Source organism: Odontesthes bonariensis, chromosome 8, assembly GCF_027942865.1.
Source record: "Odontesthes bonariensis isolate fOdoBon6 chromosome 8, fOdoBon6.hap1, whole genome shotgun sequence".
NCBI lineage: Eukaryota > Metazoa > Chordata > Actinopteri > Atheriniformes > Atherinopsidae > Odontesthes > Odontesthes bonariensis.
The window spans coordinates 27,315,041-27,375,988 of NC_134513.1; the positions used below are offsets into that span (position 1 = coordinate 27,315,041).

Here is a 60,948-nt window from a genome sequence, read left to right on the forward strand (position 1 = left end):
AGGCACAGAGTTCGTGAATGTGGTAAAATTACATTTCATCATCATTTTTTTTTTTTTTTTTTTTTTCAAATTTGGCATGCAGTTCTTTGACTTCTGAAATGTGTATGGTTGTGACAGATAAACAAGAATGTCTGTGAAAAACCTTGGCATAAAGAGAAGTTTGTGTGCACCCTACCATCCCCAGACTAATGGTCTGGTTGAAAGAATGAATGGGACCATCCAAAGGTAACAGTGACAGGAATTAGCTATTGATCTACAATAATAGTCACAATTTCATAAGCTAAATCATGTCATCATGTCAATCTTAACATGTTTTTGTCAGATCTCTTTGCAAACTGGTAGGTTCTAAACCCGAGACATGGGACGAATATCTTGATGCGGTAATGTTTGGACTTTGAACAAAAAAACAGATGACAACAAAGTTTTCACCATTCTTTTTGATGTTTGGAAGGGAAGCCCGCTACCCAATGGAGATCCCAGAAAAATACCAGGTTTGAAACATAAAAAAGTATGATTTACATTGTATTAAAAATACTTATGATTTGCCAATGTAGTTAAAGTCTGAAGTTTATGTTGTTATAGATCGACAAGAGCGTGGAGGAAGTAATGGAAGAAGAAAGTGTAAGTGAAAGCATAAAGCAGCTAGATGTCATCAAAGACATAGTAAAGGAAAATGTGTCAAAATCCCAAAGCAAGACGGAAAAAACGCTACGTTCTGCCAGCACAAAAATCACATTCAGCGTTGGCCAAAACGTTTTGAGACAAAATGTGAGGACTCAGCAGCGAAAAGGGGGAAAGCTGGAGCCAAACTTTCTTGGACCCCTCACAATCATATCCATTCAAGGAAAGAGTGCTGACCTTCTTGCAGAGAATGGGACAGTGTACAAAAATATCAGTACTGATCACTTATAACACTTCAAAGAACAAAATCCACGAGTTCCACATAAAATAACAACCACCTCACCTCCAGCCCCTACAACCACCTCACCTCCAGCTGCTACAACCTCAGCTCCAGCTGCTACAACCACCTCACCTCCAGCCGCTACCACCTCACCTCCAGCCCCTACAACCACCTCACCTCCAGCCCCTACAACCACCTCACCTCCAGCCCCTACAACCACCTCACCTCCAGCCCCTACAACCACCTCACCTCCAGCTGCCACAACCACCTCACCTCCAGCTGCCACAACCACCTCACCTCCAGCTGCCACAACCACCTCACCTCCAGCTGCCACAACCACCTCACCTCCAGCTGCCACAACCACCTCACCTCCAGCTGCTACAACCCCAGCTCCAGGCAAAGAGGCAAAGTTAATTGCACTGTTGTGTTTCAGTGAAGTGTGAAGGTCCTGGGTTCAAATCCCAGTCAGAGCCTCTCTGCATGCATGTCACGTGCTTCCAGTATATTTGTATTTTATGTATTGTTAGTCAAGTTTCCGGTGGTGAAAAAAATGTCTATTAGGTCAGTTGTTCTCTCTTGGGTATGTGTGTGTGAATGGTTGTTTGTCCTGTGTGTCTCTGTGGCAACTTCATGATTCATCCTCCCCAGATAGGTAATAGTCCTGCAATGACCATGCAAGAGGAGGAAATAGTCTGGTTCTTTCATGCCTTGGGATTCCCCCAGAAGAGCTGACCTGGGACCTGACCCCGGATAAAACAGAAGAGGATGGATGGATGGAAGGAAATGTAGTTCTGTCACTGTATCTCTCCTGCCTCACAAGTTTTTAAAAAACACTTAAATAATCCTTTAGAGAAGCTAGTCATTAAACATATCCTTTTTAAAAATATTACTCTGTTTAGGTGATTAATGCCTACCTTCATGTGATGATCAGCAATTATAACCAGAAGCACAAGGACCAAGTCTTCCTAATTGACAGCTTTGAGCTGTGCATTTGGACCAAAAAAAGTTCTAGGTTAAAGCTTTGTTTGGAAGACTTTGTAAAAGTAAAATGATGTTCGACGTAGGGATGCACCAAAAATTCGGCCACCGAAAATCTTTGGTCGAAAGACTTTTATCACCGAAACAACAAGGCCGAAACAGAATGTTGTGATGACGCAAGCAAAAACCGTGAACAGCACTCGGGCCAACATGTCTGCGGTGTGGACGTATTTCAGTGTATCTGAGAAAGACCAACGGATAGCAATTTGCAAATCATGTAAAGCTGAAATTTCTAGAGGGTGTACATCTTCAAAGAGTTTCTCCACGTCGGGTTTAATTTATCACCTCAAATCTAAACATCCAGATCGCCATTCAGAATATGAGAAGAACGCGGCACAGAAAAGGAAAGTCAATCTGAGCACGCCGACTCCGTCTGTGGCGGACGTTTTTGAAAAGGCAAAAAAGTTTTTCAGTGATGGTGCCAAGGCAAAGGGCATTACACAAAAAATTATGGAATTCATTGCCTTAGATCAGTGTTTCCCAACCGGGGGTACGCGTACCCCTAGTGGTACGCGGAGGTACTGCAGCGGGTACGCGGCGCACAGGGAGTTTTTATGTTTTTTATTTATTTATTTTATTAAGGCGTCACACTTTTATGGAGGACTGTTTATGAAGGAGACTCCAGTTTTGTGATGAATGTTACATGAGTTAGGCCTGTTAAGGTATTCTTAAAAAGAGAGAGAAATGAGTTATGTTCATGTATTATTAAAAAAAAGAGAAATGTTACTTGTTTAAGTTAGATAATAAAGGAATATTATTTTGATTTAGTATTTATACTATTTTGGTTAATTATTTATATTTCAAGAAAATGTTTTTTATTATTATGTTGAATTCAACTGAGGTTAAAAAAAAGAGAGAGAAAGTCTGAGAATTTTATGTTCAAGTTAAGGATATTTAATAAAATGATTTTCATGTAATAACCACTGTGTTGCTCTACTTTTGGAGAATCATCGCACGCGTTGTATGTGTGAGGGGGTACTCGTGGTGTGACAAGAAGGCTCAGAGGGTACTCAGGCAGAAAAAGGTTGGGAAACACTCACTGCATGAAAAGAGGGATTTGTGGATGTATGTGGCCCCTTACATGTCCGCATACGTTAAGCCCCTTCATTTGCGGTGGTAAAAGTGAAAACTTGGCCCAAGTTGTTGCAAATTGACCTGGCAACTGCTCCCCCATGCCCCCCTCCCCTCCCCTACTTAGGAGAGCCTTTAATATGTAAATGCCAGTGATGAGGTCAGGAGGTGCCACAGTCATTTTCAAGTGGGGTGGGGTGAGGTGAGGTGGGGGGTGGGCAGGCCTGTTTCTACACGTTCATCACCATCACCTAACCTGACTCTCGTCATCTGGCTGCGTTCACCAACTACACGCGGGGGCGTTCCCTTTCCTGACAAGAGGGCGGGAGTCAGGTTAACCATCACCTCCAACTCCAGCCAAGTTTGTTGCTGTGTTTTTTTTTCTCCCAAACACCTCTTTTGTAATACCGCTTTTTGTGGGCAAAATTCAAGGATTCAAGGATTCAAAGGTTTATTGTCATGTGTGCAGTTAAAAACGTGTTTCCCTGAACAATGAAATTCTTTTCTTTGTTGCCCGCACTGGATGTCCAAATGTATAATAATAAAGATAAGATAAAGATAAAATAAGCATGCAACAGCAATATTCTAAAAGGCTTCTTAAATAAAATAGAAATATAGAAATAAAAATATAGAAATCTGGCCTGTATACATAATGTGCAGTAGTGCGCTCAGTGTTTTATTGTGTATGGCTTAATTCGGTGTCACAATGGTCACAATATCGCCGAGGTCTTTTCTTTGTCCTTGCAGAATCCATTTTTGTGTCAAAACAGTGCAAATTGCCAGCTGTGGTCAGACAACATTAAATAGCAAAAGGACGGGAGGTTGTCTCGCGAGTATTCCGTGTAATGATGTATACGCATATGATTGGTGGAGCTTAACGGCTCGCATAAGCTCTCGTTCAATCACGTATGAGAAACATTGTGTCGTGCAGTGTAAACAAAAAGTTTAAGGAGCAGATCTGGCGGCAGAAAGGCAGACAGAAAGGCAGACAGAGTCCCGTACTGTGAAAACTGCCCTGGTTTGCGGAATGGCTGGAAGACGACTTGCTTTCAACTCCCCAGCAACTCTCTGCGGGTCTACAGGTTTGTGTGTTTTTTTCTACTTGCACATGACCATTTGATTGTTTAATTTTAGTCTTGTTGACACTGTACAGCACTTGGGACAGTTCTCGCTGATTTTAAATGTGCTGTATATTAAACTTACTTACTCACTTGCTTACAGGCAGATAAAATGAAAGTCCTGTTGAATGCTATGACCGGGATGTCTCGTATGGTGGCCAGCACTGTGGATATGGTCGTGGAGAGGGTTCTGGAGGGAATCGACCAGATTCGCTTGGTTGGAGGTGTGATGGGGTGCACTAGGTCATTTCCTGAACACACCCCTGTGTTCAGGCCACTCCCTTCCCCTGATTAGGCTGAGGGCATTTAAAGCACCTGTGGCCTCCTGACTTTCCTTGTCTGCCTTTTTCTCCTCTGGCTGTTGCTGGTCTTGGTTTCCTCTCCCTTTTGGCCTAGTGTTACTGGTGTCTGCATCTAGGTAGGAAGAAAGATATATATGAACTGTGTGTTACAAGAAAGTGGTACTAATTTGAATTTTCCTTTTCTTTATAGTTGGAAGCACACCTTGCAGTGGCTTAGCCTGTGCACCTTTTTATCTAGGTTGTCGGCTGCTGTTTTGCCTGGGTTTTAGCTTGCTTTTAAGATTATTTTGGACCAACTGGTGTTTTTAATTGTTTAATATTGTGTTTTTCTCTTTTCTTTTAGTGGCATTAGTCGGCTTTAGTGGAGGCTAGGCACGGTAGTGTGGTTCCCCTCACAAGTTTGTAGTGTTAAAGTTCACTGGGACACAGTTTGCAGTGCAGCACCATTTTGCTATGATTGCTGAGAGCACGCGTGGTGGGTAAGTTGTTGCACTCCTGGAACACACCCTTTGGTAGGCTGCCTCCCTATAGCTGGCTTCTGTTCACCCCTTTTGTTAATTTCAGCATAAGTGTTTTTCTTTAAAGAATAAATTTTAGTGTTTGTAAAAGATATTTGTTAATAAATGTTACATTTTCATAAGCTGAGTTATTTTGTGCCATTAATTCCTTTTCTTTTCAGATCTTCATTTAGTAATTATTTTGACTGAAATTAATAAACATCTTATTTTGGAACCACGTCTCTGTCCTGTATATTTGGGTACTGAACTTGTGTTGTCCGCTTGTTGTAAGAAATTTCCTGGGGTGAAATCCCCCAGGTGGCGTTGTCCTTCACCTCCCCTCGCCACAGAGGCAAGATGGCCGTCGAGAACGGACTGGAGTTACATTCCAGAGAAGTTGAAGAGCGCACCCCCAAGAGGGCGGATACAGAATCCGAAAATCGCGGTAAGAGTAGGTTATTGACTGTGGCTTTAGGCTAAACTCAACTTAATTGTGTCCATCACGTGAAAACCAGTGTGAGTTGCTTTATTTAAAAAAAGGAATTTCGTGTTTTCAATTTATAGGAAGCAGTTCGCCGCCTGCATAACTCACCATGGCATTATAATCCAGGTCAAGGGTAAGAATAAGTGAATGTTCTCCCAATATCTATTTGAGTTGGACCTGATGTTACGTTATGTCAATGCAGTTTTTTTTATTAACTATAGGCCTGTTGTTTTTACAGGCTACTGTCACCTCACAATATGGATGTAACGAGTCGGTTGAAGGAGGCGGTGTCAAACAGTCCGAACTTCAGAGAGGCAGACGGGGACACTATCGAGGGTGAGCGGCGCTGACTTTTACCACGGCTGGCACTGACACTGTTAAGCACTGGTCATTTTATTCATTCCTCTTGTTTGTTTTTAGCTGCGTGACGGACCTGTGTGCTGTGCTACAGGCGCGTCTTGAAGCCAACCCGAAATACTCACAGTCTCACCACAGAAGAGGGAAAGAGAGTAAGAACATATACGCTGTCAATATGACTTTTGTTACTTTATAGACAAGTTGTCAATATGCTGTGCATGGATAGACTATGTTTTGATTATTTATTGGTTATTCCAACAGCTCCCAGAAGCCAGCTTCTGATCCAGGATGAGGACGTCTGACAACTCCCGCAGACCCTGCAGGGACCGGAGTAATGCGAAGAATGCGGATTCCAAACGGCGGCGTTTAGGCTTATTGTGTATATTGTAGGCTACAGCAGTGTGTGTATATAGTTTTCAATTCTTTATTATCAACATGGTTCTTATTATAATGTACGCTATGTACATTGTGTGGTGTGGCAATAAAAGCGCTTTAAAAAAAAAAAGTTTCCTTTTTCATTTCCTCAATAGATTCACGTCATTCATGCCTGCATTAGCCTAGTCATAGTGCAGCTTATAAGAATGACGTGAATATATGAAGTACACGAAAATCCCAGGAATATTAGTAATCATAATCACAATTATTAATCATAATTGCTGAATGATATGCCCATATAAAGTATGAATATATTAACCTTATTGGCCAATGGGCGGACAGCTTTACAGGAGCTTTTTCATGTAATCACGTGCCTTTTTCGTCCAATACCAGCGAGGCCAGTGAGAGGTCCAGGCACTCTCACATTAGCACCCCGCTGTGAGAGCCCGCCGCGAGTCGGGTTCGTTTCCGACGATTTTGTCGCTCAACAAACTTAAAGTTTGTCTGCCTGCAAGCGCCCAGGTGCGTCCGAAAATTAGGCAAATTCGCGGAAGTTCACTGCCGTCCACAGTGACACAAATCCCTCTTTTCGTGCAGTGACTTTTGCAATATGGTCGGCAACGTTAAACTTGATTATCATCTCTGTTTGCTGCTGCCTGCCGCTGAAAGGCAGCAGGGAGAGGGGACGCTGAGCAGGTAATGTGTTTCATAGATGCGTTGTGCTTTTTCAGCGTTTCAATTCGAAATGTATTAGAACCAGTCACAAATGCACTATTGCCACACTTTACAGTAAATGCAGTGCATTATATTATCGGCTTTACTGTATTTTAGCCAGGTTAACTGGTCAAGCCACTCTTTTAGAAATGTATACACTTTACCCCTTTTAATTTCAGTTGGTTCTGGCTCGGAGTCGATCGTATGTGGCTCATTATCTGATGCTAGCTCCGGATGCTAGCTCTGGACCTGGGCTTGACATAACGTGGGAGGTTGATGGCTCCGTGTCAGAACATTGGTTGTGGTTATTTTCGGACGTATCAGGCCTTAACTTAACCAAAAAGTTGTCAATCGTTCTTTTCATCTTATCACCTGCGCCTACATCCACTGTTTATCTGACGAGCCGAGGTTCACCTCTCTGTCTGACTAGCAAGCACGTGTTCAAACGTACACGGGCCAATCAGAGGGGGGTCCCGCCCTTCACTATCTCTGATGGGTTTAGACCACGATATGGGTCTGACGTGTGTCTGTTGTTGAAACAGGGAGACTTTCAGAATCGCGTAGACTTTTTTATTTATTTTTTTTTCCTCGAACGGGTGGTTGCACCTGTGCACCCTGAGATTTTTTTTTAGGTGCACCATTGAGAAAATAGGTCGCATGTGCGACCAAATTGGTCGCACTCTGGAGCCCTGTAGTCGTCAAGGCCCCATATGCTATGTGTTTTTTAGCTCTTCTAAAGGGAGGGTTTTCACACACCGCCACACCCATAGTATAAACATCCTAACAACAGAAGATGAAAATTGTGTGCCAAAAGAATGGATGGATAGACCTGACAAAAAAAGAACCAAAACAAAAACGCTGGACTTTTGCGCTGGACAATGTGAGGGTATATTGAGGATCAACATCTGTGTTGGACGGTGTGGAGACTTTCCCAGATAGATGCCAGATATGTTTTTGTAAGGACTAAATGCATGATAGAAACTGAGGCTGATTTGATCTGAAACGCATCTGAAACTGATGGTTTCTCATCACTTTTTGTGTTTATGTAACTGATAAACAAGCCCCTGGCTCTCTTCCATAACTCATTTGGTACAGCAGAGAACTGCAGGTGTCCCATGATATGCATCTTAAGCCTGGTTACATGCATTCATACAGGATTCATGAAAAGGATGTTGGCTTTGCTCCCTTCGATAGCTCAGTTGGTAGAGCGGAGGACTGTTTGTTTGTTTGTTTGTTTATTTGCACATATAAAAAATTAACATTACACAGATAAAAAAGAAAATAAGACAAGATGTGCAGGAGAGGTCATAAAAAACCCGAATGGGCTTACAAGCGCCCCCCCCCCCTCCTAACATATAACAATTACAAAACTTTATAAGCTTCGGACATAGGCTTACGTTTGTGCTTATACACACACACACACGCACACACACACACACACACACTCTCGCACTTACTACTGAGTAAGGACCGAGTAAAACTACTGACAAAGTGAGGACCAGTATTTCTGGTTCACTTAGAAACAAACAAAGTGTCATTCTAGACACTAGGTGGCATAGTGATCCAATACACTGCTTCAGATTTTGAGAAGCACAAAAGATTCAGACAAAGTTTTTAACTCCCAGAGTGAGGACCGGACATATGGTGTTTGTCTTTAGAGGACTAACAGTATTTTACTGGTAATATGAATTGAAATAAACTTTATCTGGAATAATTGTGATAAAGTCTATCATCATTTCATATTGTTCATGTAAATGATAACTTTAATACTACGCTCCATCCCTGTTTTGGTCAAACAAGTTGTCAGGTTCTTCACAGAATATACATTTTCATAATCTGAAATGACACATTTATCAAAATCGTAATGAATATAATAATTAAAATTATAATCCAAATAAAACATAATGGCTTTAAAAAAAATTAAATTCACAAAACAAGGATTGGTATTCTATAGTTAAGGCAAATTGCCTGCATCAATCAAGTTCTTTATTTCCGAATTTAAACATGGAAAACATTAACAATAACAAAGAAGTCCTGTTGAGTTCAAGGCATTAAAAAAAAAATACATTTTTTATATAATCAACAAAAAAGCATTTTAGAAGTCCTGTTGTGTTCAAGGCATTGAAAAAAAAAAATCATTCTTTCTATAATCAACACATAAGGACCTTTTACAAGTCCTGTTTAGTTCAAGGCATAAATGTCCTGTTTAGTTCAAGGCATAAGGGCCTTTTAGAAGTCCTGTTTAGTTCAAGGCATAAGGGCTTTTCAGAAGTCCGGTTTAGTTCAAGGCATAAGGGCTTTTTTTAGAAGTCCTGTTTAGTTCAAGGCATAAGGTCCTGTTTAGTTCAAGGCATAAGGGCTTTTTAGAAGTCCTGTTTAGTTCAAGGCATAAGGGCCTTTTAGTATGCCAATTTCTTTTTCATTTTGACAATGTCATTATAAACAAAATATTTAACATCTTTCCATGTTCGTGCATTGAGAGTTGGTGCCTCTTTTTCAATGCACAGCACGCAGTCGTCTTTTGCTGGCACCCTCCTCAGTGCAATAAATTTGTTCATCTGTCTTTGCACTGCAGACCTCTCTTGGTTCGTCCATGGTCTTTTCTCGTGCTTTTTAGATGCTTCTATGAATCAGGAAACAAAAGAGTAGATTAGAATTTATGTTTACCCATTTTAAACCAATATATTGATAATGTGTCAATTACAATAACCTACATTTATGCAATTTTTTTACTTTGCTCTCTTCTGACACTCCAATAACGTTACTTTTCTTCAGAGTTATGGCTGACAAAATTTCCACCAATTAAAAAATTATTTTAGGTCAACTGTTCAACAGAACAACTTTCTATGCACCCAAAAGTCTCAAAGCCATCCCACAGATGTAGCAGCTGGCTTAGCCTTGCTCAAAAGGTTTCTATAAAATCTCTGTTGATTTCATTCTCTCTGGTTATTGAGATTACTTTCTAGTCAAATAAAATTTTGTTTATATTCTGCACCAGGCATGCAAACTGGTCAGGGGTGAAAAAGGTGACAAGGGTACACGAACACACGGCACGCGCGGAAAAAAGTGGATTTCGTAGTTTGTGTTATAAGTGCAACTATTGAATTAATAAATACACTACAAAATAACTTACCATATACAAGTCTTTATTGGTAAACTATAGAAAAAACATCATGGGATCAACAGTATTTTTACAGTTTTACAGTTCAACAGCATAAAAAGTAAAAAAAAAAAATCTTTTTGGCCTGCACTAGGAGCTCACAGGCCCTCTTTCTGTGCTTTGCCGCGTGCCTCAGCCTGGCCTGCTTCTCTTTGTCAGCATCCTCCACTCCTAAATCTCTCATCCTGAAATCAAAACATGAGATGCATTAAGTTGTAAATTATACAAAATATATATTATCAAATATACAATATGTCCCATTTGCATTAAGTAGAGAACAGCTGTGCAGCATAAAAGATGAATTTATAGGTACAGTAGGCCTATCAATTGCATTTACTGTACTATTATGTGTTTGATATATAACATCACAGGTCTTCAAAAGCATTTAACTGTATTATCATACATTTAATTACATTAAATTTTACGAAAAAGTTAGTCCCATGGTCCTTAAAGGGATACTACAAGTATGTAGGATTAAACGTTTAATTAATTACTGCCCCAAGACAGCCTATGCTTAGTAATAGCCTATGTCATTAGTAAGTGAACGATGACTCTCCCGACCACTTTCGCGTTCCGCTGTCATTAAACCACGAAAGTGAACGTTTGGCATGCCGAGCCAAACGAGCTCCACGGGAAAAACTTATATCAGCAATTCACTTGACGTACCGCCAGAGACAAATTTGTATCGACAGCTGGCACTCTAACATGAAAAACATTCTCGCGGCAAGCTTAGTTAAACGGCATTTTTTCATGACAGTGTAAGTTTTGAGACATGCATGCCACGAGCACTACGTAATCCTACATTGTGCCCCTTTTAACTTCGATAGATGGTGCATCATACTGGATGAACACGAGTGCACCTGTCGGCTGTCATCATCAACGGGGGTGTGGGCGAACAGCGAGGGGATGGGGGTCGCACTCTCAAATACGACCTGTGGCAGAGCTCTCCGGACTCTGCATTGATAAACTCACGACGAATGAAACGACCTCCTCAAATGGGCAAAATGTTCCCTTTCCGTGATTATCGGAGGGTATTATGAAGGGGCATACCTCGTTAAAAAGCCAAGTCCGGCGACAATTAAGGTCTCCATTGACGTTGGCTAAAAGTATTAGCAAAGCCCTGAACTTGTGTGGAAGGCGCTAGTTAGCCACTCTACAGTTACCTCGAGTAGCACTAACACAAACGGAGTTCTGTGAGGCGGTGAAATATCGAGGAATTGTAGACTATTTCAAGTCTGTTATCAAGACATTTAGCTGACACTTGTATTAAAGACACTATTCCAAGCACATGAATTGATCTAACGACACAATTCGTTATGAAGACTATTTCAGGACATCAGTCAAATTGTAGCATTTTAGCTTCAGAAGTTAACAACTGTAAACATTATTCCCTTACCTGTCCTTGTCGCAATTTCCACCGTGTGAGGTCCGGGCGGGCGGGCGGGGGGTGGGGGGGTGGGGGGGTGGGGGAGATAGGGGTTCGCCCTCCTCACTTCTGATTGGTGATAGTGCTTCTCTCACACCCCACTTGTCAGTCATTTGTTGTCACGAGAAGAGAGCGGCGGTGATAGGTCAAGTGTAGTTTTGAGGTTCACAGTTCCACTCGCTAGTTGACATGCTCAAACCCCCCCCACAATTTTTTTTTTTCTCCTCGGATCTACACGATTCAGAAGAATGACCCATTTTGATTTCAAAACGGCGAATTTCGCCGAAAGGTGGCAAGTTTGCATGCCTGCTGCACAACCCATTTTCTTTGGACAATGGGCTTTTCTGTTTCTTTCACTTTAGGACATCATATACAATAATATACAAGGACGAGGGCATAAAATAGCAGTAGTTTGTGTTGAAGGCATCATCCACATTATTTCTTTCAATGTTTAGAGGAGCAGCACTGCAGAGTAGCTAGAAGACATCCAGGTGAAAGGTAAGATACAGGAATTAAAGGATAAGACCGTTTTTTTTACATTGGGCCCTTGATTTCACATTATAACATGATGTTCTACTCACCCCTGCGTGTTGTTGAACATTTGGAGCTGTTCCGAAGATATTCGGGAGGCGTCTGGCTGCTCTCTTGAGATATTCGGCCATGAAACGGTTTCCTATGGGCAAGCTTATACAGGCACAAACTATGCTGTTTATAATTTATTAATTACTCTACACTAGCACTGATAACGTGGAGGTGCGTCGCTTACTTAAAAAAATCCGGGTTACTAATTTTGAATTTTAGCCGAATGAATAAATAGGCAGCAGGTCTGTGGGCTGTCTGTGGTAGTAGCACGAGGAGGACGTCAGTTACACCCACTTTACGACAAAAAAAAAAAAATCAAAATTACAATAACTCTGATTTTTTTAAGTAAGCGACGCACCTCCACGTTATCAGTGCTAGTGTAGAGTAATTAATAAATTATAAACAGCATAGTTTGTGCCTGTATGAGCTTGCCCATAGGAAACCGTTTCATGGCCGAATATCTCAAGAGAGCAGCCAGACGCCTCGCGAATATCTTCGGAACAGCTCCAAATGACCAACAACAAGCAGGGGTGAGTAGAACATCATGTTATAATGTGAAATCAAGGGCCCAATGTCAAAAAACCGGTCTTATCCTTTAAATGAAAATAAAAACATTTTGTTGATATTGATATGTCTACGAATCAATGACACCTAACCTTCCAACATGATTAAAACCCTACAGTAGAATCAGTCATCTGGTCCCATGATTTGTCATCTAGTACCACTTTACAGCTAGACGGCAATCAGACAATGTATGAATTTTACCATTTCTGGTCATTCTCTTCATGGCTTTCTTAACATGTGGTCTTGAGGTTGAGGGTTCTTCTCCATCTGAAAAGAATGACATGATACACAATCAGTCCTGAACTCAGACTGAGAAGTTTACCTGTGTTAAAGATGTCTGTACATACCTCCATCTTCACCCGACCCATCATCATCATCATGGGTTTTGCTTGCAGACCGAGGTCTTTTCTTAACATGTGGTCTTGAGGTTGAGGGTTCTTCTCCATCTAAAAATAATAACATGATTATACAATCAGTCCTGAACTCAGACTGAGAACTTTACCTGTGTTAAAGGGGAACTCCGGGGCATTTGAAGCGTGTTTCCATTGCTAGAGGTTGTCAAATACTGATAGTAGGACACAGAGAGGTGCAAATCTGCGCTCCCTGTGTGGATATAGCGCTGTTCGCACACCCTGTCATGCGAGGCTGATACGTGGTGGCTAAGGGGCAAGCGCTAACCCTTCCACGTAAAACAACAACTTGCACACTGCAGAAACGTCACACCACTTTATAACCCATCCGACAATAAAGTCACAAGCCTTACCATCAAAACCATATGCATGGTTCTCACATTACTGGCATGGGGACGTTACAAAACAACTTTATAAACAGCATGTCACTCACCGGCTGGTTGTAGGCTCGCGCATGTGAAAGCCCAAAAGAGTCGATGGAGGATAATCCCATATACAAAACAATTATCTTCTCTAGAAAAACTGTGTTCAAGTATTTAAAACATTACAACAATATTACTGGGCATGTATTAACTACTCGTTCTCCGCGCGCGCCAAGTTACAAATTTTGACTGGTGCACGACAACGCGCCGCCTTTTCATGGCACGCGCCAGGTCTGAAACGTAATTTTGACGTCACACGCCTTCCACACCGTGAGCGACACGTCAACTATAAATCCAGCTTAATTCTTAATCAAATATTTGACAGGTGTTTGGTTGAAATATTTGTCCACAGCCACCTGCTGTAAAACTACAATACTCCTGGAAATGACTAGTGCTTAATTTCTCATTTCTTCTTTCAGAAAAACCTATTCCTAAGAACCAATAACAGTATATCAATTCTCTCCCTGCATCCATCCTGCAGGTCGTCTGATTCGATGAAAATACAGAAGCCACTCTCCATCAGTGCGGATTGGTCCCATAAACAGCCATTACAACGTGCAAGGATCTAGCAGAGTTACAAAATAATCTGCCAGCAAACTAGCTAAAGCAAAGCACAGATACCTGGAGCCCTTTCAATAAGAATGACTGAGGAGGCAGAGAAGCACAGGCTAGGTGAAGTGAGGTTAAGGAAATGACATCTAATGCTGCAGCATGTGAGTCTGAATACAAGGCAGCCTCAGATACCGGCCCAGGTATGAAAAGAAGACATTTCAAAGTTTTTTTTATCATAGGCTAAGCCCAATATCCTGTTTGCAGTGAACCAGAAACTCTTAAATTAGCATTTACATGCTGCAAAAACAACACAAACAAAGGCTGACAGTGACAGAGCAGAACAGCGCTAAATCATATTTTAATTTCTTAAATTATTCTACTTTCTCAGAGTAATGTCAGCCTTCAGCAGCACTGTCTCTCCTCTTACTCCCTGTTATCCTGCCTCTCTGAAACAATGATTCCTGACTATGTTTTAAAGTGAGTATGCCCAAAGTTGTGAAATATACTTCAATGCTGACATCTAATGATATAAGATGCAGTAACTGTGTTAGCTGTACATTGCTGCTGTATTCACAGAAACATAATCTTATCATTTACAGAGTAATTGTTGTGAAAATTCTGTTAATCATTCAGTTATTACAGAATTGTTCAGCTTTTTCAAATATTAAACCAATTTTGAAATGTGACATGAAATTTTTTGGTGATTTCTGAGTTTACAATGTAAGTCAATGAGACGAAATCTTCATGTGTAGAGTGGAGGCTCCAATTGGCAGAGTGGAAGAGGAGAGAAATATTCTTCAGAAAGAAGTTTTTAACTTGTCACTGTGTCCACAATCTTTAACCCACAGACATGATTTTACCATCAAAACGTAGGAAAATATGTCCTGTCACTCACAATGTGACTTTCATAGCCATCAGAACTGGACTTTTTTTAACTAGAAGCCTCTAAATCACAGGAGTACCTTACAACTGCCCAATAGACTGCAATACAAAGTGGGAGAAGCGTGTACTACCCAAAGCTGAGGAGACGGCTCTTTTTAAACTTGCTCTAATATCCACAATTTTTGCCTCAGTAACAAAAATGTTACATCGATCTGACCAGCAAAACCTTGTTGTTCCTACGGTGTCAAAACTTTGACAGATGGAGGTGCAGTTTTTCCACAAAATGTGGAGGATTGGCACAAAGTTTAAGCGCATTTCTCAGCCCAAACTCTCAGAGTATGCTGCAGGTCCTGTCACCATGGCAACATAACTGACAGACAGGAGATGTTCCACCTGACAGCTGCCACAGGTAAATATGATGTTTACATGAATCAGCTGTTCTGGTTTCTGCATTATCATCCAAAACATTCCTGTGGCATATAAAGCTCACCTACCATTTATGTTTCTGCCATATGTGAAACACACATGAATTTACCTTTCATTAAATCTTTCCTCCTGACACTTCAGCTCACTTACAGTTGTTGAAAAATTAACTGCTGCAACTTAAACCATGTTGCTCTCTTAGGGGTAGGTTGGGTACACCCTAACTGTGAGCACTGAGGGCTGTTTGGCCCCTATAGTAGGGCTGTACGATATATTGTTATCATATCTATATCTAGATATGAACATTCAAGATATTAATATAAAAAAGTAACGATATACACTATATAGACGCTGGACAAGCGTTATAAAACACCATCCAGAACACATTTTAATCAAGTGGCTATTCCAAAATTCTATAATGAGTGTAAAATGAACGTTGAATCTGAGCTCCGTGAAATCGATCATTTCGCCACAACCACGGACCTGTGGTCGAGCCGGACAGCCGGATATCGAAATATGAAATTTTGTCCATATCGTTCAGCCCTACCCTATATAAACTTATTCAACTCAATTCAGTTCAAATTACAACAAATGTCATCTCAAAGCCCTTCAATTATACAGTCCAATTACGTCCTGCTCTACCTCCAATTAACATTCAAAACGAGGACCCGGCGCCGATCCAATTAAAACGTCTGCTCCAGAAGACACGCCACCGCGCACACATTTTATGTTAGGCATGTGATAAAAATTTCTACGAACATTTAATTTGGCATGAGCCACTACTCCAAACCACCTCTAACACTTCAGGTCAGCAGTGCACGAGTGAAAATGGCTTCAGCTAGCATCTTGCTCATAACTCCATTAGCTAGTTTATACAGATAATAAGCGAAGTAAAGTCAATCATTTAAAACAACTTACCTGGGCTTCGGTATATCTGGTTTCACATTTTCTGTGGTGACTCCGTAAAACTCGTAGTCTTCTTTTAAAACGGTCCATTTCCATTAATCCAACTGAACAGTACCTCCTCCGCTGTGTTCGGTCTTCATTAAACGCATTTCACCCAGTGACCCCTTCATCTCGTTGCCTGCTGGAGAGCTCTGATTGGCTAAATGGTTGATGGGCCATTAATTAAGTGGGGGGATGGGAGCCACCTGCAACCTCACCGAGAGGTTGAAAAACTGAAAGTTTGTGTGCTCTAAAGAGTTTTAGGTCAGAGTCTAAGTCAAGCAAAAAAAAAAAAAAATATTTAAATAAATAAAAAAAAGGGTAAATTAAAGACATGGTTGGTAATCCTGTTCAGAAACACATTTTGTAATACTGGGTGAAATGGTCCGTCTATCCTGAGAGAAATCTATACAAGATGTATTTAGAAAAAGGGACGAAAATAATCAGACCTCTGTGGCAGCTGCAGGACTGAGAAAAAGCTGACCAATCCGAGATCAGCGTCCCGCTGATCTCGGATTGGTCGCCTACAAAAAAACAATCAGATGCCTCTGCTTTCTGCCCACGCCCAGAGTGGTGTAAAAAGAGAGTGACGACACTCCCATAGACTCCCATAGAAAGAAAGGAATGCGGAAGTCACGTGGGTCACGGAGACGCCCACAGTTAGAGATGCTTAAAGGCTCTAGCATGGTTGCCGCGTCTGCTCGCGCGAGCGGTGTTGATGACGTCGTGAGTTCGTGCCCGCCATAGGACCCTATATAGTGGCGCAAGTCGTTGCGCGCCAGTAGTTGCAATTTTCTCCGTCACAGAGGTGGCGCTGCTACGTGAAGGTTACCTCTACTCTACAACCACGAAAGTGGAGAAGAAAACAATGCCGCTGTCAAGAGCAAGAATACTGTAATTAATGATACTGCTGCAGTTTTCGGATCATTTTAATTTTTTAATTCAGTTAAAAGAGGTAAAGGTTTGAAGCCCCCGGCATCAACAGTCTCTGCCCTCTTCTTTGCCTACACGTATCTGTCCCGTAGCTGCTTCCACACATTCTTACAGAACTCTCCCTCTTTCCCCAAAGTTCTGTCAATCTCTGTGTACCAGTTTTGGGAGTTTACGTGCTCCCTGTGCTGTTTCACTGCAGTTTCCTACAGCTGCCTGTACAAACGCACCTCCTCACTGAGCCTGGTCTCACATCGGTGCATCCGGTTCGTTGTGCTCGGCGCCGCCAAGTTACAAAAATCGACTGGTGCACGACAACGCGCTGCGCCGTCTTTTCAAGGGAAGCGCCAGGCCTGAAACGTCATTTTGACGTCACGGTCCACCACCGCCGTGACAGACGCGGCAACCATGCTACCGCCTTAACTCGAATCTTTTGGGTGATCCGGGCTGATCGGATCATTTCAAGGAGGTGATTCGAGTTATACGGATCACTTGAATCACTTGAGTCACTTATTAAAAAAAAAAAAAAAAAAACCTTTCTGCCGTTAAGTGGCTATGTACCTCGCCTTTTTTTTTGTCCCATTTGTCAATTCATTTTGATAAATCAAAGAGCAGCCTACGGCTACAAGTTCACTCATTTATTTTTGTCAAGTAATAATTCAATGCCATTTTATCTGAAAGCCAGACATGAAATGATTATTTTTCAACGACTGTACAAGATGCATGAAGCCACGCTAACCAAGCCTGTAGTGAGCTACAGAGGCTTCAGCAGACGGGTTGACGACGACAATCCTTGCTGCCGGCAGAATCGAAACTTAAAAAGATCCGAGTTGGCAGTGATCCGCTACTTGCCCGTCTGACCACTGAATCGCTGGCTCTGAGTGACTCAGCGGGTCAGACGGGCAAGTAGCGGATCACTGCCAACTCGGATCTTTTTAAGTTTCGATTCTGCCGCGTGACTCGACTGGCCGTGAGTCACCCAGAGCCGGCATGATTCGCCCGACTCAGCTTGCGAGCGAGCAGAGAGATAGAGCCGAGTGCGCCGCGACCCGCGACTCGCAGAGTGATCCGTTCGAGCAGTACGAGTCAGCGGGGATCCGTCCCGTCCGGACGGATCGCAAGTCAGGACGGATCAGTAGGGGGCATGGCTCACTTAACCAACAACAAACGGGCTCGTGACAAACGGGGCGGGACTAGCTAGCTAGCACCCAACTACACCAGTTCTAACATGATTATTACAATTCTTCCTCTTTATTTTTTTATTATTTATCACACAAATACCAGTCTGTGAAAACTACCAGTCTGTGATTGGCTGGTGGCGTGGCTCATTTATACAACTAGGAGTTGCGAGCGAGCAGAGCCGAATGCGCCGCGACCCGCGACTCGCAGAGTGATCCGTTCGAGCAGTACGAGTCAGCGGGGATCCGTCCCGTCCGGACGGATCGCAAATCAGGACGGATCAGTAGGGGGCATGGCTCACTTAACCAACAACAAACGGGCTCGTGACAAACGGGGCGGGAGTTAGGTTTCGTTTCACTCAGTGTGTGCCTGTGACTGTGTGTTCGTGACTGAACTAGTAGGCAACTAAAGAGGGATATATATATATATATTCCGGTTTCATCATTTCTCTCACGACAAAGGTGCAAGAGCGCTGTAACTGCCATTTGTTGACATAATGAAATGCCGTCTGGCTCAACTTGGGCGTATCTTTTTTTTTTTTTTTTTTTTTTTTTTTTAAGGCGGATCAAATGCATGCCACCATCCGGTCTGCCCGGGTGACGTATTTATCTGGGTTTAAAACCGGATAACCCGGATTTTGTTACAGCTCTACCCACAGTTCCAAACTAGAGACGCTGCTCCGTTAACCTGAATTGCTCGTCAAGAACAATCACTGGTAAGTTAATAAAATAACAGCATTTCAAACGTTTTTTTTACATTTTTAAGCATTAGCTATCAGAAGTATACTCTTAGACATCGTTATTCTTACATTTGGTTAGCATGAAATATCGGTGTTGATGTTAAAAATGTAATGGATTTAGGGACCTAGCTTAAATCTTGGTAACGGGGGCTAACACGAGGTAATTAACGGGATCATTTCACCAAAGTCCGTTAACTTTTTGTTGTCAGGTGACATTATGTAAAGTTGTTTTGATTGTTAGGTTTTAAAACATTACCAAAATGCTACCAATACTGCTAATACAAAAAATGATACTGCTACCATTACTTAAATGCTAGCTGTTTTACTTCTGATGCTACTATAGCAGGGATGTCCAAAGTCAGTCCTCGAGGGCCGCTATCCTGCAGGTTTTAGATGTTGCCCTGCTTCAACACACCTGATTCAGATTAAATGGATCTCTTCAACAGATTGTTAAGTTCTACACAAGCATGTTAATGATGTCTTGAACCTCTAAAACCTGCAGGACGTCGGCCCTCGAGGACCGACTTTGGACATCCCTATACTATAGCTACTACTACAAAAATAATGATAATGAATTTTTTTAGAGGTGCCTTTCAAAGCACTCAATGTCATCTTCCAAAGCACATAAAAAAACAATAGAACATTAACAATAAAAATATGAATACATTTTATTTATTTGTTTAACAGGAACAAAGCTTATAATGCATATAATTTTCCAGATTTAGCTGCAAGCTCCTGCTGGTGGTGGCTGTTCCTGCTGGCGGTGGCTGCTGCTGTTCGCGGAGGCTGTTGGTGTCTGCTGCTGGAAGTGGCTGGTGCTGGCAGAGGCTGCTGCTGCTGGTGGTGGCTGCTGCAATTGGAAGCTGCTAGTGGTGATTGCTCGCCTCACTGATGGCTGCAAGAAGATGCTGCTGGTTGCTGGAGGTTGAGAAGGAATGGAGAGGCCAAGTACATCCATGGCAATAAGCAAAGTATTTGGTAGTGGCATCGATGTTATGGTTTGTGGTGCAGGAGGTTGAGCCTTCTTGGCCTTCTTGTTCTGACTCTTGCTGCCAAGGTAACCTTTACTCTTGTCTTCTCTCCTTTTAGCCCTGATGCACTTTGCTGCAATCCTTAACCTCAGCCTGACATATTTGCAGATGATTTTTCTCTTCACATCATGGCATGATGGAAGGCTGCTATCCAGAAGAATGGCCTCCTCTTTCAGCTGTTCCACTGCATTGGAGCACTCCATGAGAGAATCATCTGTCCTCGAACGAAACAGCTGCTCCACATGCTGGATGACAGTGAAGACCTCATCAGATGGCCGATAAAGTGCACCCTGTTTGAATTCCTTCAACTGCAGCAGAACAGAATTTTCATGTGCATCATCTGCATTTTGCACAAGTGCATCCTTGCACGTCTGACAGAGTGAGCAGCTGAAGACGCACTTCACGATATATCCGGCCAGATGGTACAGAACACAGGAATCTGTTTTTGAGAAGGTGGGTGGTGATGTCAGGTCGACCAGCTGCTCCACTCTCAGACCTTCAGGACTACTGGTATTGGTTTTGGTCTCCAGGAAGTCTGCTAGGTGGTCACAGCTGTCATCCAGGTAACTGCCTGTATGCACTGTGGACAGGAACTGTCCAACAGTGACAGCACGCAGGGCATAGTGGAACTCCACAGGTGTTGGCACGGGATTCCTCTGACGTATGCATCCAAACGTGTTTTCCAGGCAGTCCTGCGTGAACCGGCTTGTGAGGACAAATTTGTGACCCTGACTTAACTGATCTTCCTGGACCTGCAGTATAGTTGTTGTGGCCATAACCAATCCTGTCTGTACCGGCTTCCAGCTGCTCTTTTCCCCTATCTTTAGGCCACGAAAAAGATGGATGCTTTCTTGGAGAAAGCTGATGGCCTTTTCGTACTCACCCATTTTTAAACGAGAGATGGCAGTCACAACATGGCGGGACGACATAAGGTCAAACCAGTGGTCCATCTTCTCAAGGAACCATGATGTGGTGAGGTTTGATTCAGGACGCTGCTCCTCCTGTACCTGGTACTTTAAGGCAGCACTTGTCGACTTACTGAATACGTGCATGGCTGAGCTAACTTTCATTTTGTCAAAGTGGTTAGGTTCCAAAATGCCCCTGGAGAGGTTGGGAGCCAGCTTTAGGGCCATGCCCTCTTGGTAGGACACTAGATCCTTTAAGGGACCAACAGACACCACACTGGACGGTAGGTGCTCTTTGGTCACAACATCTTGTGGAATGGTGATGGTCTGACCACGGACAAGGGCACTCTTCAAGTTCTTGACCAGATGTGGAACATCTGCCATGAAATAGAGCCGCCGGTGTGACTCTATGGGATGTGGAATCCAGGGCTTATCACACGTCACTCCAAAAGCTCGCCACATTGCTCTATTGGGGCTCCCCATGTCACTTGTGACATTAATGACATGAAGCCCTACAGATGCTGCTGCCTCCACTATAGCAATGATGATAGGCTGGTAGACGGCACCATTGGTGGAATTACTGCTGTAGTGGTATGCCACAACTTGCTTCCACCTTGTTGTTACTCCAGCCAGCATGAAGACACAAGCGTGAGTTGCTCTGCCATTGTGGCCAGGCAGTGTAACATTGCCAAATAGCTTTCCTGTCCCCAGATGCAGCTCTACGCTTGGGGTGATGGCCATCTCATCCAAGGTTAGCACACAATCCCTCTCCATTTGATTCATGCTACTAACCTTTAGCTTCAGCATGTCAAAAACCTCCTCCAACACTCCTGGCTTGAGTTTTACATGCTGCATTCGTCTTTGGACAGTGCGGATGTCTGGCAGAGGGATCTTCATGTTTTGCAGGGTTTTGTATCCTGTTGTGCCTGCTGTGAATCGAATTTGAATTGCCTTTTTGATGGTCTTATTTCCCCACCGAATTGCCCCTTTATTCTTTTGGCCGAGTGCATTAATTTGGTCCTGATTGAAAATTGAGGTAAACTTTTGTTGAAGGTTGTTGTTTCTCCTCCTAAGTGCCAAATTTTTATTTTTTTTTGTTGTGTTAGAGCCCTCTCTGCTTTTATCCTCATAAATCTTTCCTTTCTTAATTCCCTCAGCAGGTCCTCCACACTGGCCCTGTCATGAGTGGTCCCTGGCTGACTGGTCCCTGGATGAGTGGTCCCTGGCTGACTGGTCCCTGGCTGACTGGTCCCTGGATGAGTGGCCCCTGGTAGTCTATTGTCTTCATTGTCACCTGATGTATCCCTCTCACTTGCCTCTAACTGCACTTCAATTTCTCCCTCAATATCTGTAATAACAACATATTGTTGGTGTTATATTCCACCTACACTACATCTCTAGAAGTGAAATTGACATGTCTTTTGACGATAGCTTTATTAAAAAAAATACATGAAATGGGAAAAACTGTGGAAAGACTGTGTTCACTAGTATCATACCAAGGTTTGATTTTGTGCAGTAAGTGTGGTCATCAGGTGTTGTAAATTCTGCAGAAGCCATCATCCTCAAAGGTGTTTTCCTCCTCTTGGGCTTGGGGCGATGGATGAAGATGGTTGGGACAGCATCTGGTTTCAACTTCTGTGTGCCTCTTTTTGTGACCATAAACTGGTTGTCCTCAAAGTGTAACTGCCGGGAGGTAATGATGTCATAAGTCGTAGGCTAAATTCAGTTTCCCTTACATACTTTACATTTCTGTTGAACTGTTATTCTTTACATTCAGGTGTACAATGCCCTTTGAAATTTATCATAAAACCTCTGTGGCCATAACTTACTTCACAAAGTTTTCTGTTGTTGTGGTCACTTTTAACCTGAAAGTTTTGCCTGCTGACCATTGCCAACCATCTTTTCCGGCGATCAATATCCTTGGGGAAGCCATACATCCGGATTCCTTTTTCAGAGCGATTGCTGCATCCAAAGGCTGCACAACCAACCATGGTAAATCCACTGATCTAAAAATGATGTAACCATAGCTGTCTTGAACTTGGAAATAATCAAAGATCACCTGTGACACATGCAGGAGCCCTTTTCCAGGCAGTCTTGAGTGAGGTGGCAGTGAGGACATTCTTTCCCTTTTTTCCAGAGCCCTCGTGTGTGTGTGTGTGTTTATGGTTTCATTGCCCCACTTTGTCTGTTAATGGTTTATGTTTAACACACACTGCTGTTATTGTTCTAGTTTGTTCTTATTGATAAATAATATATTATTTATAGTAATAACAATAATACAGTTTTATTATTCTTATTTTTTTCTTGCACACACACACATTTGTTCTTGTTTCAATAATTTTTCAATAAAAATCTTGTTTATTGAACAACTTTTGTACAAGTCATACCTATTCCAGTCCATCAGCTCTAACATAAATTGTAAGTGTGAATAGTTTGTAGAGTAGCTTGTAGAGTTAGATTTATTACTATTGACTGATCATATTCAAGCATATTAGTTTGATCTGGTACATGGCTCCATCTTAAAATCTTAACCGTTCTGATGCCTGTCCTACAAATATAACTAAATGTCTTTTAGTCTCCTACGTGTTCTTTCAAAAAACTAAAGTTGGTAATAAAGATAAAAAGTACTTTGGAAAAGCATTTATTTCACAAAACAGGAAAGTGCTGAGAGTGCTCAGTCCAATAATAGTAAAAAATAAATGGTAACTTGTTTTTCTATTTACAAATGCAGAAACAACGAACCGTTATGAAGTTAGCATCACTCACGTAAGTGAAGCTAAACTAGCTAAGCTAACATGAACTTTTCCCTCCAAAAGTTTATTAATTTTTATCATTATTAAAATATCATTAATTCACTTTCAATTGTCAACCCCACAGTTCAAAAGCATAATGACACTAACATACAACATACATTTACTTTGACTTTGATATTTACCATGCAATAGCACACGCTGTACCATACGAGACAATGACAGCTTGCGGTTTGTTTGGAACTCCGGAGGCTTACATGAACCACGTGACAGCGCTAGCGGCGACTTCAAAGCGTGTCGCAACTCTGTATTATTCTATAGCTCTGCCCACGCCCCCCTCTGCCGGCTTCCTGCTCCATGTGCGCATGCGGTTCTACCGGCTTTGGATGAAGCACTGACGGAATGGGGAGGGGGGGGGTGGAGCTTTGAGGAGTGGACACTTTCGAATCTTGCTAGCTCTCTTGCTAGCTCTCTAGGATTACCTACCATAGCTTTAAGGAAACTAACTCAACTAATAAAATTACATTTAAACCACGTATTGCAAAATTATAATTTTATTTTTTTTTTATTTATTCATGTCCTTATTGTGCAAGCTTCTGTCAAAACTGTCACTATTTTTTTTTTTTTGGAGGGGGGGGTCCATGACAAATTGCTCCCGGGTGGGAAGTGATCTATGATCTGTGAAGGATCTCTAAAATTAAACTGATAAGTGAAAAATGACACAAGTGACATGAATCCACCACACCAATTTACTGGCTGAATTAAGTAAAAAGTAAAAATGAAAGTAAAAATACTAAAACAATTTGAATAATGATGCTTTAATGAAGATATCTGCATCAGCTGAAATACAATAGGTGAATCATCATACATTACATTGGTTAGAATTCTGATTAATTATGACAGTTAATTTAGTCATAATACGCCAAAGTGTTGAAAAAACTTGTGCTCATAACTTATTATTATTCCTATTTTTGTTATGACATTGCTTTTAAGCTAGCTGGCCAGTAAGGATTTTGATGGATGTTTATGTTTCTCCATATGGCAGATGCTTTTATCCCAAGCAACTTACACTCATATCCCAGGTAGGTAGGTTGTGTGAGGGGGTCTTGCTTAAGGACCCCTACTGGAGGTAGTACCTTTCATGCAGGGTCAGAATTCAAACCCAGATGACCTGACATGAAAGGTGGTCAATCTTACCACTACACTATCCAGTCACTTAGCCATGTAGGTGTTTTGAGGCAGCACAAATTGTTGCAGTGCATGAGGAGTTTGCAGTATTTGCTTTATGGGCAATATGGAACCCTTAGATATTTCAGTCGTTATATGTAATTCAGGTGCCAGAAAGTCAACAAAACAATTAAATAAATGATACTTTGAAAAACAGGACCAGAAGATAGATGGTGTTTTTTCTCTTCACATTTTTCTTGTTATAAACAGGAATTGGCTTCTTTGTTCTTGGTCTTACATGTATGGCATGTGAGTTGTATGACCATTTGTACAGTTTTAAAGAATATTCACCACTAATGACACTGTCTCCAGCCTCATTGATCCTATGTATTATGTTGGTACTGAAAACATCAGAAGATCTTCCCCTCAAAAAAACCTCCTAAAAGTAACATGCCCTCTAGTGAAGTCAGTTTTCTAAATAAAGTGTTGACATTTTATTTGTTGTCTGATTCCATTTGAAGTTGGTATCATGAAGAAGTTAATGGGAAATAAGTCAACGATCAAATGAACAACTTATCAAATAACCAAACATAAAAATTTGAGCCGTTTCAGCTTTCAGCCTTTCACAAAGGGTAAAGATTTCAGTAACTTTTAATGAGTAGAGTTTTGTTGTTATCCTGACCAAGGTTCAGGGTTAAATGATAAAATCTATAGGATTGTGTTGAAATATGAGGCCTGAAAAATTTGTTCACTTCACTTCACTTTGGTTAACTTCAGATCTTCTCTTTACTTCACTTTTGAATTGAGTCAAAATGGCTGACTTCCTATTTGATTTGTCATATGGCTCCAGGATGTCTTCTTTTTTTTTTGTGGGTTGGCAATGCCTGGAATTGGCATGCCCAGGCACACACATTCTCAAGCCACCCAATGCACACTGCAGCTGTCAGATGTCTTTATTACTTGGCATAATGCACACCTGAATTTTCCAGACAAGCAAACTGCCTTTTGTTAATCAGATTTGTCTTCTAGTGGAAGGGTTGCACAGCACATCCAAGTAGTTTCTATCCCTTTGGCAGATCTTGAAACCATCTGTAGCTAGTTTGGTCTCCAGGTTACTTGCCATCCCTTCAGCAGGTTCTGTAGATGCTGCAGACAACCGTTGACGTAGAAACATATTTCAACACTGTGACAGATGTCCTGGCTGGCTGGAAAAAGCAACACACTTATGGAGAGTAAAGATTTTGCAAGTTTTGTTCTGCTGAACAGGAAGATCGAGTTCATGAACTTGATGTTACAGGCACTTTGCTAGACCTTGCCATTAGTTCTAACCTATGCAGTGGCAACAGAGGACCCATGTCTGATCAAATAATCAGATCAGCATTATAAGAATAATTCAGATGGGTCAGTTGAGCTCTGCTGATTGGCAAAATAGCCAAACCTTGTAGAAGTTATTAACTCCCCTGGAGCTGACAGATGGGGTACCTGTACTGAGACAGGCCTGTGAAAACATCCTGATTGGGGAACTACTTTTTTGGGTTGGACACCTGGATCTGAAATGTCCAGTTGAAGGCACTCAAACAGTTTGTATCCTTGGTGTGAAAGGTCCTGCAGCATCCTCTTTACATCTCTGAGACAAGAATAATGGTGCAGTTGTTCAAGAGAGCAGCTGACCATCCACTGGGTGACGTGTATGACTCTGTGGAGCTCTTCCCCTCTGTGCAGCTGGAGAACTTTGCACAAAGGCAGTAGGCCAGGACGCACTCTACTGCGCAGTGGTAGGAAGACACCAGCAGTTTCTCCGGGATTTTGTTAGAATCTCTTTTGGCCCTTTTTCAGGAGTTCAGCAGAGGGCCTTACCTAGTTTAGTTCCTCCCTGATGTTGACTCCCAAGAAGCAGAAGTGTGAGACCCTCTTCACACAGTCATCGTTGATGATGAGGGGCTATATGTTGTTTGCATTCTTCATGAAGTCCACAACAAGCTCCTTGGTCTTTGCTGTGTTGAGGAACATGTTTTTGTCCCAACACCACTCTGTCAGCCGCTCCACCTCATTCCTATAAGCAGACTCATCTCCATGAGAGGTGAGGCTTACAATTTTTGTATTGTCAGCAAACTTAATGATGATGTTACTGTTGGGGGCAGGAGTGCAGTCATGAGAGGAGATGATGGTGTTAAAGGCAGAGCTGAAGTCTATAAAGTGCAGCTGAGCATAGCACTCCTCCTGCTCCTGTAGGGTAACAGAAATGGATCAAACATGGGATAAATTAATGACATGATGTGGTTCTTGATTAGCTTCTCAAAGCACTTCATTACCATAGGGGTCCGTGCTTATGGCCTGTAGTCATTGGCTGTTAGTAATGGCTAGTTTTTCAGGCAGGTGGACGATGACAGAGGTCTTCAGGCAGGGTGGGAAAGTGGACTGGGACAGAGACTGGTTGAATATCCTGGTTAAGATGCCAGCCAGTTGGTCTGCACATTCCTTCAGCATGCATTCTTAGATACCATCAGGTCCAGCTGCCTTCCATGGGCTGACATCCTGCAGCATGCGCCTCACCTTGTATTCCTCCACTGTGAAGATGGGGCTGATGTTGCTTTCTGGGTGAGGTCTGGCCACCTCTGGTGGTTTTGCCTCAAGCCTGGCAAAGATGTGATATGTCACCTCCCACAACTCCAAAATTGGTCCTGTAGTTGGCAATACGCTGGACACCTGTCCACACCTGCCTGTTGTTGTTGCTCTCCAGGTGGTCCTCAGTCATCCTTATCTAGTCTGACTTAGCCTATCAGATACCTTCACAGGCATTTGGCTATGCACATTCAACTGGTCAAAATAACGTGGTTCTGCTGTTGATGCATTGATGGGCACATTCTCACTCCTTTGGTTGACCTTATGCAGCAAGTGAGATGTTTGAACTTGCAAAGTTGAAACAACTTCTTCAGGTCACAGGGAGAGGAAATAGTAACAGTTAGATAGTGTTCTGACTCACAATAAGAATGTTATGCCTTTTTTTTCATCTGGGGTCTACGTAAAGGAATATAGTAGGGCATTTCAGAGGAAGGTTTATGATTCATATCACCACTACCACCACACACAACATTCAAAGCACAAAAACGTTAGTGCCAGATGATTCCATTTCATCATGTTCAGAGATACCAAATAACACAGTCTAACCCAAGGTTACATATTTAATTTTTACAATTTCAAAAAAATGAATTGTCAAAAAATATTATAACTTGTTTAACTCTAGGACTTTTTGTGGGCAGCTAACTGTCACCTATTGAATCAATTTTGTCTAACCTATTTAGGCAGCTAGTATCAGTGCTATGCATAATTTAATTCAGTAAAACCTTGTGTTTAAGTCCAGATAATTCCATTTTTTCCCAAGATTATCATATCATGACAGATGTCATTTAAGATAATTTGACACGTCAACTGAACATAAACAACTAAAGCAAACAGTGCAACAAAGCGACAAAATTGTACTGATATGATGCAGAAGGACAACCATATTATCATATTCAAAATATGCAACAATCTATAGATAATGCAAATTATATTACAAAACTAAAAAAAAAAAATGATGTTCACAAAAATGCGAGGTATTATAGTATAGTTTTGCTTCATATCAGACTGGATTCAGGACCATCCTGACATTTTTCATTCAAACTGCTACATGATTGACATTCGGATGGGCCACTCAATGCAGTCTGTTTTAATTCAATCTAACCAAGCAGAGCAGAGCTGCTAATTCCTTCCTGAGAAACTTGGCATGTTAAGCAACTGTCTGCATTTTTCCAATGCATACTACTACTACAGACATGCCTGATTGAATCTTCATTATTTCCAGTTACGGAGTGACGTTTCAATGAAATCCATTACTCAGAGAGAGTCTCTTCACTGGTGAGTAATGTAGAGTCAGGAAACTTTGATAACAGTTTAACTTTAGGTAAATAGGAAGCAAGAATGTCTAATAGCCGCTAGGCTAACGGTTACAATGTAAAACCCCATAGACGTATGCTAACACAATTAGCATATTGTTAGTGTCGAAAATGGGGTCACTAACATGCATTTCAGTGGACTAGAATATAATTAAATGCACCTGGTAAAAGTTTATACTGTTTAACTACTCTGTTTTAGTTAATAACATATTTCAAATGAAGAGCTGAATGTTTAATTTAATGTATTTTACTCTCTTGCTTTGGTGTTTATTTTAATATACATTCTCTTTCCAATTCAACTAATGTTAGGTACAGTAAGTATTTTCTTTTTGTAAAATTATTTTCCGTTAAATGTCCAATCTTCTCAGGAGCCATTGCAGCCGCAGCTGAGCAGAGTCCCTCTGTTTCTGTACAGTAGTGATCCTATGTCTGACGTAGTCCTTTACACCTCTCCACAACCGGGCCCTTAGCATGTGTGACTCAGCCTCGGGGCACTGAACATAGTTTTTCTGAGGCACCCTGCCTTCTTTAATGAAATTCATCAGGTGTTTTATCTATGGCTTGAACATCTTCTTCATCCGATTTAAGTCTGGCTTTGGTGGCCCTTAATTTGTCAGAGTGTAGTTGTATTGCAGCTTGTTTTTACTATATAATGGTTGACCTGCAGCTCCACAGCTTGTACTGGAAACTTTGATGTTGGATGTTAGCTTCTTGTCCTCCTGCAAGCTGCTGTCTCACTCCAGACTCCTTGTAGGTGTCTTCATACATCATGCTATTGTTGTGTCGCAGGACTTGGATTTGATTTAGATTTTTTTTCAGGGCCAAAAATTTGTCTAGCTTCATCTTCATCTAGGTCAATCAGTTGAAACAATTCAAACTATATAGTTTGTGCATGAATGTTGAATTGTTTCAACTGATTGACCTAGATGAAGATGAAGCCAGAAAAATTATATATATATATATATATATATGTATATATATATATATATATATATATATATATATATATATATGTATGCAAAGTAGACACAGTCCTTAACAATCATTCACAGGAATGTGAAATTTAGAATTTAACATCTGTAACCCTCTGATGTTATAATGTACCAAGTAGTTTATTTGGTAAGAGTTCATGTTTGTTTTTTTTTCTTTCTGATGGGTTAGGAATTTAATATTTCAATACTGTCATACTTCACTGGTAGTGACAGCTTTGTGGACTTCATATTGACAGTTGACAGATTTCAGATAGTAATACTTACAGGATATCAGTTTTAAATGTTTTATTTGCTTTCTTGCAAATAGACTAATGAGGGAATAATTGACATTTAGATATGGAACAGTTGCGTTGATCATTTTTACTTCTGAGCCCTGAAAGTGGGATTCTGGGTATAAAAATGGTTGTAACTCATGAAAAGTGTAAATACATAAAAAACATAACTACAAACATATTAAACATTCACATAGTGAGTCATAACCTTTTAAGAAGCATAGAATTTGGAAAAAAAGGAGTTTCACTTATTACTTGTATAAAAAAAAAACTTGTATCTGTAGATGAAAATGATTAACATTTACTAAATGAAAAGATTTATGCCTCAGGTATTATTGCTCATTCTTAGTTAACAATTTTTAATGTTGGAAATACCTTAATTATTAAATAGTAATTAATACAAATATTAATCATTCATTTTCCTGTTGAAAGAATGAAAATATTACTTCTAAGAATATTCAAAAGGATTTAAGAACTATAAAAGTTTGGCACAAAACTGCTAATTTCCTGAGCTATTGAGCTACGGACAAGTATAAGGGATCTGAGTGCAATCTGAGAACCGCCTGATGGGGGAGCCAGAGAGCGAAATCTGTGCAATATGAGAACCGCATGATGGGGGAGCCAGAGAGTAAAATCTGTGTGAAACTTTAGGGGTGAAAAATTCACACTTAGGACATTCTGAGGTCTTGAGAAAATTAGAGGATAGCATCTATATAACCTAAGGAGGTCATCTAGAGGGAAACAAAGTGAGGACCGGTCAAAATGTCCTCACTTTGTCAAAATGACCTCACTCTGTCGGTTAAAAACTTGAGCTGGTCCTTACTCAGCAGTAAGTGCAAGAACGCACACACGCACGTACACGGACACACACACATACACTCACACAGTCGGCTGACACGGTGACACGGACTAGCGCCTCTCGCACGCGCGCATGAAACTACAGTTTTTGTCAGAAGAGCTGTCATTTCACATCGTTAGGCCTATATGACCGCTTATATGACGACATTGAGAAACTTTTGCTACATCGTGAAATTGCCGACATCTTTAATGAACTTACCTGAGCAGAAGCGTTTGACTCCATCCTGTTTTTCCTCCATCAGTACCAACGTGTGCCCGCTGAGTGTCGTTGGCGCTCAGATCCCGGCCGGCAGAAATTGCTGCTCCTTGATTGGATGGTTGGTTGGCGCGTGGGTGGGCACCGGGTTGATTGGCAAGTCAGTAAGCAACGTGCTGATTGGCTATTCACTCAGGCGTCAAAACAGGGTCAAAATTCGTACTCGTAACTTGAGTTTTGTAAACTTGTAACTTCAGGGTCGTACTTGAAGGTTTTAGTTTTACACATGCACAAAATGTTTTTACAACTTCAAAACTTTGTTACACATAGACAAACTATTTTTACAACTTCAAAACTTTGTTACACATAAACAAACTATTTTTACAACTTCAAAATTTTGTTACACATGCACAAAATGTTTTTACAACTTCAAAACTTTGTTACACATACGCAAACTATTTTTACAACTTCAAAACTTTGTTACACATGCACAAAATGTTTTTTACATAGACACAACATACTTTTACAACTTCAAAACTTTATTACACGTTTGAACATCATTGTACAAGTACAAAATCTTTCTGACCCTTATTTGATCCCACAAACATCGCCATGAAGAAGATGGAACTCACAGGAAATCATACACATGTGCTGGTCCTTTGGGGAGGTAACCCATATGTCAAGTCCACTTCCACTTTCATCCTCTGATAAGGTTCAAACATGAATCCCAAATCCTTTTAGGTGCCCCTTTCAGTCTTAATGTGTGACAACAGAAAGAAAGCTCATTTTACCCAGTCTCACTTGTTACTGACATTTTGAAGAACTTCAGTTTCTTCTACTGCCAGAGATAAAGGGGACCTTGGTCAGAAATCATTTTTATATGTGGAACTACAGAGAGTCCTTAATAAAGCTTATATGTTAATGTCACACACAACTAAAGAGTCCCTTCAGGGTCACAGAATAAACAGTGAAACAGCACATGCAAAAAAAATGGATGTTACCACTGTGACAGTGGCAGCTGGCTGGCAAGCTATCTTTTCCAAGGCTCATGTTTGTTTTTGGCCGTTACTCTTTGGGGTTTTGTAAATGCAGGTCATGTATATGGCTGAGGACAGCGAGATGCTATGGTGGTCAGTCAGTAGGTCTAACATTTGTACACTATGACTAAGAGGGCAAACCATTAATACTGCACTGTTTAAAGCCTTGATGCAATGAATCCTAAGAAAATCATCCCAGTGGAGATGTATTGTCGCAAATCGCGGGTTATTCCTCCCTACAACCAACAGGTTTGAGACAAGCGAAGTAGAGGAGGCGCTGATCAAAGTCATGAGAGGCGAGGAAGAAGACGAAGCTATGCATGCGGATATAGTGGCAGCAATCGAGGCGGAATCGGACGCAGTTCTGACTAACTTCGGTACTGAAGATCTGGGTAAAGTGGTGCTAATAACTATCAAAGCAGCAGTGCCAGCAATAGTCAAAGCGGTGCAGAAGAAAATTTGCGCATCGGTGGATTGCTACAAGCTCGAGAAAAGTATACTGGAAAGCAGATACAGAGAAGATGAACTTGAGCAGTACAGCCGGAAAGAAAATGTCCGTATCAATGGGACTGAGGAAACTAATGATGAGACGGAGGACCAACTCGTGGAGAAAGTGTGTCAACTTGCTGCAGCGGCAGGTGCAGCCATCACCGAGAGTGACATCTCCACGGCGCATCGCGTGGGGGACGCAAAAAAGCAAAGCATGAACAGACCAACTATTGTAAGATTCGTGAGCAGGAGGAAAAAAGCTGAACTGATGAGGAATAAAGCGAAACTGAGCGAAAAGGAAAAGTACAAGGATATCTTCATCAGTGATGACCTCACACGCTTGAGGTATAAGCTCTTTTGGTATGCCAAGGAGAAATGTCAACACACGTTTATCAGGGAAGGCAGAATCATCTGCAAGATCGATGGCCGATACTTTTTTTATAGCTTGAGTGTCAGCAGTATGGGGAAGCCAAGATCAGTGCGTAACATCAGCTTAACTTTGGATTTTTTTACCAGTAACAGACTGGTAAAATCCTCCGACTTTAATGGCATGCCATTCAGAGGATTTCTGACATGGAGTACAACTAGCAAAGTACTTACCAGCTTTCACTATGTGTTTATTTGGTTAGTACTCACTACAGTGCTCTTGATTTCTGTACATATATGACAGCATACAACTAAACAAGACAACCACGAAGGGACTCGAACCCTCAATCTTCTGATCCGAAGTCAGACGCCTTGTCCGTTAGGCCACATGGTCTCACCTGAGTCATCAGGCCGGTACAGGGGTGGTGTGCTGCCAAGTCTGAAACAGCCAGGAATAAAATTGTACCTCCAAGTCTGAGGCTCTGATCCTCAGTTGGAAAAGGGTCGAGGGCCCTCTTCTTGCTTAGAACCAGTTGCTGCCTCAAGTGGAAGAGTTTAGGGATCAGACCATTTTGACCACGACTGGAGGAGCTCGTTCTACCAGTCGATCTTCCTTCCAACGCTCACCTCTGGTCACTCCTTATGAGTGGTGACTAAATGAATGAGATTGCGAATGCATAAGGGCTGAAATCATCTTCCACTCTGTGGTGATTAGGCTCACCCTCTTGGATCAGGGTGATAAGCGTAGTCATCTGGAATACGCTGAGAATACAGTCTCTGCCACTCTTCTTTGAATGAAGCCAGATCAGGCGGTATGGGCATCTGGTCAGAATATCATGTAGATTCCCCCCAGGGGAGATATTTTGGATCAGTTGCACGGTAAGGAGGCCTGAGGGAAGGTCCAGGACTCACAAGAAATAAACCATGCTGGTCTTGCATTGGTATTTCTGTGTGTCCACCTGAGAAGAGGTGTAGATTATGTCCTGTGAGAATCAGGGCTAGGGATGTCTGCTCACATTGCTTCCCCTGTGATCCGTTCCAGGACAAGCAGCATCAAATATATTGATATATCTTTAAAAGTCATGTGTTACGGAAGGGTGCCTTTCACATGTGCTGTTGTTGCTGATGTTCGTGGACAGCATGGGAATTGAACCCATGACCTTGGCTTTATTAGCACCACACTCTGACCAGCTGAGCTAACCAACCAGTTTTTGAGTTTCCCAAGGAGCAAATTTGTGCCAGAATAAGTGCTCTCAGTGTTTTCTCTGTTACCTAATTAAGTCACACAAACATTCTATACAGCTTGCCTTTGGTATTGCGGATTTGGATGTTATCAGCAGGTGAGTTGAAAAACTTTTACTTCTTAAAAAACTGCTTTCAATGCAATTATTTTACCATTTGTTATATGCTGCAATGACTTGACGTGATAGAACTTACTTATTCAAGTCTCTCATCTTTTTGTATAGCTTGAGTGTAGGCAGTATGGGGAAGCCAAGATCATTGCGCAACATCAGCTTAACTTTGAATTTTTTATCAGTAACAGACTGGTAAAATCCTCCGACTTTAATGGCATTCCATTCAGAGGATTTCTGACATGGAGTATAACTAGAAAAGTACTTACCAGCTTTCACCATGTGTTTATTTGGTTAGTACTCAGTACAGTGCTCTTGATTTCTGTACAGTAATGACAGCATACAACTAAACAAGACAACCACGAAGGGACTCAAACCCTCAATCTTCTGATCCAAAGTCAGACGCCTTGTCCGTTAGGCCACATGGTCTCACCTGAGTCATCCGGCCGGTACAGGGGTGGTCTCCTGCCAAGTCTGAAATAGTCAGGAATAAAATTGTACCTCCAAGTCTGAGGCTCTGATCCTCAGTTGGAAAAGGGTTGAGGGCCCTCTTCTTGCTTAGAACCAGTTGCTGCCTCAAGTGGAAGAGTTTAGGGATCAGACCATTTTGACCACGACTGGAGGATCTCGTTCTACCAGTCGATCTTCCTTCCAACGCTCACCTCTGGTCACTCCTTATGAGTGGTGACTAAATGAATGAGATTGCGAATGCATAAGGGATGAAATCATCTTTCACTCTGTGGTGATTAGGCTCACCCTCTTGGATCAGGGTGATAAGCGTAGTCATCTGGAATACGCTGAGAATACAGTCTCTGCCGCTCTTCTTTGAATGAAGCCAGATCAGGCGGTATGGGCATCTGGTCAGAATATCATGTAGATTCCCCCCAGGGGAGATATTTTGGATCAGTTGCACGGTAAGGAGGCCTGAGGGAAGGTCCAGGACTCACAAGAAATAAACCATGCTGGTCTTGAATTGTTATTTCTGTGTGTCCACCCGAGAAGAGGTGTAGATTATGTCCTGTGAGAAACGGGGCTAGGGATGTCTGCTCACATTGCTTCCCCTGTGATCCGTTCCAGGACAAGCAGCATCAAATATATTGATATCTTTAAAAGGCATGTCTTATGTGCTGTTTTTGCGGATGTTCGTTGCAAGTATGGGAATTCAACCCATGACCTTGGCATTATTAGCACCACGCTCTGACCAGCTGAGCTAACCGGAAACCAAAAACTCTCCCGTTACTTGTGGTACCAGAGCTAGCGGCACCTAATTTGCTCATTCAAGCTGTACAGAAAATGCGAACCTTCAATAAGGACATGCCAGTGGGAAAATTCATCCTTCTATATCCAGACCGATCGGAAGTGGTCAGTGTGCCTGGATCAGAAAGGCCATTTAAATTGTCTGAGTACAAAAAGGAACTTGGAAGGCCATACAACAGGATCACCTTTTTCCTTTGCATGAAAGATGGATTTTAGAGGAGGTTTGTGGATCTCATTTTTAAATATTTTGACATTTTGGATACTCTACTGAAGTATTTATCTACATGAGCTGTTATTTGTTTGATTTTACAGTAGTGGATGATACCTCAGTATCATCTGATTCAGAAATTGTTATTGCCTCAAAAAGCACAGCGGAATTCAATCGCGCTGACACAGTGGTACATCAATTATCATTTATTTTAATACTTATTTACGTATAAATGTATTTATTTGTTTATCTATGACAATACTAACAGCCTTTCACCATTGAGATATATAAACACTGTATGTGGTAAGGGAACAGTTATGGAAGCTGCTACAAATTGTTGATAAATGTATGCCTGTCCCCCTCAGGTTTTTGAACCACAAAAACAAAGTACTCCCAAGCACAAACCTGGAGATGAAAGGTTGGTACATTTAGGGATCTAATCTTTGTCACAGTCAAAGAATTTGAATGAGAGGTCCTTTCTAGTGGTAATCAACCAGTCGGAATCTTGCCTGTATTTACATTACTAGATGACTATTGTAGGCCTGAAGAACAGTATAAATAAATGTAATAATTTATTATTATTTTTATTATTATCATGTTTTAGAGATGAACCAGGACATTCATCAGCGATTTGGCCTGGATAGGCAATTGGGCCCACTGTTGTCATATCAGATGCTGAGGATGTGGATCCATCTGAAACACATTCCGACCAGACTTGCTACAGGTAAAAAAAAATGATGACTTGCATACTTTCAATTTTATTCATGGGGAAGAAATTTGTGTGTAAGATGGTTCAACATGAATTTTTTATTTCGAAACAGAAAATACACAGACCTGTATTCACCAGGTGTTGAGGAAGAGGATGAGGAGCTGGCAGACAATGTGGAGGATATCCAACACACAGCAGTGTAAAATTAGCTTTTGAGTGTGGCATTCAAGTTTTTCACTGTACTATATTGCTGGTATTTAAATAAAAGTGTGCACTCTATGGGATATCGATTAATTAAATCACTTTTGGTCATTACAGGGAGGAGATGGGAAGTACACTGCCTGACATTATTGCCAACCTGTCGCTTCCGATTGATAAAAAAAAAGTCAGCAGGTTCAACATTACAAGGGCCAATGTATGGGATGGAGCCGTCAGAGGTTTTAAGCGTTCAACGTACTCTGAAGCCTGTGACATGCTCGTCAGATTCACGGATGATGCTGGCGTTTTTGAGGAGGGGATTGACACTGGTGGTCCACGGCGGGAATTTTTAACTCTCCTCATGAAACAACTGAAAGACCGGCCCATTTTTGATGGACCAGAAGGTCATCGGTTCTTGGTGTACAATGCAAATGGTATGCATAGGTTTTTGTGGTGTGCCATACTAATGGTTGGTTTAAGATCATCAAACATGTATATGACACAGCAAATGTTTTTTTTCCACTATCTTAAAGTATATAATGTATTGCATGTTTTTATTTTGCAATGTGAATTCATTCACAGCTGTTAGGGAGGATGAATACTTCCTGGCAGGAAAGATGATTGCGGTGTCAATTGTACATGAGGGGTCCAGGACCCCATTTCCTGTCGGAAGACTTTGTTCAATATCTTGCAGGCCAGCCCTCATTCAAATCAACAATTGATGTTATAACAGATGAAGAAATAGGGAAAGCCTGAATTTGTTTGCATCGCTGAAAAAAGATCCGACTTTCAACTTAGATTTCTTAAACTTTTAAAAAAATTATTTTGTCTACAGGCCTCTGTCCCGTATCAAAGGTCTGAAAGAATCAAACAGCACAAATGCAGAAGGTCTGCCCATTTAAAGAGCATAAAAGGGGTCAAAGTATCAAACAGGCCCCAATGAGAAATAGTGCCTTTTTAATGAGTCGAGTGTTCTGTGTTTTTTAGCTCTTCTAAAGGGAGGGTTTTCACACACCGCCACACCCAAAGTATAAATATCCTAACAACATAAGATGAAAATCGTGTGCCAAATGAATGGGTGGATAGACCTGACAAAAAAAGAACCAAACAAAAAGGCTGGACTTTTGCGCTGGACAATGTGAGGGTATATTGAGGATCAACATCTGTGTTGGACGATGTGGAGACTTTCCCAGATAGATGCCAGATATGTTTCTGTAACGACTAAATGCATGATAGAAACTGAGGCTGATTTGATCTGAAACGCATCTGAAACTGATGGTTTGTCATCACTTTTTGTGTTTATTTAACTGATAAACAGGCCCAAGCCCCTGGCTCCCTTCCATAACTCATTTGGTACAGCAGAGAATTGCAGGTGTCCCATGATACGCATCTTAAGCCTGGTTACATGCATTCATACAGGATTCATGAAAAGGATGTTGGCTTTGCTCCCTTCGATAGCTCAGTTGGTAGAGCGGAGGACTGTAGGTGCCCAATAACAGTTATCCTTAGGTCGCTGGTTCAATTCCGGCTCGAAGGATGTGCCAAGCTTTTGTATACAGAGGCTCTTTTGGCCAACTCCGTCAATCCTTTCAAAGCTTTTGGAATATGCTGTTTTACGAAAGACTGTTCCACTCTCTATCAGATTTGCTAAGGGCTAGTGGTGCAATGGATAAAGCGTCTGACTACGGATCAGCAGAATCTAGGTTCAACTCCTGGCTAGCTCGACACGCTGTTTTTAGTCTCCCACTGCTTTAGAACAGGATCGATTTAAACCTTCTGCTCCCTGGGTATCCCAGCTCACTTACGCCCCAAAAATACCTCACAGTGTGTCGTCTTGCAACACATGTGGCTGACCCCACACCGTAAGGAAAGCTCGTCTTCCTCTTTATCTCTGCTGTCAATGATTTTGCTCCAAACACAAAAAAAAAAAAAACATGCCTGCCAGCCACATGCCGCAGAGCTACATATGCTATCCTTGGGATACGAAGGTGTTTCGGATCACATCAAAGCCACACACGACAAAAACCCACAACCGGCTGTGATCGTATAGTGGTTAGTACTCTGCGTTGTGGTTGCAGCAACCCCGGTTCGAATCCGGGTCACGGCAACCCCCCGACTGAATTTGTTTGCATCACTGAAAAAAGATCCCACTTTCAACTTGGATTTCTCAAACTTTTAAAAAAATAATTTTGTCTACAGGCCTCTGTCCCGTATCAAAGGTCTGAAAGAATCAAACACCACAAATGCAGAAGGTCTGCCCATTTAAAGAGCATAAAAGGGGTCAAAGTATCAAACAGGCCCCAATGAGAAATAGTGCCTTTTTAATGAGTCGCCAAGGCCGCATATGTTCTGTGTTTTTTAGCTCTTCTAAAGGGAGGGTTTTCACACACCGCCACACCCAAAGTATAAACATCCTAACAACAGAAGATGAAAATCATGTGCCAAAAGAATGGATGGATAGACCTGACAAAAAAAGAACCAAACAAAAAGGCTGGACTTTTGCGCTGGACAATGTGAGGGTATATTGAGCATCAACATCTGTGTTGGACGATGTGGAGACTTTCCCAGATAGATGCCAGATATGTTTTTGTAAGGACTAAATGCATGATAGAAACTGAGGCTGATTTGATCTGAAACGCATCTGAAACTGATGGTTTCTCATCACTTTTTGTGTTTATTTAACAAATAAACAGGCCCAAGCCCCTGGCTCATTTCCATAACTCATTTGGTACAGCAGAGAACTGCAGGTGTCCCATGATACGCATCTTAAGCCTGGTTACATGCATTCATACAGGATTCATGAAAAGGATGTTAGCTTTGCTCCCTTCGATAGCTCAGTTGGTAGAGCGGAGGACTGTAGGTGCCCAACAACAGTTATCCTTAGGTCGCTGGTTCAATTCTGGCTCGAAGGATGTGCCAACCTTTTGTATACAAAGGCTCTTTTGGCCAACTCCGTCAATCCTTTCAAAGCTTTTGGAATATGCAGTTTTACGAAAGACTGTTCCACTCTCTATCGAACTTGCTAAGGGCTAGTGGCGCAATGGATAACGCGTCTGACTACGGATCAGAAGATTCTAGGTTGAACTCCTGGCTAGCTCGACACGCTGGTTTTAGTCTCTCACTTCTCCCACTGCTTTAGAACAGGATCGATTTAAACCTTCTACTCCCTGGGTATCCCAGCTCACTTACGCCCCAAAAATACCTCACAGTGTGTCGTCTTGCAACACATTTGGCTGACCCCACACCGTAAGGAAAGCTCGTCTTCCTCTTTATCTCTGCTGTCAATGATTTTGCTACAAACACAAAAAAAAAAAAAACATGCCTGCCAGCCACATGCCGCAGAGCTACATATGCAGTCCTTGGGATACGAAGATGTTTCGGATCACATCAAAGCCACACACGACAAAAACCCACAACCGGCCGTGATCGTATAGTGGTTAGTACTCTGCGTTGTGGTCGCAGCAACCCCGGTTCGAATCCGGGTCACGGCAACCCCCCGACCGAAATTGTTTGCATCGCTGAAAAAAGATCCCACTTTCAACTTGGAGTTCCTATACGTTTTAAAAAAATAATTTTGTCTACAGGCCTCTGTCCCGTATCAAAGGTCTGAAAGAATCAAACAGCACAAATGTAGAAGGTCTGCCCATTTAAAGAGCATAAAAAGGGTCAAAGTATCAAACAGGCCCCAATGAGAAATAGTGCCTTTTTAATGAGTCGCCAAGGCCGCATATGTTCTGTGTTTTTTAGCTCTTCTAAAGGGAGGGTTTTCACACACCGCCACACCCAAAGTATAAACATCCTAACAACAGAAGATGAAAATCATGTGCCAAAAGAATGGATGGATAGACCTGACAAAAAAGAACCAAACAAAAAGGCTGGACTTTTGCGCTGGACAATGTGAGGGTATATTGAGGATCAACATCTGTGTTGGACGATGTGGAGACTTTCCCAGATAGATGCCAGATATGTTTCTGTAACGACTAAATGCATGATAGAAACTGGGGCTGATTTGATCTGAAACGCATCTGAAACTGATGGTTTCTCATCACTTTTTGTGTTTATTTAACTGATAAACAGGCCCAAGCCCAAGGCAGCTGTTCCCTGCTGATCCCGCTCCCGTACCTGTTGTCCACAACCCGTCCTGCATGTCCCACCATGGTCCAAACACCTTCACACCTTTCTGCTCCTTCACCTGTCATCCCCAACCCCAGTCCTTCCTCTGGCCCATTTGTTTTTGTGTGTCCAACTCCAGTTCCTGCTGTCCGGCAGATTGCTCCTGCTGGACCCATTCCCTCTCCACCACTTGCTCGTAAGCCCTATGTCCGCACTGTGGAGAAAAACAAGTGTAGTCTGTGCTACCAGCCCCTGGCCACAGCCAGTATTATGGCCACATTTACTGCCCACAGACAGCTGTTGTGCCACTTGACCAGTGGATGGAGGAGATGAAGAGGAAGAGGGCAGAAAAAAAAATGTACTCATTCTTTTCATTGACTGTTATTGTGTGTGTGTGTGTGTGTGTGTGTGTGTGTGTGTGTGTGTGTGTGTGTGTGTGTGTGTGTGTGTGCGTGTGTGTGTGTGTGTGCGTGTGAGTGTATGTGTGTGCGTGTTTGCATGCGTGTCTGTGCGTGTGTGCGTGTTTGCATGCGTGTCTGTGTGTGTGTGTATGTTTGTCAGTGTGTTTGTAAATATAAATAAAAATAACTTTATTTCTACAGCAGTATCCTTTGTTTTTTCCTAGCACACCTATGGAAAACCTTTGTAAACTCACACAAATTTACAAGAAAGGGAAATAATGGTATTGCTGATAGATCCACAGGCTGTGAGAACTGAATCTCAGAAACATTTCTTTGATATGTGGCACTCGTGTTTCCCTGTTCCAACAGATATCCTTTGAATGGTGTTTCTTCCTGTTAAAAGGGAGTCGTTTCTCTCCACAGTCGCCTCAGGCACCTTCAGGACGGTAGATTGGACCGAAAACAAAGTTTCAGTCCAATCTGTTGGTTTCCTTAGCTAGGAAATGATTTTTGAATTGGCTCTATATGAACGAATTGGATTATTTTTTGAATAATTATGATTACAATTAATTGAATTCTAATTGGCTTGAATTGGACTTTATTGTCGAAGTGCCTTGAGATGACATTTGTTGTATTTGGAGCTATATAAATAAAAGTGTATTGAATTGAATTGAAGAGTCAGAGGAGGATGAATAGAGAGAGTCGCTGTGCCCTGGTCCACGGCTTGGGCAACACTGAATTTTTGTGCCATGCCTTCCAACCTTCCTTCTCTGAGGTGAATCAGGAGAATGAGAAATGTGCTCAGCTTTTTATGTATTCTCATGCTGGTGCTGTCGTTGACAAACGAGGGTGCTTTCATGTTACCTCAAAGACACCTAAATTATTTTATTATGTTACATCAAATACACCCAAACTATTTCTCAGTCTAACGACCTCATAACATGACTGGCGTCACACAGGTGTCCGTGTGTGTGTGCGTGTTTGTCTGTGTGTGTGTGTGTGTGTGTGTGTGTGTGTGTGTGTGTGTTTGTGTGCGTGTTTGTCTGTGTGTGCGCGTGTGTGTGCGTGTGTGTGTGTGTGTGTGTGTGTGTGACATTCCTACAATCCCAAAGGTGAGTGCTGACACTTCCATTTAAAGTGGGCATCTCCTCATAATTATCTTCTCTAAATCAAGCTTGGCTCAAAGAAAGGTCATATTAGATGGATTTATTAACATTATCAATGTTAAACCTCCAGTCAATGACTAGATACTGAAAGCTCCAAAAGTTTGCAGCCATGTTGTTAAAGGACAGAAGATTTTATTTCGAAGCATCAGCAATCACCCTTACTCCACCGCAGAAGCACCTGCAGTCAATCAGTTCATTAAGCACTGATTGGTTGCAGGTTGAAATAAATACCAAATCACTGCTGGATACACATGCAGAGCAGGTAGCTTTAGGGGAGTTAGGCTATGGTTTCTTTGACTGGACTGTAGGCGCACAGAAATGACTTGTGGCCTTGGTTTGGGGTAAGTGTTTGCAGCCATGTTTAGAAGTGTTGAGTTGTCTTTCTTTTAACTGTAGTGTCTTATTTTCTGTGCAGGGTCTTGCTGGTTTTAGCTCAAGCAGAGCATGTATGTTGTCTATGGGCTTCAGAAGGTGAGCACAACACATTTAACCTGCTACTGTAACTCCCTACAAAAGTAGACTGATGTCTCTTTCTGTCCTACAGCACAGCGCTCCCTAAATGGCAATAAATATGCTGGCTTTACTCAACAAGCTGGCAGACTACGACATGTTGGTGTCTATCCCCAGAATCAAGTCAGACAAGTAGTGGTTTCTCCACGCTCAGTCCAGAGTAGTAGCCTCGACACACAAGCTGCAGCCAAAAGAGGTTCTCGCCAAGGACTTTCAGCTAGTAGCTACATACAAGCTCCTTCACAGCCAGCCCAGAGTACAGTGAGAATACAGAGCAGCTTGGTGTCAAAACCTAACTGGCAAAGCCCATATTCAAACAGGATTAATGCTCAAACTGTGCCAAAGCAGTCGTTTCCACTTTCTACTGCTATCTCAAGTGGATCTTCTGTGAGTCAGCGCAGTCAGAACCAGAAGGACCTCCGTGAGAAAAGAATTCAGCCAGTCCAGCAGGGTACACCGCGTACCAACAAGTATCTATCCAGCAGCCCTACATCTGTTCGTAGTCCTGGGAAAGGCTTCTCCAGTTTGTCTTCTGCTAAAGTTCCTCATGGTCAGCTGAGCTCATCCTCCACACTGTTCAGCCCAGTTGGTGCTGCACCACCAGGAAGCTCTGTGAGGATGCAGACATATGCTCGTGCCCCTGCAAGAAAGGTGTCTTTAGGCCGTAGAGCTGACAAACCAAAGCCCAGAGGCTTCTCTTCTCAGGTTTGGATGGGAGAACTGCACATGAGCCAGCCATATTCTGGGACTGGTGCAAAAACCCAAGGAAGCTACAGATCCCGCTCTGCTTCCACTGTGCAGAACCCCAGCAGCAGGTTCTCAGTTCAGGAAGCTCACAAACTGCCTGTTCCCAGGAGGAGCAGCACAGTGGGAGCTTCTGCTCCTGGCTTTGCCCCGGTCTCCACCTACGAGATCCCTCAAAGCTTCGGTGGTTCAACTATAAGACGGCTGAGAGAACCTGCAGACCAGAACAAAGTGAAGGTCCAAAAGCCACAGCAGATGGTGCAATTTAAGCCACAGCTCCCAGGTTTTAATCCAGAATCCAAATGGAACAGGTTCAGCCAGCGCCAGAGAATAACTCTGTAGTTTCTGTTCAGTGACCAACCCATTTGTATCTGTCATTCTAATGGTTCAAGAAATCCCCTTCCATACATTTATTTTAAACGGATAAGAATAAAATTTAAATTTTATATTCTAAATCCTGCCTTGAGTCTTGACTCTCCTCCTGGTCATGTACTGTGACAAATGTCCTCATTACACTTTGTGCTCTTTTGTATGGTGTACTATGTGCCCTGTGACTGCCTCCATGCAAGCATTGTGAAACATCCTATCCATAGCGTTCTTTACAGTCTGAGGGCTAAACTGATCAACATCCCCTCAAATATGCATGACTATAGGAAATGCAGTTTTATATGTGCATTTGATATTTTTAGTTTTTTTTTTTTTTTTTTTTTCCCTACATTGCACACATCATGGACTCCAGTTGGAAATGTTAACCAAGGTGTTCAGCTGAGGTGATTTAGTTGTACTCAGTTTCAGAGACTGCAGCCTCATTCTTGTTGCTAATGGACAATTAAATACTACTGAGATGCTCACACTCACTTGTCCTGTCTCTACAAACACCACGCCAGTACTGCTCAACTGGGGGTCACCACACAGCTCAGTTAAACTAAAAAGTAAGGAGCCATAATTGTTTGAGGAAAAAAAAAATTGGAATGAATTTTTTTTTTTTTTAAATCTGCAACAGTTGAATTTGTATATATTGGACAAACTGAACAATGTATAAAATTCAGCTGGTTCGGTGGTTGGACCGAGCTCTACAGAGATCCCTTGTTCTAATCTTTAACCACGGCTTAATTATGAAGTTTTCTTAACCTCTTTTTGTGACGAGCACAATCAGATGAGATATTGCAGCCATGTTTAGAAGTGACTGTAAATGAATATTTACATTGTGATATTTTCAGGGTGATTAATATCTAACGGCACTTCAGTCAAGCAGGTGAGCCACTTTTTTTATGGTAAAATGAAGTATCTGTGACTGATGTGATCTGGAGGATTTAAATATGGCCAAACCCCCTCATTATCATAGTTGCGGATTCCGCAGCTCACGGTGGAGCTTTGGAGTCAGCTCTCATCTTCTCATGAGGTCACCTTCAGGTACTCCCAGGTCCTCATAAAATTGATGCTAGATGGTTTATGTAAACAACACATTTTCAGTTTTTAGTCTGTATGTTCTTATTTCTGTTGCATTAAAAAGATTTTTACAGGCATAGTGGAGGCACCACCTGAAATGTGTCATGCACTTATTTTCATATGTGCTGACTTATCAGAAAATTTAATCCACTGCTAAACTCTAGGAAAATTAAAATATCTAATTCTGAAGTGTGCCTTACAAATCCTGCTCAACTGAGCACTTTGATCTCTTCTTTATCTCATTAAAGTTCTCATTGTAAGATATTTTCCTAACAGAGCACTTCGTTCCCAAACTGCAGGTTTACTTGAGGTTCCCAGAGTTTCTAAAAGTAGAATGGGAGGCAGAGCCTTCAGTTATCAGGCCCCTCTCTTGTGGAATAAGCTGCCAGTAAATGTCTGACAAGCAGACACCCTTTCCACTTTTAAGACCAGGCTTAAAACTTTCCTTTTTGATAAAGCTTATAGTTAGGGATGGCTCAGGTGATCCTGAAACATCCCATAGTTAAGCTGCTATAGGCCCAGACTGCTGGGGGGCCTCATCTGTCACACCTTTCCTCACTTTACTCTCTTTATGTATATGTGACATTATTGTGGACATTAACTCGTGTTTCCCTGTTCCAACAGGGAAACACGGCGGATGGCCACCCTTCCTGAGTCTGGTTCTGCCAGAGGTTTCTTCCTGTTAAAAGGGAGTCGTTTCTCTCCACAGTCGCCTCAGGCACGCTCAGGACGGGAGATTGGACCGAAAAACAAAAAGTTTTCAGTGCAATCTGCTGGTTTCCTTAGCTAGGAAATTATTTTTGAATTGGCTCTATATGAACGAATTGGATTATTTTATGAATAATTATGATTACAATGAATTGAATTTCAATTGGCTTGAATTGGACTTTATTATCTAAGTGCCTTGAGATGACATTTGTTGTATTTGGCGCTATATAAATAAAAATGAATTGAATTGAATACATACATACATTGTGGGATGGATAAACACTTTCTAAATGTACCCCAAACTGCTTATCTTTCATGTTTACCCACTACAGACGTATAACAGGCAACGGCAAATGATATAACTATTAGCCAAGACGAGGTCGCTGGAGTAGACCAGGGGCTCAAACCCAAATGCCTTCCTACGCACAAAAAGATCCGGAAGTATGAATCTGTGCGTACGCATCAATCCAAGCACATTTCCTTTGTACATCCCATCAACGTGGAATTGAGCGCACATGTTGGAGTACCTGACTTCTCCTGGTCCACGCCCCTACCTAAATATGCAAATCATATTTAAATGAGCCCTGCACCTGCGATTCCCTGCGATACCACAGGCAACTCAATGTGCTTTACATAAAGACAAGGCATTTAAAAGAACAGAATAAAGCAGCAATTTAAAGAGAAAAAAATAGAATAAAAATTAAAAACACAGTTAAAAGCAATCAAAGAAGAGGGGAAAAAGAAAAATATAAACTCAACCATAAGCACACCGAAAGAGAAATGTTTTTAACCTGGATTTAAAAGTGCTTACAGTTGTGGCTGATTTCAGTTCTGCTGGTAGTTTGTTCCAGTTGTGTGCAGCATAAAAGCTAAAAGCTGCTTCACCGTGTTCAGTTTGAACTCTGGGCTCCACTATCTGACCTGAGTCAGCAGATCTTCTTCTTCTTCTTCTTCTTCTTTTTGTGGTTTTATGGCAGTTGGCAAACCAGCTTAGTTGGTGCATTACCGCCACCTCTGGACTGGAGTGTGAGACAGGAATAGCTACCCTCCCTCAAAACAAAATAGTATTAATGGGAAAAAAAGAAAAAGAAAAAAGAAAAAGAAAAGAGAGATCATTTGATTTGTCTGTTAAATTTTTTTAATTAACCCTGTATTTTTTAGGAACCTGCAAAGGTGGTTAAAGCCCACATGACCTGTGCTCAGCTGCAGTAAGTTCTGTAAGTTAAAGGACACCTTTTCTTCCTGTAGCTGGCTGATGAGTAGTTGCCTGTCTGTCTGGTATTTTGGACACTGAATCAAAACATGTTCTACAGTCTCCTGGCTGTCGCTGCACTCACATGTCCCATCACCATGCTTCTTCATCTTGTTAAGTGTGCTGTTGAGTTTTGTGTGACCGAACCTCATTCTGGAGAACCCATCCTCCACCTTCTTCTCTCTTTTTGTGTTCCTAGCCTTCCCCACTTCATTCTGAATGGCATGGTACTGCCGTCCTGTGTCTCCATTGTTCCATAGGCGTTGCCATTTCTCCCGTACCCTGGCCTTGGCAACACTTTTTATCTCGGCCTTGCTGTACTGTATTTCGAGCTCAACCCTCTCCTTCTTTACAGCCTCCTTTGCCAGTTTGTCCGCCCACTCATTGCCTCTGACACCTATGTGGGCTGGTACCCATAGGAAGACCATTTCTATTCCAGCCTTTTTCAGCTTATTTGCTCTCTGCATTATGTCATATATGAGGTCTTGCCTCGATTCAGACTGAGCATTCCCTATGCTTATGAGTGCTGAGCTACAATCAGATGCAACCACCACCTTCTGTGGCTTATTGACCTCAATCCATTGTATTGCCAACCTTATCGCAACTAGCTCAGCTGTGTACACTGCCAGGTCATTACTTACTCGTTTTGCCATTACAGCCTGAGCCCTTGGAACGGCATAGGCTACACCAACCTTTTCATCAATTTTAGAGGCGTCTGTATAGATAGCCACCGATTCTGTGTACTTTTCCCTCATGTACCACATCACTGTGCCGCTGTCCACTTCATTGTTTCGTCTCTCCTCAAGCAACCATAGATCCACTCTGAGTTCCTCATATAGCCAAGGAGGGACTGCTGGGTACACAACTGTGGGGGATATACTAACAGTACTCAGCTCCATCTCATTCACCTTTTGGTTAATGGTCCACCCAAAGCTCTTCGCCTCCTTCTCTCTTTCTTGAGTGTGTATCAGCACTGCTTGTGTCATATGGCCGTCACTATGCCCCCTCAAGTTTGCCCAATATACTATGGCGAGTTGCTCTCTCCGTAGGTGGAGGGGCATTTCCCCCATTTCAACTTGTAGCGCCGCTACCGGGGTTGTCTTCACCGCCCCACAACATATTCTGAGGGCTTTGTTGTGGACTACATCTAATCGCTTAAGCGATGTCATAGCGGCTGACCCATACGCCATACACCCATAGTCAAACACTGACCTTATCAGTCCTGTGTATATGGTTATTAGTGCTGACCTGCATGCACCCCAGTCCACTCCACATAAGCATCTCATAACATTCAGCACCCTCTTACATTTGTCCACCATCTTATTAATGTGCACATTCCATGTAAGTTGACGGTCAAACCACACACCCAGGTATTTGAAGGAGTCAACCCTTTCCACCTCCTTCCCAGCCAGCCTCAGCTTAAATGCATCACTTGTCCTTTTCCTAGTAAATAAAATGGATTTGGTTTTGTCCTCCGATATCCTAAATCCCCACTGGATGGCCCAGTCTTGCACTATATTTAGTGCCTGTTGCATTTTCTGGGTTATAAATGCAATATTCCTCCCTCTTTTCCAGATTGCCCCGTCATCTGCAAACAGTGCTACCCCCGTTAGGTGTCGTACATCCTTGAACATGCCATTAATCATGATTGAGAACAGCAAGGGACTAACAATGCTCCCCTGCGGTGTGCCATTTTCCACTGGGTAACACTCACTCATACATCCATTCATACGTACCATTATTGTTCTGTCTGACAGGAATGCCTTAACCCATTGGAGCATTTGCCCCTTGACACCCAGCTGGTTCAATTGGATCAGCAATCCCTCTCTCCACAACATGTCGTACGCTTTTTCTATATCAAGAAAAACTGCTGCTACTGCCTCCTTATTTATCTGTGCCTTCCTAAGTTCGTCTTCCAGACACAAGACTGGGTCCATTGTTCCTCTTCCTTTTCTGAACCCACATTGATAGTTTTCTAGCCTTCCCTTGGCCTCAACCCAGTAGCTCAATCTATCGTTGATCATTTTCTCCATGGTTTTACCCATGTGTGATGTCAACGCTATAGGCCTATAGCTTGTAGGCTGCTTAGGATCTTTCCCAGGCTTTTTAATAGGGATGATGACCGCCTTCTTCCACTCAGTTGGAATCACCCCTGACTCCCATACTTTATTGAATAACTTTAAAATTGTGCCTTGCCCTGTCTCCGATAGGTTTTTAAGCATGCTGTAGCATATTTAGTCCTTCCCTGGTGCTGTTTTCCCTAACTTTCTTAGGGCACCCTTGAACTCAGACCTTGTGAAAGCTCTGTTTAACACTTCCTCCTCTTCTCCTGCTCGTGTGTCAAGGCGAAATTTACTGAGAGTTTCTTCTCTTCTTCTTTTCTCTTCTTGCCTTAGGTTGTCTGTGCTATGCACCTTCACCAGTGTTTGTGCTATAACCTCTGCCTTCTCCTTACTATCGGTGATGATCCTCTCACCATCGGTCAGCACTGGGTACTCATATGACTTTCCATTTCCTTTCATTTTTTTGATCATCCCCCATACTCTCTCTACTGGGGTAGTTCTACCTATGGAGCTACAAAATTTCCTCCAGTATTCTCGCTTTGCCCTTTTCACTGTTTTCCTTACCACTGCTTGCTGCTGCTTGTATTCAATGAGGTTTTTAAAGTTATGTGTCCTCTTGAGGAGTCTAAATGCTCTGTTTCTGTCCTTAATGGCTTGTCTACACTCCTCATTCCACCATGGTACACTTTTCGTGAGAGTCTTAGGTTTTGACTTTGGTATTGCACCCCCAGCTGCACAAATAATGCTGCAGCTGACCTCTGTATTAAAATTCTCCACATCTAGGCTGTCATCAATTCTCTGTAATAGCTCTTCACTTGTCTGTCTGAACTTATCCCAGTCAGCCTTTTCTAAAATCCATTTCTCATCTCTTACCTCTTGTTCTTTTCCTATTCCTATGCCCACCTGGGTTGTGATTGGGTAATGGTCACTTCCCACCGTCTCATCTCTCCTTGCCTCCCACTCACACCTGTCTGCTATTTCCTTCGTTACAAAAGTGAGATCAATGGCTGACTCTATCCCTCTTACTATATTCACCCTTGTGCCTAAACCATCATTCATACAGACCAATTCCCTTTCCTCAACAAACTCTTCTAACACCCTTCCATTCCCATCCTCTCTCTCTCTCCCCATAGCGTACTGTGGGCATTAAAATCACCACACCACACAGCCTTTCCCCTAATCTCCTCCCACATCTCTTCAAACTGTCCAATCTGCATTGCTCTGCATGGGTTATAGAAGTTGATGATAAAGATACTACCCTCTCTCAACCATATCTCCACTATCACATATTCCAACTCTGCCCCTCTTTTTACGTCTCTGTATTGAATCCCCTTCTGTATGAAGGTGGCAACCCCACCCCCTTTGCCTACTTCCCTATCCATTCTTGCAGCATTGTATCCCTTAATGACAAAGTCTAGCCTTGGTATAAGCCATGTTTCTTGAACACAAATTATATTGGGCTTATTATCCAGGTTCTCAACATAGCTCTTAAATTCCTGCCCGTTTGCAAGTAGGCTCCTGGCATTCCACTGCAATATTATTAAAACCATTATGTAGGCATACTCCATTCTTGAGATTGAGAATGCTGAATTTCTTGTAGCCCATCCCTCACTGCCTCCCAATGCAGCCCTGCTACCCCCAAATATTTCTCAGCCGCGTTAACAATTATCTTAATTTTTCTGGTTCATTGATCGGTCTGTGCTGAGCAGTTGATCACCTCCGTCATGAACAGTACAAAGTCACTTTTACTCACGATTAGAGTATCCTCCTTAATTTTCTCACACTTTTTACACTCAACGTCTTTCGTGTTTCTTCCAATTCGGGTTACTTGCTCTTGTGACCCTGTCCTCGCATCCCTTGAAGACGGTACTTTCCTCGCTGCCTGCGCATATGACATGCCTTCTGTCACTCTTACACGCTGTACCTCTTGCATTCTCTTGCTTACTGCACAACCTCGATATGCTGAGCTGTGTTCGCCTCCGCAATTTCTGCACTTAAGTTTAGCGTCTTTCTCGCACTTGCCATACTCGTGTTCCCCACTGCATTTGCTGCACCTCAGTTTCCCTTTACAAACCGCTGCGATGTGTCCATATTTCTGGCACTTAAAACATCTGAGCGGTGGTGGGATATACACCCTTACACCAAAGCTCATATACCCAATGAATACCTTCTCCGGTAGCTTTGCTTCATCAAATGTCAGCAAGATTGAGAGACTGTCCATCAACACACCATCTCTTTTGGTCTTCAGCCGCTTCGCCTCTTTAACCTTAACATTGCGTATGCCTTCAACCACATCAGTTAATGCTTCAGTCAGCGGCACCCCTGATATGACGCCTCTCATAAGTTTTTTGTCAAACGCCATTGTACACTTAATCTTTTTACCATTTAGCTTGCTGACTGTGATTGCTTTCTTCTGTTGCTCCTCATCCTTACACTCAACAATCAAACCACCACTCGCAGTCTTTTTAGCACTTCTTACCTCTCCAAAGTCTTTATGCAATGCCTTAGTGAGCTGAGTTGGGTTCCAGTCCTCAAATGTTGCTCCTTCCTGCTCCAACCTAACAAACACTTTAAATTCCTGCCTCCGTTCGATTACACTAACCAGGCTAGCGGTCTCCATATCATCACCAGAACTCACATCCTCACTTTCCGACTTGTTGTCTTTTCTCCGTTTCTTCCTATTACTGCTCTTCGCACCTATCCATTTTCCAGCACTTCCTAAACTCCCGCTCTGCCTGTCAACAAACTCACTTCCTGGTCCGTCACTTCCACCTCCCCGTTCCTGTCCAGTCACAGCCCAGTCGTTGCCAACCACCTCCACGACACTTCCTCCACTCCTCTCAGCCATCCTTTCCAATGACGAGTCAGCAGATCTCAGAGCTCTGCTGGGTTTATACTCTGCTTGCATGTCATTCATGTATTCTGGACTTAAACCATTCTGTGATTTGTCGTCGTCATGATCCTAACCACGCCTTCTACAAAAGGGGGCTGAGAGGCCGCACCTCTAGAATTTGCGACATGGATAGACGAAAGGCGGCAAAGAAACGCTGTTAACAGCGTTGACAGCTGGGACGGCTGTTTTAAATAAAACAGTTGCTTTGGATTTGAGTGCCTTGGAGGAGAGGGTAGCTGGCCTGATCGGAGCTACGTCCTCATTAGGCGTCCCAGGGAAACTTGACACTGATGCGCCCATGCTAGAGCTCGAGAATGGTAAGAATGACTGCACACCCAAGACGTTTAAATAAAACAGTTGCTTTAATTTTCAACACAAATGATCCTAATCAACCTAATATTTTTCATTCACAGATGAATCCGAAGTGGCATCCGGGCAACCTGACCCGCGCAACGAATACGCGGCCCCGTCAACATCCGAAGCCTCTGCCTCTGCCCCCTGGTCTGCAGCGTCACACCGACCAGCCGTGTTAACCACAGAGGTCCTAGAAAGACAAACAGAGATCGTGAAGTGGATGATGGCTTTAACACACACCATGCAATCTATCGACAGTACATTGAAAGACATAAATGAAACAGTGGTCACAGAATAAATGCTGAAAGAAATCGTTGTTCTTCTTTCTTTTTTCCTTGAATAACAGAATGCAGTGGCGGCTCCTGACATTTTTTTTAGGTAGTGCAATTTCCAGTCTGTGAAAGCTGCATCAGAGTGTGCTATGCGAAGCTGAACTGATTGCACTGATGCAAACCTGTTATGTTCCCACACAGGAAATAAAATGTCCAATCGTCCAGAAACTCCTTGTCTTCTTTAAATAAACACAACGCAGAGTCACTTTGGTTATTTGGTCTGCCAAATAACCAAAGTGACTCTGCAATTTCCCCCGTTATGTCCATAAGTATCATAAAAGTCGATAGGACTGAGGTATATTTGTCTAGGTAGCATAATTAATTGTAATAATTTTTTGTTATTTTTTGCATAATTTGCCAATCAGTTAATATTACACCTTAACCATTATTTATTTATTTTCTTCATATTGTTCCAGGATTCTATGAGATAAGTAAACACATAAGCTCTTAATGATAAGATTCATTCAATTTTCATTCTACAGAATGTTATTAAAATGACAGCATATGAATCCAAGTCAAGTCTTTATTGAAGTTTTGGGAAATATGACTTAGAAAAGTATAACCAGTTGTCAAACATAGTTAAGTGCAGCTTACTTATGTGAGATTTCTCTCTTTTTTAAATATAATACTGCACCATTAACAATGAATGTGTCATTATACATTCTGCTATCATTGTCAAAATTATATAAAAGATTTAAATCATTACAAGTCAATGACTGAGCACAAAAGGGTAAGTTATTTAGCTACATCAAATACTACCTAGAAAAATAGCAGGGTTGGTGGAGCCCTGGGTTTCATCTTTGCCTCGCAAGGCTAGCCCGAAAATCCTGCAAAATTCTTCCAAACTTCCTTCTCCGCATTAGTACGACGACTAAAGGGCACTTCTGTCAGAAACACTACCGTATTGTTGCACTCGACACTCGCCATCTTCTTCATAGAATGTTTTTTTTTTTTCTTTATTGAAAACCACAATGTTACAACAACAAGTAGAAAGTTCATGGTCCCGCGCAACAGACATATGACGAAAGCACGTTGTGCGTCGTTTGTGCGAGCACATAAACCCTCATAGAAAATGCATTGGGAGCAGGATTTTTGAAAAAAACTGAGGTCCCATTCACGTCAATGGGAGCTTCCTGGTGCAAATTCGACCCTGACCGAAATCGCACAAAATGGGCGTAGCAACACCAGGCGGGACCTTAATCTGATTGGACAATGACATATACAACCAGTTTGCCTACAGCAGATCAGTCCTACTTTAGCAACTAGATTAAAAAAAAAAAAAACTTCGTGTTTGGTAGTGCGTCGCACAAATCGCCCCTATGGAAGAGCCGCCACTGACAGAATGCTTACCAAAAGTCAGAATCGCTGAATAAGTTCCTCTCTCCTCCTGAGCGCTCTTGGCTGTGCAGGCTGGTGGTAGGGATCTCTGGGTACGGGGTCCTCTGGATGTACATCTGGAAATGGCACTAAATTTTTTTGGGCAATGTTATGGAGATCCCCGCATGCAATAATAATATTGCATACCTTTTCGGGCGGATAGGGTTCCCCCCGCAGCCGAGAGACAGATCCAACTTTAGGAGCCCTATACACCTCTCCACGGTGGCACGCGTGCGCGTATGCGCAGTGTTAAAGCGCCTCTCCTGTTCGGTGTGAGGGTGCACGGTTGAATAATGAGCCATCACTCTTCCAATTACGGAGTTGTACTTGTTTAATTTATTTAATTTGCGTTTATATTTATATTTATGTTGAAGTCAAATAAAACATGGGCCTTCTTTAAAGTGATAAGTCTGTAATTTTAACCTAGAGATTTGTTGTGACTCCTGAGCACGCACTAGTGACGCTGCTGTATTGCAGTCACCGCAAGTCAAAATAGAAAAGTGCGTACACGGCCTCAGACCTGTCGTGGCGATTTCATCTTTCCTGCGCTCACGATGGATTTGATAAATGCCAACCTTTGCGCAGAAAAGAACGTACACACGACCTACGCACGTTTTTCGTCTTACGCAAGTTTGATAAATGAGGGCCAATGACCTCAGTTTTTTCTTGATTTAACTGAAGGAAATTTTGGTTCATCCACTTTTTGACTTGCCCTAAGCAGTCGCACAATGACTCTATAGGACTGCAGTCATCTGGAGACAGTGCGAGATATATCTGTGTGTCATCTGCATAGCTGTGGTAGTTGACTTTAGAGTTCTTCAGAATTTGACCCAGAGGCAGCATGTATAGGGTGAACAGAAGGGGTCCAAGAACTGACCCCTGAGGAACTCCACATGTCATAGCCACTCGATCAGATTGATTACTTCCAATAGTCACAAAATAACTCCGCTCCTCCAAGTAGGACCTGAACCATTCTAGGACTGTCCCGCTGAGTCCTGCCCAGGTTTCCAACCTGTTCAGCAGTATACTGTGATCCACAGTGTCAAATGCAGCACTGAGATCCAACAATACCAGAACTGACACCTTGCCTGAGTCAGTGTTCAACCTTATGTCTTTTAACACTTTAATAAGAGCCGTTTCTGTACTGTGGTGAGGTCGGAAGCCTGACTGAAATTTGTCAAGGAGTCCACTGGAGTTCAAGAAGTTACTGAGTTGATTAAAAACCACTTTCTCAACAATCTTGGCTATAAAAGGAAGATTTGAGATGGGTCTGTAGTTGGTTAAAATGGAAGCATCCAATGTTGTCTTTTTTAGGAGTGGCTTGATGGCAGCTACTTTTAAGGGTTTAGGAAACGTGCCTGATTGAAGTGAGCAGTTTATTATTTGCTGCAAATCTGTTTGGACAGAGCTTACAATAGTTTTAAAGAAGTCAGATGGCATTGTGTCAAGACAGGATGTCGATGGTTTAAGATGCTGGACTGTTTGTTCTATGGTTTTTTGGTCAACTTTATTGAATTCTGACATCATAGTTGATTGATTCCTAGGTGGTTTTAAGGTTTGCGTCATTTTATTATTTTGCTGATTTATGTTGATATTTAGCCTTATAGATTTGATTTTTCATTGAAAAAACAAGCAAATTCATTGCATTTTTCTGTGGAACAGAGTTCTGAAACTATCTGTTTTGGGGGGGTTGTCAGCTTATTAACAATAGAAAACAGAGCACGAGTGTTGTTGATGTTCTTATTAATCATTTTAGATAAGTGTTGCTGTCTAGCGCGGAGTAACCCGTGGTTAAAATTACAAAGACTTTGTTTGTAGAGGTCATGGTGAATTTGAAGTTTAGTTTTTCTCCATTTACGCTCTGCTTTCCTGCATTCTGTTTTCAAGGCCTTTACCATCATAGTGTTCCTCCATGGTGTTCGCTTTCTGCTCAAGATCATCTTATTTTTAACAGAGAAGACTAAAAGTCTAAGAAGACTAAATGGACAGAGATGATTTATAACTTTCCACACATTTAGGTCATGGTACCCCACTGTGAATATAAATGTAAAAAACACATTTCTAACACTTTGCATGAACCGTACAATAATGACAAGTTTGAGTTCAAGTTGTGTTGAATTGTTTAATTATTATTACATGTTTCTCAACCTGTGGAGAGAAAACAGAATTAAATACAGTTCACAACACGAAATTCTCCTCTATCTGTATTTATACTAACATCCCTCTCCAGTTTCATAATCTCGAGCTTGATCTTTTTTATTTTCAGTTTCTTGTGTTCCATATGTAGTTTGGTGCTCTCTTTATTGGACAAACACATTTCTTCAAAGGCTACTTACCACTCTGATATTTTGCTGTGCTTTACCTTCACCTGCTGCCAGGTACACTTTTGGCTGTTAAGATAGCTCCTGTTGAGATGTAACAGTGAAAAAATAATATGTGGGTCACACACACAGGATAATATAGTCACAAAGTATGATGATGCGTGTCGATTATTGGGTTATTAATAAAGTGAGCATGGCCAGTATATGTGTGCTGTACATCTCATACAGAGATAATTCAGCATGCTTTATGTAAACACATTATAACACAAAGAGGAGAGCATAAAGACATGAGGACAGTAAAATGAATGTCAATGATATGAAACTTTCATAACTTAAGCATTTAGTCTGTCAGCAGTTAGCCTGGCAATGCCGTTTCTTCGCTTTTTTGATCGCAGCTGTTTTACCATTTCTGGTTATGACACTTTTAAAATCCTCATACAGCTCCATCAGCATTATTTGTTCAGCTGCCGAAAAAACAACAGCGCTTGTCTTGCTTTCCTTTTCACACAGATCTCCATTTTTCCACCATCCACTCGTCAGGGCTTCTTACGTTCCTCGTGCACTCGCACTAAGCTAGGCTATGTAAGCCTCGCTTGGATTAGCCTCACTGAGATGCAGCTGAAATATCTTCGAGGAACGACTTGAGGCTTAATTGGGAGATGGCGCTAGTTCAAGCGACGCTTACCGGCCATAGCCAGGCTTTCTTTAGCTACTTTCTAGGAACACCCCCCAGGGGCTCGTTGCACAAAACTAAGATAAGGGATTAAGCCGGGATATGTTGGCTATCCTGGCTCAACTTATCCGTAATCCAGTTGCACTAAAGTGGGATAGAGGGAAGTGGGATATGTTCAGACCTAAGTTACCATGGAGATTTATTCTGTGAAACTAGCCTGCTCCAGACCAGGCTAAGTTCCAGGATCTATTTAATCTCATTCCTTATCTCAGTCAGCGGTCGCCACAAATGGAAACCAATATTTATTCCACTGCCTAGAACATATTGTTAAAACATTTAACTATACCCACTATCATTATTGAAACATTAGTGATCATTAATTGCAATCTTTTTAGATAACTGATGATTTTAGATTAACTTGCAATCATTAGACAATTTAGTTTCCCACAGACTACACATAAAGTACATCACCATATAAATATAAATACACATTAGAGAGTACCATGATGTTCCTTTATTGAACAAGGATGAATCAAAGCAAGTAAACCATCAGCTCCTTTCAAAACTGAAGTCACACAGTGCTGTAAAAGACAAAAAGCACAGAATCAAAGCATGCAGTTTGAGACAAACTGTTTGTAAAAATGGCCTATACAAATAAAATTGCCTTGCCTATACAGCACAAAAACCTAACAAAAATTCCTCTGCCATTGCAGGCCCAACTTAAATCAACATGCATATTAATTAAAATAATTTAACACCTTTTGGTCTCTGACCAGCCGACCACAGTCGTCATCCGGGAAGATGGCAGGATTGTCCCAGTCTATGAGAGCTGGCACTCTGGGGGCCCTCTCCTTTCTCAGGCAGGCCACATTGTGGAGGACAGCACAGGCCACAATGATATCACATGCCCTGTCTGGGCTGACTCTCAGGTGGTTCAGACACTGACAGTGTGCCTTCAGTAGGCCAAATGTCATTTCTATCCGGGCCCTTGTTCTGGCATGGGCATGGTTGTGTGCCAGTTGTGCCTCCAGAGGGTCTGCAAATGGAGTGAGCAGAAAAGGCTGGCAGGCATACCCTCTGTGACCCAGCAATACACTCAGGAATTCACCTGTGAATACAAAATGTTACCATCACAACCTCATAAGTAGTGACAGTCTTAACACAGCCATGATGTTAAAAGTGGTTATCAATAGAGGTTCTGTGGCTCACCTTGTGATAGGCGCCAATAGAGTTCCGAACCACTCGGGAGTCGTGGACCGAGCCGGGCCACTTTGCCACAACATTACTGATCAAATAGTCAGCATTGCAGACCATCTGAAATGATAAGATGTTAAACCAATTAATGCACAGTACAGGCAATGTGACGGCAGGCACATTCTTACTAAAAAGTACACTTGTTAAGTATTTGTCAGGGGACTTACAATTCTGCAGGATGTTCTTATATTTTACTTTGACTTGCTGCCATGTCCGTTTTGGCCCAGTCATGTTAAATCTACACACACACACACACACACACACACACACACACACACACACACACACACACGATGAAACATGATTCATAATCAAAGTAGGTTACAAATATGTTTTCAAATATGTTAATTAACATTTTATTTGGCTTGTAGCCTAATTGTGATAGTTTCAGTGGAGTGGTGAGTGTGTATTTGTGCACTACTTACGCATTCAGGCGGTCAGCAATGGTTTGCCACGCTTGCTCCCTTTGTTTTTTAACTGTGGCAGTACTTCCTTTTTGTTTTATTTTCTCCTTCACCTCTTCATATGCTTCCATTAATAGTTCTTGCTCCGCTGGGGAGAAATACGCCACCCTTGTTGCCATGGTGAATCAGTGAACCTATGATCGATCGTGGGGTCTATTTAAGCAAGCCGTGTGCAGCACTTATCCAGGATCGGTTTCACCTGGCTTAATGAATCCGTGTCTGCTCATCCTGGCTTGGCCTTTGTGCAACACACTAAGCCTGGGCGCCCATGTTTTGGATTCCTTGAACCTGGCTAAGTAATTCATCCTGGATGTCTAAATCCTACTTTTGTGCAACGGGCCCCTGGTGTTGCTGGATCTTAGTGCAGCTTTTGACACAGTAGATCACCAGATTTTATTAAACAGAGTTAGAAGTCTGGTGCTCTGGCACTGTTCATAAATGGCTTTACACCTCTCACAGATTGACAGTTTTTCATAAGTATGGATACATGCTCCTCGAGAATTCAAATTAAGTGTGGGGATCAATTTTAGGCCCATTGCTTTTTAATCTGTACATGTTGCCTCTTGCCTCTGCAGTGTGAGATTCCACATCAGCTGTGATCCCATGTAGAAAGATCTGAGTTAGTCCTTTGGCACATGAAGGCACTACAGCCTGCACAGGAGCTATATTAGAATAAATAAATTCCTTGTTTATACATATGTCTTGCAGTGTTTTAATCCTCGAGCTGTGTTATCCTAACAGAGGAGCTCACACTGTGCAGCTTACTGATACTGCAGGGTGAGGAGACATTGTTCTATTTGATTATTTTTGTAAACAGGAGGGCCAATACCATTTACAAATATAAAATTAAAGGAATAAAAGGATACAATTATATCCAAGACTTGTAGAAAGTAGAATGATTTAAAAGTGAAGCTGTAAGCAGCAGGAGGAAGCAGAGATGTCTGCACTCTTCAGGAGGAAGTAAAAACCACTGCTGGCGCCTACATCTTCTTCACCATTTAAGGAGTTCTGGCATAATATTTTGTTTCAGATGACTCCACGCGACAAACTAAAATTACAGAGACAGCTGTACAGTTTTAGCTTCAGTCACTGCTCCTCCCCATGTGGAGAAAAGGCATTGATGCTCACTTCCTTGATTAAGGACATTACTACTTTGTTATGGCTGGGGGTGGTTTTACTTGGCTGAAAACTGGATAGGACCCTGCTGGCAACTGGCTGTACAGAGCCATCATTCTGAGTAGCTGCATCTATAAGAACATGCAGCTCCAACTTAAATCCATTTCCAAACATCACAGGATGTTTCTCCCTGGTTCCCTTCCTTAGGAAGGCCTTGGACCGCCACCCTTCCATCGAGACAAATAAATTATTCAGAGCCAAGGAATTGGTTTCAGCAGCACACATTGTACAATACCACTGTTTTATTTAAAAAGAGGTTCAGGCTGGCAAGTAAGACAGCTTCATGACAGCTGCCTCAGGCGGCGGCTTCCGTCGGATTGGCGGCGGCTTCCGTCGGATTGGCGGCGGCTTCCGTCGGATTGGCGGCGGCTTCCGTCGGATTGGCGGCGGCTTCCGTCGGATTGGCGGCGGCTTCCAGAGAAACATTCACTTCTCTTTTAGCCTTCAGATTTACTTGTGAGATTTCAGCCTTCTTATATTTCATGTTGCCAATGGATGCAGCAGCTTTAACTTCTTTGCTTTCCATTAAGACTGCAAAGAAGTTCAAAAGTGGATTAAGAAATATAGACAAGTTAGCCATAAACAGAAAATGCAAATACTTCAGACCTACCCCAATAGATGGCATTAAACTCAGTTTAGTTACTTTTCTTGCAGTGTGACAAAGCTTTAAAGGGCTTTACCATATCCTGACACGTACTATACAACTATGCAGAAGTCAAGTAGACAGCAGCAGATTGAAACGGGTCACTGTTCAGACAGAAATCTTCCAAAAATCATTTTCCAGTCAATGCTGAAACGCAGTTTATAAAGTTTCATCATCCAAGGAAGGCTCAAACTCATTATGCATACCTTCTTTTGAGTTCTTCCCCAACATGGAATCCATTGGCTGGACAAGTTCAAGGGGT

The 60,948-nt window shown here is 42.1% G+C and overlaps 1 long non-coding RNA gene, 5 other non-coding genes and 1 pseudogene across 6 annotated transcripts; 5 read left to right on the forward strand and 2 right to left on the reverse strand.

Annotated features, from left to right (window-relative positions):
- Nucleotides 1-5,345: 5,345 nt before the first annotated feature.
- LOC142385523 (uncharacterized) lies at nucleotides 5,346-5,920 on the forward strand. Its single transcript, XR_012770200.1, has 4 exons — nucleotides 5,346-5,372; nucleotides 5,492-5,544; nucleotides 5,650-5,747; nucleotides 5,832-5,920. It is a non-coding gene; the product is annotated as an uncharacterized LOC142385523 (long non-coding RNA).
- A 26,583-nt stretch (nucleotides 5,921-32,503) lies between these two features.
- Nucleotides 32,504-37,549, forward strand: LOC142385701 (uncharacterized; annotated as a pseudogene).
- trnar-ucg (transfer RNA arginine (anticodon UCG)) lies at nucleotides 33,391-33,463 on the reverse strand. Its single transcript has one exon. It is a non-coding gene; the product is annotated as a tRNA-Arg (tRNA).
- Nucleotides 34,202-34,275, reverse strand: trnai-aau (transfer RNA isoleucine (anticodon AAU)). The gene has a single exon. It is a non-coding gene; the product is annotated as a tRNA-Ile (tRNA).
- Nucleotides 37,550-38,241: 692 nt separating the features above from the next.
- Nucleotides 38,242-38,330, forward strand: trnay-gua (transfer RNA tyrosine (anticodon GUA)). Its single transcript is given in 2 exon segments — nucleotides 38,242-38,278; nucleotides 38,295-38,330. It is a non-coding gene; the product is annotated as a tRNA-Tyr (tRNA).
- A 1,286-nt stretch (nucleotides 38,331-39,616) lies between these two features.
- trnay-gua (transfer RNA tyrosine (anticodon GUA)) lies at nucleotides 39,617-39,705 on the forward strand. The gene is given in 2 exon segments: nucleotides 39,617-39,653; nucleotides 39,670-39,705. It is a non-coding gene; the product is annotated as a tRNA-Tyr (tRNA).
- A 507-nt stretch (nucleotides 39,706-40,212) lies between these two features.
- On the forward strand, nucleotides 40,213-40,284 carry trnah-gug (transfer RNA histidin (anticodon GUG)). Its single transcript has one exon. It is a non-coding gene; the product is annotated as a tRNA-His (tRNA).
- Nucleotides 40,285-60,948: the final 20,664 nt, after the last annotated feature.